The following is a 71,205-nucleotide window of genomic DNA, read 5'->3' as shown; positions in this document are numbered from 1 at the left end:
GGGGACAAGTTGTCGACCGTGTGAAGAAAAATGAAATTTATACTGTAGGCAATAGGGAGCTACTGAAGGCGTTTTAAGCCGGAGAGATAGAATCCAATATTACAAAACGTTTCATCCATTCAACAAATGTTTGCTAAGCGCCTACTGGGTGTTAGGCATTGTGCTAGGGGAGCGAGTGCATGCTTGCAGGCATGGCTGTCTGCCAAAAAGTTTCTTTTTAATTTTCCAGTTGCCGAGAGGGTCCTTGAAATCCAGGGCCTGGCTGATAGGACGTTCGGGCCTGTTGGCCTCTGTCAGAAAAATTGTTCCGCAGTGAGCAAATCTAAGGAGGAGACCGCCGGCACCAGCTCCAACCTCCGCCCCCTTATCTGTTTTTCTTTTTCCGAAAGACCTTGAGGACTGCAGCGGATTCCACTACAAAACGGTTACACAATTTCCCCCCAGAGAAAGCGAGCTTCCACCTTAGGGGATGAATAAGCCCTTTCTTTTCTGGAGAGCCGGCCAGTGGAGGCCCCGGGCTGGGTACTGCAGGAGGCGCGGTGCGGGGGGACAGCAGGCCTCGCTCTACTTTGGGGGTGCCGGTGTTGTCATTAAACAGAGTCTGCACGGCAGAGGCGGGGGGCTGCGGGCGCCCCGGGGAGGCCGACACGGCAGGGAACGGGGGTCAGCCTGCAGCGAGCGGGCGGCCCCCCAATTCCGCGCGGCCCAAGCATCCATTTTTCCGGGGCTGCGGGTCCTATAAATGGTGCCTTTGAGGAGAGCTGCCCTGGTGACAGCAGGTCCCTCCCTGCAGCACCCACTCGGCCACGGGATTCTGAAAGCTGATTGTCCCTCCTCAAGCCCTGCCCTCCTGCGACATTGCTCACGCTGACCATTGTCCGCAGAAAGAGGCCATTGTCTGGGGCTTACATACCTGCTGACGGAGGCACATGAAACCAGCAGAGCTTTGGGGAGACAGAAATCCACCCAAAACAACAAAAAAAACCTGAGCCTAGCCGGAGGGCAGAGTTTAGACGGGGCTTGTTGAATTTCCTGATCTGCTGGTGTTCTTTCCAAGAGGAAATGCCCCCCATTATGGGAGGATCAGAGTTTTATCTCTGGGCTGGAATGACACCATTTGTGCCTTTGTGTCAACAGCACAGAGGGGCATTGTTTAGGGTTATGTGGCCGGCGCTGGGAAGGGCTTGTTTGAAGAGAAAAAAAGAGAAAACCCAGAACAATGTTTACCCAGCAGGCAGCTCCTGCCAAAGCAGCCCCCACCCCGTGCACTGGGATGTCAGCTGGCCCGCCCGGGCCCCCTCGGCTGTGCCTCGGCCTCGAGTGCAGCCGCGCGGGCAGCTGGCGGGGACAGGTACGCCGTGCCAGCGCCTAAAGCACCAATACCCGGCACCGCCCCCGATCCGGAGCCGAAGGTCAGTGCCGGGAGAGCAGAACCGCCGCTCCGGGGTGCAGGCAGGACCCTGAGGTCTGCCGAATCGCTTTGGGGATTCAGCCTCAAGAGAGGTGCTACTCCAAGTGTGGTCCCCGCGCCAGCGGTCTCTGTCTTACCAGGAGCTTGTTGGCAACGTAGGCTCTCGGGGCGCCTGGGTGGCTCAGTGTGTTAAGCGTCTGACTCTTGGCTTTAGCTCAGGTCGCGATCTCCCGGTGGGGTGAGTTCGAGCCCCGCGTGGAGCTCTCTGCGCTGACCGTGTGCAGCCTGCTTGGGGTTCTCTGTCTCCCTCTCTCTGCCCCTCCCCCGCTCACGCTCTCTCTGTCTCTCTCAAAATAAAATAGCGTAGGCTCTCGGGCCCCACCTCGGATCTGTCCCAGCTGAAGCTGCATTTTATTTATTTTTGAAAAAAAAAAATGTTCATGTTTATTTAGACATGTTTATTTTTAATGTCTATTTAGACGGAGACAGAGCACAAGTGGGGGAGGGGCAGAGAGAGAGGGAGACTCAGAATCCGAAGCGGGCTCCGGGCTCTGAGCGGTCAGCACAGAGCCCAACGCGGGGACTGAAGTCACTAATGGTAAGATCACGACCTGAGCCGAAGCCAACCGTTGGACATTTAACGGACTGAGCCACCCAGGTGTCCCTTGAAACTACATGTTAACAAGGTCCCTGGATGAAATTACACCTTAAGCTTGAGAAGCACTGGTCTAAAGCAGGGGTTCTCAAACATGACTGCACGTTGACATCACGCGGAGAGCTTTTACAAGTCCCAATGGCCCGCAGCATCTCAGGCCATTCATGTCAGGATCTCTAAGGGAGGAAGGACCATCAGTATTTTCTAAGACCCCCCCAGGGGATTCCAAAGTATCTCCAAGTTTGAGGCACAGGAGTGAGGACAGTGCCCTCTTTCTCTGTCCCAGCACGGAGTCTGCACTGGTTATGATGTGGCAGCTCCTGAGCATTTTCTTTTCATTTTCTTTTTTTTTTTTTTTAATGTTTATTTATTTATTTATTTTGAGAGAGAGCACTTGTGTGCGAGAGCAGGGGAGGGGCAGGGAGAGAGAAAGAGAGAGAGAGAGAGACGAGAGAGAGACACGAGACAGAGAGAGAGAATCCCAAGCAGGCTCCACACTCAGCTCAGAGCCCACAGGTCTTGAACTCACGAACCGTGAAACCGTGACCTAAGTCAAAATCAAGAGTCAGGTGCTTTACCGACCGAGCCACCCAGAAGCCCCTCCTGAGCATTTTCTGTGTCAGAAATGCTGAGGCTTCATCGATGAAGATGGTTATGTCTTCATGACTACAGTGCCTTTCTGGCCAAAAGAACTCCTATTCATCCTTCAAAACCCAGTTAAAAAGCCTCCTCCTCCGTGATGCATTCCTAGATCTCCTGAGGCAGGGAAAAATGCTTCTTCCTCTGAACTCCCACGGCCCTCTGCCTCTCTGTATTGTTGCACTTGTCACATTAAGGTTTAGTGATCTATTTACTTGTCACTAGACTGGGAGCCCTGGCTTCAGGGACGGCATCGTATTATCTTTGTATCCCTGGGCCTGGGGCAGGGCCTGGGCATGCAGTTGGCGCTCAATAAATGCTGTTGACTGACAACATGAATATGAAGACAAACACCTGAATGAACGCAAGAATGAGTGAAGACACCTGCCCTGCCTTTAAAAAAACAAAATTCTAGGGGCTCCTCGGTGGCTCAGTGGGTTAAGCGTCTGACTCTCGGTTTCGGCTCAGGTCATGATCTCATGGTTTTGTGAGTTTGAGCCCCACATCGGGCTCTGTGCTGACAGCTCAGAGCCTGCTTGGGACTCTCTCTCCCCCTCTCTCTCTGCCCCTCCCCTGCTCACGCTGTCTCTCTGTCTCTCAAAAATAAATAAACTTAAAAAAGAAAGAAAGAAAGAAAGAAAGAAAGAAAGAAAGAAAGACCTAAAATTCTAGCAGAATAGATCACCTTGCACAGTTAATGAGACGTTGACTTCTGATGGGTGTTGTGACTGAGGTCTGACCAGGGTCCTGTGGGCGTGCAGAGCAGGGGAGAGGGGCTTTCTTAACCACCCCGCTCCAGGCTTGCCGGGAAGACGGTGGCCCACAGACTGCTCAGTGCTGCATCTCTAGTCCAGACCCCAGAGATCGCACCCGAGGGGTCCCCTTGGGCCCCTTCCCTTATCATATTTGGGAACAGGAAGGTCCTCCAACGGATGGAAGCCAAAGATTCTGTTTTTGTTTCTGAACGATGCTGGTGTCGTTACCTTGTGCCCCCAGGCCCCAAAACACGAGCCCGGAGAGCGTCCAGGGGAGTCTAATGGGTCTGGGTGACTGCTAAGCGGATGGTGTGGCCGCCTGGGCTGCTGTGTGTCTGTGGCAGCTTGGCTTGCAGGCCAGCGGATGACTGCAAAGGTCAGGGTTCAACCGGCTGCCGCCTTCCGCCGTCGGAAGCAGAACAGACTTCCCAGGCCGCCCGTGCTCCAGGCTGGAGCCCGCTCCCTCGCTGCCGAGGACTCACCAAGCCAGGAGGCCTCGGGGACGGGCAGACGTCGGCCGATCGGATAAATGGGTACAAAAGAAGCCGAGGCAGGTGGTGGGAGTTGGCAGGCAGAGGCCAGGGGTCAGAGGGCCCAAGGTTTGAGGCAAGAGACGGGAGGCCGAGACAGGCAAAGTGGAGCGGTCTGGCTCCAGAGACAGGAGAGGGGTCCGACTTGCAGCTGAGTTTTAGACCCCCCCCCGGTGGCCTGATGATGAAGAGTAGTGTCATTAGGTGCCACATCAGGTTCCCGAGGGCGTCCTCCGAAGGTGTCTCCCGGAGCTCAGCGGGGACACCATTCTACAGCCACGTCGCGGCTCTGCGGGGACGGTTGAGAGAGAGATTTCCCTCTGTCTTTTCTCATGTCCCTGCCGAGGCCGGGGCTCCTTCTCTGTGTCAAGGAAATCAGTTCCACTCTTCACCAGAGTGCATCTCCCTATTCCCTGCACGCCTCACGCCGGCACCTCGTGTGTCAGGGGGTCAAGACCTGCTCAGGTGAAAGTGACCCTCGAAGTCGTCAAATCCCCACACGTGCAATCCCCAAAGGTTCCTTCGGGAAGATAGCCTCAAGAACGGAAGGACAGAAAGTACCAGACAGGCCAGCGAGGGCTCGACTTCCAGGAGAGGAAGAAAGCCTGGGGCGGGTGGGGGGGTGCGGGGGTTCTTCTCATCTCGGGTTCTGTCCTTTCCAGTCCCTCCGATGCCGATGCCGGGCAGCTCCCAGGCCTGAGCGGGGCGGGGCACCGGGAGAGGCCGGAGCCCGTGAATTCCAGCGGGGTCCCCAGGTGATCATGAGGGTCAGAGTCCGTGTGCCTCATTCAGGGAGGTCATAGGGCTGGAGACGGAAGAGCTGTTGGGTAGTGGACTGCGTGTAGACATTTTGCGCTGAGCTGGGAGCCGGCACCAAGGCTGAATCGGGGCCAGGGCGCCTGGTATGAAGTCTCCTTCAACGGGCAGAGGAAGCCCGGGGCGTCCTTTTATTGGCTACTGGGTAAGAAATGTGGGAACATGGGACTCAGTTCAGGAACTCGACAGCCGCGTTCTCCTCCAGGAAGACTCCCTGATAACCGTCGAAGGAAATGACCCGTAAACACCTAGGGGTTTACCCTGCACCTTGACTTTCCCCGTGGTTCCGGATATGTGTCCCCAGGCCCTACCATCCACAGGCCCAGGGCCTTCTCCGGGGCTGGTCCAGCCTTGCCCTCTCTCTGGTCTCCTGGGTGCCCAGCTTGGGACCTGGCCTGGCCTAGTACCGGGCGAGCATTTCCTATGTGGAATGACTTGCCTTTTGCAAGGGTGCACTGTCTTGGGGTTTGGTAGCAGGGGTACAGAAGAGTCTAGAATGCTGCTCAGAGCACCTGGCTTCTTAGATTTCTCGCCTGCTAGGTGGCCTAAGAATCCCTTCCCCCCACCCCCACACGCAGGGTGCTCCAAGGAGCACGTAAGAACCTGAATGTCACACGTGAGAAGGCCACCAGCGATCTTACGTGACAGGTGGCATCGAGTGATGGTCCGGGCCTAAACCGTCACCAGGCTCCCAGGGAGTAAATCTGGCTCTGCTGCTGGAGAGATGTGTGACCCGGGGCTGGAGGCTAGCTAGCCTTCCCTGTGCCGTGGATTCCTCATCTGTAACATCACCGGTCATGAGGATTCTATGGGTGAGTTTATGTAAAGCCCCCGGAACAGTGCCTGGAGGCTGGAGACGGATGGAGACGGGGGTGACCTGTGTTGCAAATTTGGCACCCCTTTCCTGATTCCAGCTTTCCTACATTACCAGCCTTTAAGACATAGAGCATTCTGTGCTCTATGAGCAGTCTCGGTCTCACAGAGGAACAAAGATGGGAATAGGGCAGCACAGCCTCCAGGGGGGAGTTGGGTTGACCTAGGTCTGGCTCCTTGTAGCCCCAGGTCAATAATTCTTCGAGCGGACTGTTTTCTTTGTATTGGGAAGTCAGGCCTAAGCACGCGTCCTTTGGGTGAAAGCATCCACTTCTCTTTGGCATCGCAGGACTTTTGTCATTTCTCCTCGGGTCTTTTCTGCTCGTATTCCTCGCCCTTCCCCTACACATTCTATAGTTGCTTGGAGTCCAGAATGGAGCAGGACGTGGTCCGCACCCATGTGAAAAAACGAGGGTGGACATTGAACACATAATTACCAGGGTGCCATGTACTATCAGAACGTACAGAATGTAAGGACAGCACACAGCGGCGCTTCACGACCTGAGGACGGGGGCCAGAGAGGCCTCCAGAGTTAGCCAGGAAAAGCAGGGGTGGAGAGTGTTCCACATAGACGCGCAGCATGTGCAAAGGCCCGGTGCGCACCAAGAACTGAATGACCCTACTCATGGCCTGAGTTCTGTAGTCTGGTCTTGGATGCTCGTGTGCTTGTCTGGTGTTTGCTCACCATATCCATCTCACCATTTGCAGGGTCCTCCTTTCTCTCTACTTGTGGCCCCTGCCATGAGCTTTTAGTCTGAAACAGGGTTGATAAAGTCTTTCTAGAAAGGACCACTTGGTAAATACCTTAAGCCTTACGGGCTACACAGTCTCCATTGCAACTCCGGAAGTCGCCATTGTAGTGTGTGTGGATGCCGCCATTATACTGTGGAAGCCGCCACGGGCGCTCTGCCAGTGAATGAGTGCGGCTGTGCGTCAATAAGACTTTATTTACAAAAACAGATGGTGAGCTGGATTTGGCTCATGGGCCACATTTTGCCAACCTCTTGTCTGGAAGGGAAGACAGGCATGGACCAAATCATTGTAACCAGGTGGTATTGCATGGTCATTTTTCTCCCGCGGTGGTCAATGGGGAGATTCTATAGAACTCAGTGCAGAGGCCTGAGTCGCACACAGTCCTCAGTTCACGAGACATCTCTCACCGGTCCCTGCCAGGCTCCTCTTCCCACTGATGTGCTCATCCCTCCTCGTTCCCATCCCCCTCTCTGCACAGACGACTGTCTCAGTGCATCTGCTTTGCACCCCTGAAATCATAGGCACATCTCCGAAGCATGTTGCCCTGTGTAATGTATGTCTAAGTCATATAAATGACACTCCGCTATCCATTCTTTGGCTTCTTACTTCTTCCGCCCGTTTGGCACTGCATTTATTTTATTTTCATTTTGTTTTTTTAAGTCAGCTTCAGGCCCCACGCAGAGCCCAGTGTGGGGCTTGAACTCGCAACCCTGACATCAAGACCTGAGCTGAGGTCAAGAGTCAGACGCTTAATCGACGAGCCACCCAGGCGCCCCTCAGCACTGCATTTTTAAAATCTAATGCCGTGCCTACACCTAGTTCTTTGCTTCCAAATGCTGCAAAAATTTTCACATTGTACATCACCGAATTCTCCTTATTCATCTCCCGGTTGATGATCACTGTGTTTGGTGTTAGTTCTTTATCCCCACAAACAAGGTCACATCTTCCCCGAGTGGAGGCGCTCAGACCTGCTTCTCCCGTGCTGTCATAGCTCTTGTCCTTTGGATATCTGCCTCTACCCTGGACTGTGAGGTCTTGAGGTCTGTTGTCAGACTCATACCTTCACCCCAGAGTCCAGTCGAGATGCCTGGTACTTTGGAGAGCCAAAAGTGTTGGGTGAACGAATCCGTCTTTGAGGAGAGAACTCTGTCAGGCAACTTTGGGACTTCCCTACAGTCTAGTAGAGCGCCTGGTATCTCCTGGCTGTTCTCCAGCAGCAGGCTGGTCATAGCTCTCATCCCAGTGGCACCTTTGCTCGTGGGACCCTACCCATACGCCCACAGAGCACCTTCCCATGATTGTTTCCTGTTTGGTTACATGTTGACCGTCTGAGGGGCTGATTTCATTTCGTGGTGTAAACTCAGGGAGTATGATGATTACTTTCTGTGTCACCTTGGCTAGGCTATGGTACCCAGTTGTTTGGTCAGACACCCGTCTCGATGGCATTGGGAAGATATATCTTAGAGGTGATTAGTGTTGAATCCAAGACATTGGATAAAGCAGATTAGCCTCTGTAGTGTGGGTGGCCCTCATCCACTCAGTTGAAGGCATTGACAAAAAGAATGAGGTCCCCCAAAGAAGAAGGAAGTCTATGTTAAGATGCCCTTTGGACTCGAGATGGCAGCGTCTAGTCTTTCCTGCACCTTCAGCCTTCAGACTCGCCCTGCAGATTTCGGACTTGTTGGCACCCGTGATCACGGGGTGATCCACTTTTCAATGAGCCAATTCCTTATCCTCTCTCTTTTTCTCCCCTCTATACGTCTGTTCCTCCGGAGAACGCTACTAATACAGGGAGGGTCAGGGTAAATCTATTCTGGAGGAAGATCTTTTTCATGACTTTTGAAGCCTCAGGAGGATTTCAGGAGACTCTATCTGTGACCGTATCTAGGAGTCCTCGCCGCAGACTGACACCACACACAAGCTCAGATACCAGATGATGATCCTGACGTTTGGGTTGACTCGGTAACATTCAACAAAGACCCACCTCAATTCCTTGCTGTGTCTGGCTGTAGATGGTGCGAAACATCTAGTTGACCTGGGGACTGATTCTCGTCTCAGCCTTGAGCATTATTAACCGCCCATCAAACCAAACTTAGCCATGATACAAGAACGGGCAGCCTCAGAAGGCTTTAGTGCACACCCCTGAGAGCAGAGAGCACCAGAAGATGGTGAGAAGGGAAGATCTACCAGCTGGTCCCTAGTATTTTCTAAGTTTACGGCCCATCAGTTACTGTGGTGCCGACACTTGGTTATTTTCACGACGCTGCAAGGGGGGCCTGATCAGCCCCATTTTACAGATGAAGAATGGAGCCCGGGAGTGCTGAGTCTCTGTCGGGAGTGGTAAGGTAGTCAGCAGTGGATCTGGATTCAAGCTTGAGTTTGTATTGTGAGACCAAAGCCTGTGCTCGTCCCATTGTGTCCTGAGTTTCACTCACTCACTCATCAATTCATTCAAGCACCCGAGATGGGGCTTGAACTCGCAACCCCAAGATCCTGAGTCGCATACGCCAGGCACCCTGAGTGTCTGGTGGTTTAAATGGGAGAGTGTGTGGCAGGGCTCCTAGCTCCTAGCGCACGAGGGCGGTTGTGGTGGCGCTGGAGGAGGAGAAGCTGGCCAGGAGGAGTGAGGATCCCAGAGGAAACAAGGATGTTGCCGGAGAGCATGTCCAAGGGCCAGGCCGAGACCCGGTCATCAGGGAGGGGTGCACTGGGTAGGGGTGCAGACGATGTGCATATGGCTGAGGCCATCGGCAGTGTGAAGAGTCGGCTTGATGCTGGAGATGCGGGCAAGACCTTGGAAGGTGGTGCTGAGCTGTTGGACTTGGGGTCACCTGGGGCTTTTGTTCAGACCCAAGACTAGGGCGAGGAGAGTGAGGAACTCATCCAGGGTGCAAAATCTAAGGAGGGCCAAGCAGCCCAGACACCGAGATAGAGAACGTCAGAAATTAGCATAAGCATGTCCATGATGGACAACGGAGCAAACCTATAAATAAAGAATCGGACCCTGCACTTGCGTGACCCACCTCTCACCCTACCCCAATCCTGGCTCAGTTTCTGTTAAAAATCCAGGTTCCTGGTTCCCCCTTGGACCTACCGTCTCAGACTCTGCAGGAGGAGCCTTATTATTTCCCAGTGTCCGGGTTGGGGGGGGGGGGCTTTTATGGTGTGTTTCTTCTTTTTAAACCTGTCCATGGCCAATCACCACCTGTGGGCACTTGGTAAATATACAGCTTCGCACCTCACTCCCGGACCTTCTACATCCAAACAGGCAGCATAGGGACCTTGTAGCAAAGGGCCCCTCGGAGCTCCACACCACCCAGGCAAGAAGGCAAATAGCGGTGATGGCCAGGAGGGTTTCATGCCAACGGGTCCCAGCTTTGGGGAGGGCGCGTCTGGCAGGCCCAGGCGCTAAGGCGCTGTTTCGGATGAGGTTTTCCATTTTCCAGTTTCCATATGGGGAAATACCCTGACTGTTCAACGCTGCACATATATTACCCCCCTGCAGCAGCTACTCTGGGAGGCTCTGGAAGAAAGCCCTAAGTCCTGGCCAGAGAGCCAAGGCCCTCCACACCCGGTCCCTCCCTCCGCCTCCAAGCTCCCATCCCTGGCGTGCTCCTCCTGAAGCAGGGAGATGCTGCAGAGAGTTCATGGGCTTCAGAGTCCGCAGCCTTGGCTCCAGAGCTCAGCTCCACCTCGTCTGGGCACGGGTCACCTTGGAGAAGTCTGCTACCCTTTGGGTTCTTGGGACATAATACGGTTCTTTCGGTGGGGGGTGGGGTGGGGTGGGGGTGGGGGTGAGGGCCAGAGGAGACCATGTAAAATGCAAGGTGGGAAAAGCATTGTTATTATTCATAAACCACACAGGGAGGGCTTCTCCTCTGGCTGCCTGTGAACCAGTCCCCAGTGAGCCATAAGCCACAGAAAGACTGAGTGCAGACCAGCCTCCCAGCCATCACCTCCTGCTTCTTCAGCACCTGGCCACGGACGTGATGCTAGCTGTCCACTCCTCCCACGAGGGGGGCAAACCTAGGGTGGTGGTGCTCTGAAGAAGGTTATTTATCCCTTCCTTTATTCTAAAATAAGAAATTTTACAAGGATTGAAGGTGAGGTAGGGAAAGGTTTTTTTTTTTTTTAATTGTTTTCAATGTGCATTTATTTTTGAGAGAGAGAAACAGAGTGTGAGCAGGGGAGGGGCAGCGAGAGAGGGAGACCCAGAATCCGAAGCGGGCTCCAGGGTCCGAGCTGTCAGCGCAGAGCCCGACGCGGGGCTCGCACCCACGAACTGCGAGACCGTGACCCGAGCCGAAGTCGGACGCTCAACGGACTGGGCCCCCCACGTGCCCTGGAGAAAGTTTCTTAAGTTTTTAGCCTTCGAGGAGAGTCTGGGAAATGTGCTTTTACAGAAGGCACTGGGGGTGGGGGTGCTTTCTCAATCGCCGTGCAATCTTTCAAGGAGACGAGGGCCTCTCTCTCGGAGCACTCTTTTAGGAGGAGCAAATGCTGTCCGAGTGACAGCCTGCAGCAGGGATGTGGGTGGCGTCAGGGGGCCCAGGCTGGAATGGGAGAGCCGTCTCCCAGATACGCCGGCTCTCCGGAGTGTTCCGGTGCCGGATGTTGGTGTGAGCTGAACAGATTTGGCTGGAGGTTTCATCTGGGCAAAGACAGAGTCAGGAGGGGCTTGTTTCTTTGTGTTTCGACCCTGCTGATGAGCATGGCTGGAAAACTCAATTATCAGTGAGGTTAGGGGCAGGGCGGGAGGTCAGGGCCTAACGGCCGGCTCTTCCTCTGGGCGCTGAGAGATTTGATCTCCTCTCTGCTGCCCCAGGAGGAGGATGCATTGATCAGAGTCAAAGGTCATGTGTCATCAAAGGCGGTCCAGGAATAAAAGGAGCCCTTCCCAAGGATTCTAGAAGGGCCCCCCAAACCCAAAGCGATTCACTCCTTTCGTAAGCTCAGATGTGCCTTGTAGTCAAAAAGTCTAGAATTCTCGTTGCAAAATTTGCAAGAAAACATTGCTTGATCCGAGGGTAGCTTTCAAAGATTTAGGATTTGAAGGGGGAGGGGTTGGAAGCATCCTCTTTCTATCCTCCTCAGCCAAGAATTCAGAACCCTCTGGGGGAGAGACTGCACATGTCTTCCTTTTTTTTTTTTTTTTTTTTTTTAGGAAAAACAATTCATTAAAAAGTTCTTTGTATGAGTCTGGACACCTCAAAGATAGGACCCTAGCCACCCTCGTTTCACACTTATCTTTTCCCATGGGAATATTTCCTTTCTAGACAGGGAAAACCACACACATGCACACACACAGAGTAATTTGAAAGTTGAAAGTTAAATTTAAACCATCACATGGCCAGTGGATTGTGTAGAAAAACCATAAAGACAGAAAAAAAAAAAAGTCTACCAAAAGACAGACAAATGGAAAGAAATGCAGAGGGACAAGGAGAAAGAAAGTTCATGCCTGAAACCGGAAGGTCAAAGAGTACCTACCGTAGGGGCAGACGTGGCCCTCAATTATCATCGGGTGACTTAAAATACGACAAAATATCCCCAAATGCAAGATTCTCAACTATAGGGGAGGCAAGAGTTTCCCAGCAGATGTACCTATATATTTTCCTTAATAATTTCAGCGAAGTGTGGATAATGAACAAAAGGCCCGATGGCTCATCTAACTTTCCAGTTGTCAAAGCCAATTGGATGCAGAGAGGACGGAGTTGATGACACACGAGAATAGGTTTGCATTTCAAGCGCAGGTCTGAGTCCTAGCTGAGACTTGGGGCTGACTGAGTTAGAGGCATCACCAAAACCAGCCATTGGGATCCACCTGCATAAATACGATTGTGTATTGTATTACACGTAGACGTACACGTCGATGCTTGCCTCTGTCCAAGCATATCCAGGTGTTAGCAGGAAAGTGACTATATGTAAGAGGTCTAGATTACCTGCCTGAGAAAGTTGGCGGGTGTCCCACAAATGGGCCCCAGAGCTCATTTCTAGATTACAGAAAAATGAACACAAGGATAATGCGTGTAAGGCACTGTGTTCATGGACCTCTCTGCATTTCATTGAGCGTAGGCTATCGCCAACAACGTAGATGCAAATGCCATCTCACCTGGGAAGCCCTCCCCACTTGCCTGGTCTCAGGGAACTTTGTCTCCACGACTCCTCTACAGATAGGCTCTGTCTGGGGCTATAGGTCTGGCCAGTTCTCGATAAACTCTCGCTCAAGTCTCATCTGCCCATCGAGCTGGGAAGGGATCACCGTGTTGACGTGCGGCCGTGCTGGGCCATGTTAGGTCCCCTGTGAAGCCCCGTGGGCTAATTAGAATAGTGGCCCCACCTGGATAGCAATAATTCTGAATCAAACCCACTTCCTAGGTCCCTGTTCATCTCATAAGTAGGATAAGAATGTCGTTGGAATCATGTTGTTTACTCATGGAAGGGCTAACGCAGCACCACTGCTCATTCAGCATATTGTCTAGTCCAGCTGTTTTGTTTTGTTTTGCTTTTTTCACAGCAAGACTTTCTCAATGAAGGGGGCAGGGCATCGGTTTACATTCTAGCGCAAGCTCGCTATTTTGTGCTCGTCTGGTGGCTTTACTCCAAGGTGCCCTGACCAAGGGCACCGTCTTCATTTTACAGACGTGGACTTAGAGGTCGAGAGAGAGGGAGTGACGTGTCCACGGTTTCACAGCAAGAGATAGAGCTGGCAGCCGGGCTTGGGCCTGCGGACACCAAGGTCTATGACAATAACGAAACAATAGTGCGGTAATGCCTGTAATTCTCGCACAAGATCACACAGCATCTGTGGCGTGGTGCTGAGAATGGGACGTGGCGGGATTCAGTCTCCGCACGTGAGAAAACGGAAGCACAGGGACGACAGAGACGAGGCCTGAGGCAGAGAGGAGGATGCTGGCAAAAGACGGGACGCTAGTCTGTTCCCGCCTCCGGCCCAGCCCTCATCCCGACACGTCCGGCTTCAGATGAGCGAACGTGGCCCTTCGTCCCCCAGAAATGGCCAAGAAGCGTGGGGACAGGCGGAACTTCCAGGCCTCGTTAAGATAACCGCAGGATGACGGGCTACGTTCCGGAAAAGTCTCAGCCACGGAAAGGCTCCAAGTGCTTGGCGGCCCCGTCTGTGATAGAGCTTAACCTCAGTGAGGCCTTACACCTGTGTCTTGTACGAGCAAGCCTGCTGGTTGTCTCGAAGCATCTCGGGAACAGAGTATGGTGAAGATACACATGTCCATCATAATTTAATCTCCACGCGTGCTGGTAGGAAAGCAGAGTCTCTGACACGAAGCGCTTTGTAAACTGTGGCCCTGAAGCAAACGGTGGGTATTATTCTTATATTTCCGAGCCTAAAACAACCAGCTGTTTGACATTTTCCAATTAAAAGTATGGGCCTGGGATACTTGCCCGTTAAAAATGTAACACCACCCATAAAATCTCAGCTTTTTTTCATTTTCGTTTTTTAAGAACACAAATTAGGCCAATTAAATAGTTTAAATGACTTTCTTTTTTCTTCTTTTAAGCAGAGGAAGCCATACACAGGAACCAATAGGTCCCTCACAAAGATTTGCTGTTTCCCCTGGAGCAGACACCCACAGAAGGGACAGCCACAAATAAATCTCTTTGCAGTTTTTACAACCGAGGGTCGGTCAAACTTTCACAGGCCTCACATAAACCTCTCCTTGCACGTGGTGATCCTGGGAACGCTTTATTTCTACTCCAACTTCCCGTCTGGATGCTAATGCCCGGTGGGCCAGGGATGGGGTCTGCGGCCTCGGGGTCCCCTTGGTGCCCACGGCTGCCTAATGAGGCCTTGTCTGTTGTATTGAAGTGAGCTGACCTGGCCGATAGGCCGATAGTTCCTTTCCTCTTCTCCCAGGAGAATTGGGGACTTCTGCGGAATGAAGTCTGGGCTTCGCAGAGGGACACTAACCTGTGTGTAGAGAAGAATGGGGAAGAATCTCTCTCTCTAGATGTTTTCTGATTTTTTCTGACTTACGCGCCCAACAAATAGAACTGCTCTAAGAGTATGCCTTTGATGTGTGGTCGGAGCTGCTGCGGAAAGCCGAGAATTCCGTGGTGGAAAATCCCTATTCTAATTTGAACACTGCTTTGCAAAGTCAACTCCGAAGTTTTCAGAAAGATTTCATGGTCCACTGCCTCTGGGATAAAGTTGAAACTCCTGGGCCGGCCCTGGGTGGAGCCGGAGGAGGGTCAGGGCCGCTCGAGTGGCTGGAACTTGGTCCAAACTTGACTAGTTACTTCCCGGTTGAGCCTCATGTGCTCTTTTCTGAGACGGGGTTAACGATAACATCTAAACCCTTAAGGTTTTTGGGAAGATTGAAGGAGGTCATGAAAATAGAGGGTCTGACCTCCCCAAACTCTGAAGTCCTCACTCTCTCTCCCCCCTTCTTACCGCCTTTCCTCTGGACTTGTTAGGTCATACTCAGAGGCGGGCCCCGGCGTAAACATGGAGTCGTGAATTCCACGAGGTTCCAGTCTTCGAGGAGCACATCATACCTGCTAGAACGCACAGCCAAGGAGATTGGTAATGATGTGGCACTGGCTGTGCTGATGGAGTCAGAGAGGGAAGGTCTAATCCGGACAGTTTCCACTGTCCCTCTGGGCCTGAGCAGCACCTTCCCCAGCTTTTATGAATACAGCTGTTTTCATAGCCATTGTGCCTCTGCCCAGGAGCGCCCTTCAGCGTGTGGGGGAGGGGGTGTGCACAACAGCAGAGAGAGAGAGCCCACCAGGGGCTCGTGGCCTCCCAGGAGAATCCAAGGGGATTCAGGCAGCCACTGGCCTGCTCCTGGGCCACCATCCATGAAGGAAGCGCTAAAGGGGGAGAAGATGGCTACCGTCCAGAGATGGGGACAAGGGGCCTTATGGGTGACCATCTCCAGCTCCGGCTCAGGGAAGACAGGCCTGCGGGAGAGTGTTTCTCATATGTGGGTCACTTCACAGTCAAGCTGTCAGAAGGGATGATAAACTGAGTTTGTCTGGAGGCAGAATATTTGAATCGGGTGGGGTCTGTTGAATACTCCACCTCTCCTTTGGGCCCTCGAAAGGCCCTGGGGGTGGCTATTTGGGTGTTGGGCAGGCAGGGTTCCTCGGTGGTGGGGGCAGTGGCCAAGAATCAAAGGGCCTCCGTCCACCCAACTCATGGAGTCTTGGAGGGCATCAGTGCGAGCCCAGCAGGCCCTGTCCAGTGGATGTAGCCTGTCAAGTGCCCCCCGGCCCCCGTCTCTCTCCTGAGCACAAAAGCCTGTTGTCTGGGGAGCTCAGAGAGTGGGCACAGACCATCCTCTTTTCTCTGTGTCATTAATGTAATCTATTTGATCTTGAGGGTGGTTTTGTTCCAGTCTCTCAAGGGAGTGGGGGGAGGGAAGGAGGCACGTCTTCTGACTTTAGAGACTAGAAACACTTAAACGTGACGATTAAGGCCAAGAGGAAACAAGTCTTGGGTCCTCGTTTCCTGGTCAGGAAAGAGCTAATACTCAACGTCTCTTGGACAGTCCCCTCTTCTTTGGAATGCAACTGTGTTTCTTATCATTATTGCTAACAATACAACAGTTGTTTACATTTATTTATGCACCCCTAGCCTCTCTTTCGAGAGGGTTTTGACATACCAGTAAAATAGGTTTACAATGAATACATGAAGGAATCATGGCTAAGAGAAAAGAAAAATAGAAGAGACAAGACGGTAACAGAATAAAGGTAAGAAGGCAAATTTGTCCCTCTAGAGGTCTGGGCAGTAGCTGGATGCGGGCCAGGACGCAATTCTGAGCTTCCTGGTAACCACGGTAATGAGGGAAACACTCATATACATGGTGTGCGTCATCAACAAGAAACGCGGCTGCCTCAAAAGCAGGCTCTTTATGATATATTAAGAAATAATATCAATAAAATTCTCTAAAAGATCTAGATATTGGGAGATAGGCTCCTTCGGGAACTCTTAAGTTCATAAATATCTTTAGGGCAGCATTTTCTGAATTGTGTTCCGTGAAACACTGATTCTGGGGTGCATCAAGAGGTGTTCCCCCTCCCCAAAGAAGAAGTGTTCCCCCAAATCAGGCACTGTGGCCAGATGAACATAATTAATATTCACACTTAATTTCCCTCTTGGAGATTTGCAATGCCTCTATTCTCCTGAGGACTTGAAAGAGTCTGAGGAAAAGAAATGGGGTAAATTTGGTTCAAATAATTATTTCCCAGAGTTTTTTGGTGACAGTACCAGAATTTGGAGGAACCTCTGGTTTTCCTGGGGCCCTTTTGTGGGAAGTGGGGTACTTTCTAAAAGCCAGGCTCTGTGTCTTCAGGAGAGTTAGTGTGTGCATAAGATTCCTTCCTGGGCTTCCTCCACCTTCTGCCCTGCCCTGGGTGGAGAGGGGCGACTGGGCTCCCTCAGCAAGAGCATCACAGGGACCATCAGGGTCTGATCCCAGCTCCTGCCGGCACCTGGGGGCCCTTGCAGGGCCTTCGGAGTTAAATGTCTACATGACGAACGAAACCCCCCTTGCCGATGTTGGCCCGTCTTGTTTCATGAGACTTCTGCTGACAAGCTTCAGTCTCCATTTCACCTGAGACTCCCCAGGCGCCCCCGGGGCGTGGTGGGGAAAAGCAGGGCAGAAGGTGGGAGAACGCCGTCTTGCCACATCGAGGCAGCAAGATTAATAAATGATACATATCTGTGGGATCTCAACAGGGGCAGGAGGCTGGCAGTTCCGGGTCGGCTTCTTGGAGGAAGTGACACTTTAACAAAGATTTAAAAGATTGGCAGGAGTCGTACAAAGGAGAAGGTATGGGGTCCCATTTGGGGCCTGGCTGGAACAAATGGTCAGAATTGGCTCTGGGGGGAACAAATGGCAGGGACCAGGCTGCTGGAGAGGAGCAGGAGACGGAGGGCCTGGCTGACAAGCTTGGGCTTCCTGGTCTAGGGACCAAGGGGAGGCATTGAAGGACCCCCAGGGGGGATGGCAGGGCTTTTCTGTTAGAAAGAGCCTCTTAGTGATGTTGGACGGTGACACAGAAGGACACATACGGACTGAGTGGCTGAGGCCAGGGTCCCCAGCCACCCGCCCAGGGCGACGGCTGCAGGAGAGGGGTGGGGCTCCAGCCTTCACCCTCGGTTCCAGTGGATAATGGGAGGACATGAGCTCTCCGTGCTCCCTGGAAGATTGGCTCTCTCTCTGGCTGGACGTCAGAACAAATTAAGGGCACTTGTCTCACAAGCCCCACCTGGCCGGCAGCATGGTCGGGCCAGGCTGGCAGGGGAGATGTGTCCCCAGCAGCATCTCGGACCTTGGCCACTGGCCTCGGAGCGAGAAAGGCTGTTCCTGCCCTGCCTGTTTAGTGAACGATAGATAAAAGTACGAGAGACTATGACAGCCAAAGACCTGTGTCAGTGTCACGGTCCGAGGTTTTCTGTGCTCATCAACGCGGCAAACAGAAGCCTCACGCCCTATCAGAGTCCCGGCTGGAGTACAGAAGCAGCCAGAGGCTGGGTGGCCAGGGGCTGGCCACCACATCCCGTATTTCCATCTTGCAAAGTGCGCTCACAAGAATGGTCTCATTTGATTTCTGTCTTAGTCGGTTCTGGCCGCTACAATAAAACTACCATAGACTTGGTGGGGGTTGGGAGGGCGCTTAGGCAACAGACATTTATCCTTCACGGCTCTAGAGACTGGGACCCCCAAGATCAAGGCACTGGCAGATTCGGTGTCTGGTGAGAGCCAGCTTCCTGGTCCACAGATGGCCTGTCTTCTTCATGTGTCCTCACAGGGCAGAAAAGAAGAGAAGGGACCTCTCTGAGGCTCCACCCTCATGACCTAATTACCTCCCAAAGCCCACATCTCCTAGTCCCGTCACACTGGGGGTTAGGATTTCAACCTAAGGCTTCAGGGAGGAATAAACGTGTGTGTTACAGCACACTGCATTCTGCCCTCTGACGCTGATACTCCTTAAATCCCCATCACTACATCCCATTATCTGGGCGGCCCTCCTGCATCTCCCCCTCTGGGCCAGTGCACCTGCTCCGTCCACTTGCCGCCTCAGGTGACCCCTCTCGTGGCGTTTATGCCACATTCAGATCACGGCTTCATTTGTATTTTTCACTGCCTGTAGGCAGAGCCCTCCATCAGCTCTCAGAGGTATCCCATGCCAGGCACACACAGGGCTTCGCCAATATTCGATGAATGAATGAATGAATGAATGAATGAATGAAAAGCTTCACTTTCTCCTGGTTAAAAAAACCTTGATGTTCGGGCCTCGGGAAAACTTCCTCCACTCTTGGGGCAGCTGGGCTGGTAGGTCTAACTATGGGTAAATCCGAGCATTGGATTCACTCGTGTTGCCCAGCCGAGGACCTCGGTGGTTTCTGGAGTCTGTCCACCGGTATAAGCTTGTCAGGATTTGGGGGCGAGCAGTTATTTTGGTGAATTATGGAGAGTCAGATATCAGCCAATGCCTGCTGATGCTTTGAGAGGGTGGGGATATGAGGGGAATTTTGAAAAATGACTTATTTTGAGGAAAGTGGGATGCTTGCTACGGAAATTTTACAAATGCAGATAAGCAAAATGAATTAAAAAAAATAAATGAATAAGACGATTATCCTATCATTTAGGGCTATTGAGCACCTGGCCGGGCCACTCAGGTTTGAGTAGAGGGAGGCTGGACACCGCCTCTCGGTGGAGGAATGTGACCATCCCACGGCAGGGAGAGCATCCGGGAAGGAGACGCGCTGATGTGGCCATCGTTGGGGAATAGAACTTCTCACAATTAAATCTCAGTACGAACTGTGAAGATGCTCAATGAAGCTACAATTATTTCAGCTGGGAGTCCTTTATTGTTGCACTAAAGTAAAAAAAAAAAAAAAAAAAAAAAATCTTGGCTACATGGTGCACAACCGTCTGACCCCGTATAGCGCTTCTCGGGTTTCAAAAGCCACTTTGTTCCCCGCTCACAATTTCCCGGTGGGGATCATCACCCCCGTTTTACAGCCATGGAAACTGAAGTCTAGAAGGGAATAAAGAATTTCTGCAGTGTCAGCACCTCGTGGACTGGGGAACAGATCTAAATATTCTGCTTCAATCCCAGAGGGCTGTCTTCTCCTCCACGTCGCCACTTACTGTGATTACAACCCCCCAGGGGTCACATTCCACACCCAGAAAATTGTAACACTGACCCAAAAGGTAAGACTTCCTTTTTAATGTTTTAACTTTAGCGTGGCCTTCAGCCTTTGACTCTAGAATGGTGTGTACTGAGTAAACATTCCCTCAGAGCTGGATGACCGGGGTTTGATTAGCGGAAGGAATGCTCGGCAGAAGGAACTGGGAAAAAGGGTGGCCCGGCATTTGAAAATGGCACCCAGTTCTTGAGTGAGCAAATATCTGAAAGTCTTTACCACTGTCTGGGCAGTCTAGGTGGGTGCCTACCTCTTGGTGAAAGTGATAGGACTTTGCAGACGATGATCTGGACCCTTGAAAGTCCTCCGGAGACCCTGGTTCTCTCACTCTCGGAGACCCCGCCCCACATCCTGTCATATGTGATGGGGACTCCTTCGTTCCATATTATGTATTATGGGGTTTTTGTTATTTTGCTATAAAAAAGTTCAAAAGAACTCTGCAGTTTTGCTTTTAAAATTATTTAGCTATGGGTAACTTGATTAATTTACCATAAGGTCTTTTTCTTTTCTTTTTTTTTTTTCCTTCTCAATCTATTTGGAAATTCATGCCACGTGCAAATATATAACCTCCACACTGTTTTCTAATGCAATGAAATGCTCACAAGTGATAAATTTAACAATTACGAAGTGGCATGGGACATAGTGTTAGCTTTTTAAGACAATTAATTAAACATTTACCTACTTTGATTTTGCTGTTTTTGTTTTGTGTTTCAGAACCAGTTTTGTTTTTTTTTTTTTTGTCGGCTCTCAAATTTTTTTTGTGGGACCCTTTAAAAAGCTCACAAGCTGGATCCTGGAGCTATGGAGCCTGGCCGATAAGATGATTCTGATTGCACAGAGCCTAGTGCTTTCTCAATGAAAAGGGTCCCCCAAGTCCCTATGGTTGTGTCGTCAGGGCTGAAGCCATGAAGGGAAGCCATTCCTCATTACGAAGTGTTTTTTTGGGCCAAGGGTACACACTTGTCCTGCTCTAAATGCTGTTGCTGGCAGGGACCTTTGCCACTCAGTCAACGGACTGAGTCCAGGAGGATGATCGAATAATCCGGGAGGCTCTGAATTCGCCATCATTAATTCAGATGGTCCAATTCTGGTCATCAGTTCAGGTCGATCTGAAATACCAGTGGGCCAGAGAGTGTGATGAGGGAAAAACTCTTACGGAGAAGAAAATGGGCCAGGGAAATGGACTTGCTTAAGCCCAGTCGTGGAAGGAGTTTGGGGTAGAGAAGGCCACTCACGTCATTAAAAAGCCCATGGCGTGGCAGAGGCTCTGATGAATTTCATCTGGCCAGTCCAACATCTTTTCAAGGGGAGCTTGAACTCCATTTCATAGATTGGACCCCTTGGGCTGAAATAGGCCAATATTTGCCCAAAGTGACCCGGTGACAGGAACCCAGTGCTGCCTAATTCCAAGGCTCTGCTATGTCTTCCTGCCGTTGCGATGGAGAGACATGCTTACGATTTTTTGGAGGAAATTAGCAGCATGTTTTGAGGTTTGTGCTTGGAATACCAGCAGGCTTAAGGAGATTGCAGGAGCAATGTCTTTTAGGATTTTCCATTTGCAGAAGCCACAATCCTATAACAAACAGTCGGTATGAAAGAACTGGAGAGAAGTAAATTAAGGGCTCACAAGAAGCAATCAAGCCTTTGTCTAGAGTAGTGGAACCAAGAACCCAGTTGGCTAACAAATCCTCGTGGAGCACCTACCTACTCCGTGCAGGGGTCCCTGAGGGATGATAACCTCTCAGGTTTGGGTCCTCCGGTGCAGACAGGCACGGAAGTGGATAGAAGGAGCTCTGGCCTACGAGTCAGAAGATCAGAATTTGCAAACTTCTCTTCCTCTCCCTGGCTGCGTGGCCTCGGACAAATGAATGCACCTCTCTGAGCCTCGGTTACCATTTTGTAAGATGGAGATTCTAATTCTTGCTCAAGCCACCTTCAGGCTCGACATGCCTGTGGATCCCCGCGGAACTACGGCATGTGGTAAACTACTATCCTCTTTATGACTGTCCCTTTGGCAGACCCAGTCTGCGGGGGAAGAGGTATGTCGTTTCTTTGTCCTCGGCACAGGGTCTGGCACATGGTGGCCAGGTACTGGGTGGGCCCGGGAGGAATAAAGCTGTAAATCTCTTACATCTTAGCTAAAATAACCTCTCCTAGTGCACATGGACCTTAACTGGAATCTTTCTGCCCTGTTGATACTTTAAATAATAAAGACCATTTCTTGTCAAGGATCCAAACTCTTCTTGCGCTGACCAGGAGTCTATCAAGCCACAAGATGCTTCATTGAAATCAACCTGTTTTGCAAAACAGCTTTATGGTCTTTTTCTGATGAAGCCGGATGAATCCTGCAGCCATCAACCCGGGGAGGGCGTTTCTCCTTTCCTGCAGCTCGATGTTCACAAATAATCTTCTCTTTTGATCCATACCACCGATTAGGCAAGGGTCCTTTGTAACTCCCGGAATCGCAGCATCCGGGACTGTCAGCTCCAGAAGGGTCCTCGAGAGTTACATATTCCTCCTGCCCTAGTGTAGGGGAGAAGGTCTGCTGCAGAGTGTGAAGGAACTTGTTCAAGGTCATAGAGCAGAGCCAGTCTTGCAAGGAGTTGTGTCTCTTTTCCTGAACTCAATGGAAATGGCTACTGTCCAGGACGTCTCTGGATAAAGCCAGCGGTCCTCTCTGGATACGCCGTGTCACCGAGCTGAGCCACGAAGCAGTTTCATCATCTGATGGGTTCCCAGCTCTGTCAAGACTTTTGCCGAGTGCTCTCCGATGCGGCACTCCGCGCAGACCCTGCAGAGAGGGACACACGCTGTGGACGTTCTCATGGCCCAGCTCACGGTGGGAACATCCGAGGGCTGGAGTGGCCCTGGGGTGCTCTGCAGCGTGGGTGGAGGGGACTCTCGTTCTCCCCGGCCATAAACTCACAGGGCCCTGGGAGAGGTGGGAGAGGACTGGTGTCCTGGAAGGCGGGCCTGAGAACAGTGGTGGGTTGGTGGCCACAAGAGCCGTCCCGAATGGCCTGTGCAGTACCTTGATCTGGAACGTGCCGGGGGGTTGTTGGCTGCAGGCACAGATTAGTCAGATTCCCAGCTGGCGTCTCCGAGCAGGGAGCTGCGGTGAAAAGGCCCGAGTGACTTCCTTCCTCCTTCACTAGAGCAGGCCTGGCGAGTGAGGCCCTCGCACTGTAATTACATGTAGGCAGGAAACAAATCGCTAAGACCTGTCTCCAAGTGAGGAAGGAAGGAAGACATCCAGGGCTCTGGGGATTCTTTATCTTCTGTTCTTGAGGCGCTGGGAAAATAAGAACTGCTATCTACTTTTAAATCTTTGCCAACCCCGGCGAAGTGGGTATTATTAGCCTTAGTCCACAGAGAAACGACAGAGTGAGTTCCCCACGGCTGCGGTGCCAGTGGGTCGTGTCACGGAGCTGGGGCTGAATGACACTTCTGCCTGACTGCAGCCCCCGCCGGTCTCTCTGCCTCGGCTGTATGTGGCCTGGACACTTTCTCTTAGAGCTCAGGGTGGCCTCCTCGCGTCGCACAGGACGCCTGACCAAGCAGGCCGAAGTCCAGCACATGCCTTTGTCCATACCCCGTGCACCCCGGGCTCTCTTCTGCTTCTGCCCAGAGGGAAGGGGACCTCCTCTGCACAGACGATCTGCTCAGGAGCCTGCTCCCACGGGGCCACAGCCGCCCCCCAGGGGCACCGTTTTGGTACCACGCAAAGCTACTGTGATGGCCTTATGTTAGCTGGGGTCACTGTAACTTCCCCGGGCCTCAGCCTTTTCTCTTGAAAAGTGGCGATCTTACTCCGACCATCTGCCGCGAGCCCCGGGCCAGGCACAGAAGGGTTAGGGCTGCACGATGCACTCACTGTTTGTATATGTGTAACCTGCCGGGTGGCAAGGCCATGCGACGCATCCCTGAAATTCTTACGCGCGTGGTGTTTCCTACTGGCCGGTCCAGTTCCCGGGGTGGGTTTCGGTAAATGCAGGCTTCCCTGCTGGACCGTGTGGGTACAAAGTAGATGACCCTGGCCTTCCCCGAGGGGCTGCCTGTGACCACCAGATGGGAGAAAGCTGTGTGTGTGTGGGGGGGGGGTGTCTCTGGTTTAGATACAGGCCAGGGGGAGATGCGACAGCCAGCACCTCCTTCCCCTCTGTCAGGAGAGTGACAGAGCCCCGCCCCACCCCAAATCACCTGCACTGGTGCCCCCTGAATGCACAAGCCCTTTTAAAGCAAATGTATTCACTTCCCTCTGCTTTCCAGGCGGGTTTCTATTCTTTGCCAGGATGCACCCTCTCGCCTCTGGCAACATCCCTGGGCCGCAGCCTTGGGGCTGCTTCGCCCTCCCCCCCCAACCCCAGAGCGTGAACCACAGTGCCGTGGGCACAGTAGGTGCTCTGGTTACGTTGCTTGAAGAAGTGCCTAAGTGAACGCCCCGGGCGGTTCTGACCTTGCTGTGGCATCCCAGGGCTTTGTGACCTTGACTTGCTCCCCCTTCCCCACGGGGCTGCGGCTCGCAGGGCCTGGGCCTGACCGGCTCCCCTTCTCCGCAGGCCCAGGCCCATTAAGCCGCCATCTTCTCTCACCTCATTATCGCCTTGGCCTGGGGAAGCCTCCGGGGAGGCAGGGAGCCCCTGAGAGCGCCGAGGTTTCCCCTCCGCCCTCCCCCTAGAAGACAGAAAGCCAGCCCCGGAGGGAGTGTCTTCTCTGCGGTTTGAGAGAGGCCTTCTTTCCTGGAGCTCATTAAACACACCCCAGAGCGGTGGCAGCCGGGGCCAGTGGCCCGGGCGCCTTCGCCTTTGGCTTCCCAGAGCCCGGCCTTTATCTCCGGGGCAGATAAGAGCCCAGGCTGGGCTCTGTGCTGCGGGAAGGGGAGCGGGGGAGGGGAGCGGGAGCCATAAAGCAGGGCGGGGCCGACGGTTTAGGACGGGGTCCTGGGGAGCCAGAGCTTTGAACTCTGCCCTCTGAGGAGAGGAGGTCTTTACGGCAGGAATGAGGCCCCCAGCCGGGCCCTGGGCACCCTGACTGCCGGGCGAGACAACAGAGCCCCCGAGGTGGGACCGGCTGCCGGAAACGGGGCTCCGGGGCTTTATTGACTTGTAAACGACACCGTTAAGAGGAAACCCTCACCTTGGCTGGAAACAGCTGTGTGAGTGGCTGTAAATCTGGCCGGGACCGCGCGTTCCCTGCGCGGGAGAGGGGTGGGGGGAGGGGGAGACAGGGGTGCGGTGGGACGGGCCCGTTGTGACCGTGCACAGGAAGGGGGCTGATGAGCGGGGCTGAAGACAGATTCCCCCCCAAAAGGGGAGGAAAGCATTCCCAGAAATATACGGGTCATCGTCGGCAATGTCAACCCAGAGAAAGGGACATCGCGAAGCCCGGGAGGACAGAAAACCGTGTGCGCGCGGTGAGGGGAGGGACTGTGGGTCGAGCCCATCTTGGCTTCCGCAGACAAGTCCATGAGCAGCCCAGGCCTCCCATAAAAACGAAACATAATAATACCCTTCAAAGGGTATAATAATTCAGGGAAATGATGGGAGAGCACCTTGCCCATGGAGAGGCTCGAGAAATGAATCTTCTTTCTTCTCCCGTTGATAACAAAACAATATGGAGCTTTGGGATCTTGGCTAGCTTTTTTATTGGGGGGGGGGATCTTTGTCATTTCGTGGAATTAGATAACTTTGAAAAACAAAAGACAAGACTGCTAGCTGCTTAAGGGCAGTGAAGGTCCTGCCTTATTCGGTTTTGTTTGCTTAGTTGCTAATAAGAAACTTGGTATGGAATACTGAGAATGTGTTTGATAAATGTTTGATTTAAATAAGAGAGGGAAGGAAGGGAGGGGGCAGGAGGGAAGGTAGGGAAGGAGAGAGGAGAGAAGGAAGGAAAGGGGGAAGGAAGGAAGGAAGGAAGGAAGGAAGGAAGGAAGGAAGGGAGGGAGGAAGACAGGAAGTAGAAAGGAAGGGAGCAAGGAAGAAGGAAGGGTGGGAGGAAGAAGGGAAGGGAGGGAGGGGGGAAACAAGGTCATTTTCTTCTGGATCCAGTCTAGTAGTTGGAACCCAGAGGAGCGAAGGAAGTAAGATTTGCTGATTTCAACGGCCAGCCAATGCATCATAAAACTCTGTTCTCACAGCCACCAGGAAGACCCTGAGAATAATTGCCCAAGTTGTGCCATTTACTTATTAACCAAGAAGTAAATTTGCGCTATGGGCACGTTATTTACTCTGTTGGAAAATACTTTCTCGGCGCCCGTTTTCTCCTTTCTGATGGTAAGATTTAAATGAGGTAATATGCGTGAAGCTGTTAACACAGCAATTGGAAAACAGTAAATGCTCAACACGTGCTGGATGTTATTACCCTTCAGGATGGAGAAGCTGGCCCAGAGCGGTTAAGTAACTTGGCTAACCCACGAGGCTGAACGATGTCATAGCCCGGATTCCCACCTGGCTCCTAACGCTCACACTCCGGATCCTGCGCTAGGTTCTGGTGCTGCGGAAACACCATGAGCCGTCGTGGTGCGAGGGATCCCGCAGCCGGATGGTCTCGACGTGAATCGTCAGCTGTAACTTCTTTGGAGATACAGCTTATCCGCTCAGCTCGTGAAAAGTTCACGGGCCCTTGGGATCCTTATCTCTGCCTGAGGAATACCTTCGTTCATTAATGAGCAAACTACCGAGTAAATAAATAAACACAAGCAAAGGGGAGGCCGAGATGTTAGGCAAACATTTGCAGAGCACGATGCCAGGCCTTTCCGGGGCTGGGAGCTGCCGAGATCTACCCCCGCTCAGATGCCCAGGGCTTGCCTGGAAGACAGAAAGTCTCCTTCAGAAAACCCCTGGGGGCTACCTGGACTCTGTACCCCAGAGACGCCTTCTATCTCTGGGCATCAGTTTCTCATCTGTATGACAAGGACGCAGGGTGACATGTGGCATTTCACAGCATTTTGATTCCTTAATGATTCACGGCGAAAGAGATCTGAACCCAGGAATCGCCAGGGTGCCTCCGTGTCTGAGAGTCCAGTCTGATTTTTGCAGTGGCTTGAGTGTTTTCAATGATTTGGGGGGATTATCAAATGCAGACATAGCTCTTACTGCGTGCAAGGCACTGTTCGAAGTGCTTACAAATACCGATTTATTCGCTCCTCACCTCAGTGCCATGAGGAAGTCACCTTTATTCTCATCCCCTTCTTACAGATGAGGAAGCGAGGCCCGGACTTTGGAGAAGTCGAAGCTGAGCAGCCTGGGTCCTCCGGGCTGAGCAGTCTCCTCTCAAAACTGATGAAAGCAGAACGGGTTTCAATTTGCCACATGCCTTTCAATCTTCCAAGGAAGGATGGAATAAAGGAGGTAAAGGTGGGGGCAGAGAAGAAAGATGGCTGATGTGTAGAAAACGGAGATGCGTTCGAGAGAAAGTGGGTGGGAGGGTCTGGGGATCTGGGCTCTCTTTTTTGGGGGGGCAGAAAGGAGGATGTCTGGGGGCACCTGGGTGGCTCAGTGTCATGATCTCACGGGTCGTGGGTTCGAGCCCCACGTTGGGCTCTGTGCTGACAGCTCAGGGCCTGGAGCCTGCTTTGGATTCTGTGCCTCTCTCTCTCTCTGCCTCTCCCCTGCTTGTGCGCTCTCTCTCTCTCTCTCTCTCTCTCTCTCTCTCTCTCTCTCTCGGTCAGAAATAAATAAACATTAAAAAAAAATTAAAAAATAAAAAGAAAGAAGGACGTCTGGGCACCTGTGCTGGAATCGGTCCTCCAGAACTCACCCTCACCCAATGACTTCCTGACCATCCATCTAACAATTCCGTGCACCCCTCCTTGATTCTTGGGACGTAGCTGGCAGAGACCAACGCCCCGGGACCGCGAGTCCTGTTCCGGGTCCCAGATTGGCAGAGAAAACTTGGAGGAGAGGCAGGGCTTCTGATGTCCTCGCCTGAGCCCTGGCGGCCATACCTGCCACATTCCATTCTTCAGACTTTAAAAGCCTTCTATTCTTTTACAAATCACTGGTTCAGGCCTAAATTATCCAGATAATTGAGCCGCCTGGCCCGTCACTTTGTTGGCATAGACACCATTTATGTGTAATCTGAGAATATTCTATCTGCTGCGGAGTTTCTTCCAAAGGCATTATTTCTAACCTTCTTTAAGAACAAATTTCCTGTTGCCATGGAGATCATTTTTCGGCTAATTTTATCGGGTGCAGGAGCCTGGGCTGGGAGCCCCTTTTGCACATTTCCCAAGTTGTCTGCTCTGGAGAGTCCTGGCTTGTCTTTGTCAAAGAGGCTCTGGACCTCAGCGTCCTTTGAACCAGACCAGTCAGGTGATGGCCAACACTTCGGTTTTGAATTCTCAAAGCCTTGACTTCATTTGTATAGGCACTTCCGATTTGTTTTAATGAGAAAACCCTTAGAGATTGGGGAGCTCAGTTTTATAAATACATGCTTTCGGACACCTGCTTGTGAGCAAACTGTTAAAACGAGACATTCCTGAGCTAGAAAAGGCTAGAAAATTCCAAAAGCCTCAAAGGCATTTCTTGGGCGCCGAACCTGCCGTCGCTGAGGTGCACGAGGGGAAGCAGAGGAATAGGTCCTGAAATCTGTCCCCAGAAAGTTTGCCGTCTGGTGAGAATGAAATCGCTTGAGAGCTGGGAGGGCCCCCAAGGGTCATGCCTTAATATTCTCATTTTGCTAGTTGGGAAGTTAATCCACACTCTCGGAGCTGGTACTCGGGAGAGTTGAAAACCAAGGTCTCTTGGCTCCCGGTCACTTGGGACAGAGTTGGTATACGCTGGACCACACCTCTCCTCCAGGCTCCGCCCCCTCTTCCCAGCCGACCTGCTGTGCTCCCTACTGTCCTCGCCTCCGTGCCTTGTACATTCAGGTACTGCTCTCTGGAACCCACTGTCGCCCTTTTGGACACTTTGGTATCCTTCAAGGCTCGTCTCAAATGTCGCCTTCTCTGAAATTCTCTAGCCTGGCTTTCATGTGGAGCCCGCACTCTGCTAGAATTATTTGTGTGTGCGTGCCATCTTGTCCAGTGAACACGGAACCACTTGAGCATGGTGGTCCGTTAATCTCTGCGTTACGGTGTCTAGGACAGGACCTGGCATGGAGGGTGCCCTCGGTGAGTGCCCGAAGAAATCAATGGTCCTAAAAGCCAACATAGCAGAACTTACTATGCGCCGGACTCTGTATGAATGCATTAACTCTGTTTTGGTCTGTTTGGGCTGCTGGAACACAATGCCACGGACTAGGTGGCTTATAAACAGCAGAAATAACTTGCTTAAAGTTCTGGAAGTCTGAGGTCACGCTGCCGGCACGGTCAGGGGAGGGCACTCTTCTGGGCTGCAGACTGCTGATTCCGGCCATGTCCTCCCACGGTGGAAAGTCCCAGGGGGCTCTCTGGAGTCTCTTTTATAAGGGTGCTGGTCTCACTCAAGAGGACTCCACCGTCATGATTTGAGCACCTCCCGAAGTCTCCACCTCCTAATGCGGAAACCTTTGGGAGTTAGGATTTCAACACATGAATTCTGGGCGGACACAGGCATTCAGATCATGGCAGCCTCACTTAATACTCTCACGGATCCTAGGCGGTCGGTACGATTATTACCCTGTTGGGCTGTGGAGGCCCTGGGGCACCGCAGAATCACCTGCCTAAGCCGCTCAGCTGGAGTGTGCTGGAGTGGGGGTCCAGTCCCAGGCGATCTTGCCTCCAGTGGCAGCTGTAGCAGCTACTCTGGACGCTTTTTCAGTCAAGTTCAGTCCCGTGCCGCAGGTGTAAACCTCCCTGTGTAGCTGAGGACATGGACGCTTAGTGAACAATAAAATGACTCTTCCAAGGTCACACACACACACACACACACACACACGCACACCCGGCCACGGAGCTGGGATTTGAAGCTGGGAAGTCTGGCTTTGAAGCTGCTGCTTTTCATCATGTCAGCAGACCGAGCTTAAGGTGGGGCGTAAAACAACATGGCGCTGACCATAAATAATTTAGAGGCAGTTTCTCTCATGAGACTTTCCAATTTTCTCTTATAATCCCTACTTTAAATACGTCAATTGAGAGCTAGTTCCTACTCTGTAGCGCAGAAAACCCCAAGGCTTTTCTATTCTTTGTGTGTCTGAGCCACATAATAAGCGTGGGTACAGGGTGTGTGTGTGAGGGGGGGGAATCAGCTCTCTCCATCAGAGGAAAACGTCCCTGGTACTGAGACTGCGAACACATGGCTCTTGATTCTGTTGCTATTTAAATAATATCTTTAACTTGAGATCCTTGAACGTGAACCTTTCAGTCAAAGGAATACATGGAAAGGAACCAAATTATCTCCCCTGGAGAAAGGAAGACGCTGACCCCCCCGTCTGTGTCGGGGACCCCCAGGAAGGCCAGCTACTTGCAGTGTTCCCCGGGTGACATGTGACGCTCGTTTACATTGCCCTTTTCCCCCACTAGTGGATCGGGAACGTCCTCTAGCCTAGGTATGGAAGGCTGACGGCAGGAACCGTCGGTCCTGGTCTTGTCGCCGGTGCCACCTGCTCCTGGGGACTCGGCTCGTCCAGGCCAGGCTGGTCACCACATGGGGCAGTAGCGGTTTCAGAAGGGGACTGGCTGTCGGGCTCCTCCTGTGCTGTTACCCTCACTGTGTATATGAATGGCTGAAAAACCAAGGGAATCAACACGCTGATGGCCTTGGCCGCAAGAGCTTAGAGCTCGCCTGCCGGGGAGTCTTCCTGGTAAGCCCTTGCTTTGTCCTGATGGTCACATGCCTGCCCTTTTGCCCCAGCCTTTAGCTCCTACTGGGGTCCTGGAAGCACATTAATGTATTACTTCGAATCGTCATGTTCACCACCAGACCCGCCTGCAGGGGTTGTAGTAGGACTCTAGTGAAAGCCCACAAGTCCTTCTAGAGCAAATGTCCCTGATCCACGCTCTTGCGTCGTATGGACGGGTTTGCGGGAGCTGGTCTAGGCCCCGCCGAGTCAGGAGACAGCTAGTCGTGGTCGGGATGATAGGTTATCGGGGCGTTCCTGCAGACCACACAGACAGCTGCCCAGAATTTCCCTGCCGTCTGCTTTCTCCCCAGTCAGTCACCATGACCTCCTCCCAGCTGTTCTGACATTCCGTTCTCAAGGCCTAAGGCGTACTCGGTGGCCAAGCTAGCTGTCCCATCACTCCCTGGATTCTTAGTGCAGGAAATGAAACAGCCCACCATGGCGGAGTCTCCATTTCAGGGATCCGGAGGACATAGTCACGTTTGAGGCAGGACCGGCATTGGCGAAGGAGGCGGGGCACAGTCAGCGCGGGAGCAGGGAGGACGCTCTAGAGCGTAGAGGAGGCAAATGTTTAGAGGCAGCTCCTTGTAATAGTCAGGAGCTCTGTAATAGTCATTTCCCGGACTCTTTCAGGAACCCGATTCGGTAGACGTTCTCATTCCCAGCTAACAGGTGGATAAAGTGAGGCCCGGGCCGCCTGCCACCTGGCTACAAGAAAACAGAACTGGCTGAGTCTGGTTCCAAAGCCCGGCTTCTATCTGCGCTCACAGCCCCATCAGAATCAGCCCTGAAACAAGGTTCACATTCCGAGTCGTTCATTATACAGGGAAAGAGCTTCTGAGGCCTGTTGAGGTTGATTTGCATAATTCATTTTTAGAACATTAATTAGCCGGGATGTGTAATAGTTCTTGTGCCAATTTGTGTTTCAATTTCAAATGCAAATACAAATTAGCAAATGTTATTCCTGTGGCACCTTAAGGATGAAACATTTGCTGCTTGTAGTGAGTATTAATCTTTACATTTCTGAAACTATGACTGATAGAAGCGATAATATCCTCTAATTTGAAGGATCGAGGAAAAAAAAAAATCCAGTCTGGTGGGGGAGGGTGAGTAAGAGGTAATTTTTTTCAGCAAAAGAAAACAGCATGTCAGGCATCCATCCATCCATCCATCCATCCATCCATCCATCCTTCCATCCATCCCTGCATTCATCCATCCATCCGTTAAATAGCATTGAGTGTGAAGTAAGTGTCAGACTGTGTGGTAGGAGACAGAGACGGTTCCAGAGAGCTCGCACACATAGCGGGAGAGAGTTCTGTCACTAAACAAGTACACTCTATGGGGATAGGCTTCAGAACAGAGCTCAGCTTTCAAGTGGTGGAACCGAAAGACCGGAAGTCCCCAGGAATGGTGCCCAGGCAATGGGACACCGAGCGAGCCAAATCTTGAAGTGGCAGTTAGCGCAAGCCACGTAAAAGCAGATTTTGGTGGCAGGGCGGTGGTGGCAGTGAGATCCCCGTGGGAGAACACCTTCCGTGTGAGATCTGCCGTGCCCGAGGAACTCCAAGCCATTCTGCCCAGTTGAAACGTAGGCTCATTTGCAGGTGGGAAAACAGCGGGGAAGGTGACGGGAAGGCTTGTCTGCAGGCTGCGTTGTTGGGAACTCACCCTGCTGACCTTTGAGAGCCACTGGTTGAAGGAGCAGGTCAGACTGACATTTCAGCTCTCTCAGGAGCCCTTGTGGAGAATGCCTGTGGGAAGGAGACTGTAGACAGGGCGTTAAGAGAGTATTGGGACGACCTTCAGAAGAGAAGTGATGAGCTGGGCAGTGGCAGAGGAAGTAGACAGGAGGGGACATCATAAAGAGATATTCCAGGAATGTCCTTACTGGGGAAGCTCTCTGGGGCCGGGCTTAAGAGCATAGGCTGGGGATCCTATATGCACCTGCTCTCTTTCCATCCTGGCTCTGACCTTGGGCAGGTCCCATAGTGCTCTCTGCTTCCCATCTCATATTGCCATGGAAAATACACCAAGTCTGAGCAAATCTGAAAGGAAGGACAGCTTCAGCATCGTGTTGGGGACAGCGTCCGGGGGAGCTGGCTGAGACACTGTGTGCTTTTATCTAGATAACAGCCACTCAGTCATTGAAACATCATCATGGGCAAGGCCAACTTTCCCTATGGACGCTAAAGTTGAGTGATGGTGGGGAGGCACCTGGGTGGCTCAGGTGGTGAAGCGTCCAACTCGTGATTTCGGCTCAGGTCATGATCTCATTGTTTCGTGAGTTCAAGCCCTGCATCGGGCTCTGCGGAGCCTGCTTGGGATTTTCTCTCTCCTCTCTCTCTCTGCCCCTCCACTGCTTGTGTTCTCTCTGTCTCTCTCAAAATAAGTAAGCTTAAAAAATTATTTTAAAAAATGATAAAGTTGAGTGACGGAACCCTCCACAGATGGTGATAGCTTACCTTCTAAGGGCATATATCAGAATGTATAACCTTTAACTAAGTCTATAGAAAGCCGGACTGGAATATACATTAATCAAATGTAGCAGGTAGTAGTGACATTTGATAAGCTGATGTCACATTCCTGTGGGACTTTCGGTAGGGATGACACTCAAGAAATGAACAAACAGGGGACCTTCCTTGAGTGGACCCGATAAGGGTGACTTCACCTTGAGCCTGCAAATGTTCAGCTCCCATTTTGTTTTCATAAAGTGATGGGAAGCGATGAAGGTTCTGATCAGAGCTTCTCTGGGACGCAGCTTACCCAAGTGACTAAGAAGTTTAGGTGGGATGACTTTTTAAAGGTCCAGTTCTGTTCTTTCTGTAGTTTCTTTAAGAGTCATTTCCTGTGAATATTCCGAATCTATCAACCCATAATTATTTATGTATTATGACATGGTGGTCATTTTGTATTGCAGGGTTTCCTCATGGAGAGAAGGACAGGGTGCTTCTATAGAGAAAAATTCCCAGGGTATTAGATAAATCTAGATTTTGACGTTTATCGAAAGTCATCTAAACTGACTTATTCTAGCTTTTGGAATGCCACTCTTTCCCTGTCAGTGTCACATGCTCAATATGGAAAGGCTGTAAATTCAATTTATATTGTAATTCTGCAACTCGTGGAAATAAATTTTGGGTCTGACTTCAACCGGTGTCAGTCCTGAGAATATGAGGAATCGGAGATTCTTTTAGGGCGGGCACGGAAGTTTCCTGGTTTTCAGATTGTACTTTAAGCTAAGTATTTAAATGAATTTTTTTTTTTACAGTTTATTTATTTATTTTGACGGGGGGGGGGTGGTGTGCAGAGAGAGAGGGGGAGAAAGGACCCCAAGTAGGCTCTGTGCTGTCAGCAGCGAGACTGATGTGGGACTCGAATTCACTCGAACTCACTCGAACTCACGAACCGCGAGATCTTGACCTGAGCCGAAGTCTGATGCTTAAACGACTGAGCCACCCAGGCGAGTTGCTGAAGTAACTTGTCCTCGCAGTGCCACTAGTCATCTACCAGTACTAGAAAGTAGTCTATTCCCCTGCCACTTTGACCAAATATCCAGACAACTAATTTCAGGCTGCCAATTTGGAGAGCTAGTTGCCCAAGGTCTAGGACTATCTGTGTCACCGACCTGCCGGTGTGGCTGCGGCTACCGTGGGAGCCTGCCGTCATTAACACCGCGGGATCTTGACAGGCCACCGCAGTGCCTGCTGCCGTAATGTTCCTCTAGAGTCAGAATCCTCGGATGCCATGCCACCAGGATGGCCGACGTGCTGCTGCCACTCCCGGTGCCACAGCCCGCGGGCGCTGTCCCGCTGGCCCGTCCCTTACCACGCTCATCCCCAACGGAGCTGTGTTACCTGAGCAGACACCCCGGAGCCCAGGTCTGGCTGCCGCGTGTCTTGCTGTTGCTAGAAGCAAAAGTAGGAAGAACAAAGTGGCTTCTCTCTCCCTCCTGCCTTTCACGCTCCTGGCAGAGCCTCTCACTGGCAGAACCAAATCCGAAGCCATCTGGCAAGGGAATCTGGGCTTGCATATAGTTTCCAGGCTTCCAGCCTCCTGCAATTCAGAGCGGGGAGGGGGAGGGGGAGAGGGTGGGGGAGGGAAGCTGTTAGCACTCAGTAAAATGGTTGGTGCATATGTTATCACCAGACAAGTGAGTAGGCACAATTTCGAGTTGAAACAAATCAACCCCCCAGTGGCAACAATGGCCCCGCCTATCTCCTTCCTGTATCCACGCGATGTACCTTTCCAGCTTCTCTCATGAAGAAGTGGGGTCAGGGCACCTGGGCGTCCGATTCTCGATTTCGGCTCAGGTGGTGATCTCGGGTGAGTTCGAGCCCCACGGCAGGCTCCTCGCCGACAGTGTGGGGCCTGCTTGGGATTCTCTCTCTCTGCCTCTCTCATTCTCTCTCAAAATAAATAAATAGGCTTAAAAAAAAAAAAAAAAAGAAGTGGGGTCTAGTTCCCCACCTCCTGAATCTAGGCTTGCTTTGTGATTTGCTTTGACCAATAAAATACAGCAGAAGTCAAATATGCAGGTTCTGAGCCTAGGCCTCAAAGGGCCCACGTGCTTCCACTTACTATCTTTGGAATCCCGTCTCCACCGAGAGGAAAAGCCCAGGTCAGCCTGCCGGAGGTTAAGAGACTGCGTGGAACAGAGATAAGTTGTGTCAGTTGAGGCCTCTCTGGACCAGTTAAGCCCTCGTCACCCCGGCAGATAACCAGAGACACATGAGTGACGCGGCTAAGAACAACCAGTCGCCGCCCCTGCGACAATTCGTTGACTTGTGATTTTAAGTCACTAAGTTTTGGAGTTGTTTGTTACGCAGTGAGAGTTAACCGATACATGGGCTCCCAAGAGTGCGAAACCTAGCAACGCGAAGATGTACGTGCTCGGAATGGAAGCAAATGGTGGAGCATCAGTGAATCGTGCAGGAAGCCACATCTGAAAGATTTTCAAGGGGGAGGCACACCCCGCGGACCGATTTTCCGTGGAATCTTCCAATGAGAGATGAAACTTGAACCGGGCACTGAAACCCAAGCAATGTTTCAGACAGATTCTGTGTCTCCCTCTCTCTCTGCCCCTCCCCCGTTCATGCTCTGTCTCTCTCTGTCCCAAAAATAAATAAACGTTGAAAAAAAAAATTAAAATAAATAAATAAATAAATAAATAAATAAATAAATAAATAAATAAAATAAAAATGAAATCACACTTTGAAGACAGTGTAATAAATGAGAAAGTATTTGTTTTAGAAGAGAAAGTGAAAAAAGCCACACGAAACTATACCTGGAATTGTCACCAGGGTGGCCAAATATTTAGAGAAATGGTTATGTAACTTAACACAATTGAATACAAAGAAGTCCGGCACAATGGGTGACAATTTTGAAGTCACCACTACCTTCTGTTTCACTCCGTAAGTATTTTTTGTTTGGCCTGTAACGGAGTCCTGTCCGTCTAATTAGACATAGTAACATCATATGTATTTTTTATTTTATTTTATTTTATTTTATTTTATTTTATTTTATTTTATTTTATTTTAATTTAATTTAATTTAATTTAATTTAATTTAATTTTATTTTATTTTTTATTTATATAGTTTAAAAATTTTTATTTATTTTTGAGAGAGAGAGAGAGAGCACACAAGCGGGGTCGGGCCAGAGAGAGAGGGAGACAGAGGATCTGAAGCAGACTGATAACAGAGATCCCGACGTGGGGTTCGAACTCAAGAGCCATGAGACTATGCATGACCTGAACTGAAGCCGGATGCCAATCCACTGAGCCACTCAGGCGCCCCCACGCAAGTGTATATTTTAAAACAAGGTAAATTGCCGCAAATATTTTTCTAACGAGAACATCAATGTATAGTTATTGAAGAAACTTTGGGATTTATAGAGAAGAAAAATTTCTCACCTAAGCTGTAATCCCATCAGCAGAGATACAGTCACTGTTTTTGCTTTGGTGTATTTCTTTCCAGTCTTTTAAAATACATGTTTGCACAGCTGATATCAAGTGGTCGGTATAGTTTCGTGTGGCTTTTTTCACTTTCTCTTTTAAAACAAATTATTTTCTCATTTATTACACTGTCTTCAAAGTGTGATTTTATTTTTATTTTATTTATTTTTAATGTTAGCTATGAAGTGTGATTAAAAAAAATTTTTTTTTAATATTCATTTATTTTTGAGACAGGAAGAGACAGCATGAATGGGGGAGGGTCAGAGAGAGAGGGAGACGCAGAATCCGAAACAGGCTCCAGGCTCCGAGCGGTCAGCACAGAGCCTGACGCGGGGCTCGAACTCACGGACCGCGAGATCATGACCTGAGCCGAAGTCGGATGGTTAACCGACTGAGCCACCCAGGTGCCCCATAAAGTCTGATCTTAAATGGCTTCTTAGATTTCACCTTCTGAAAGAACCGTTATTTCTTTAATTTCCCCCACTTTGCCGGGCATTTATATTATTTACCGTTTTGCTGTATTGTGAGTATCTCCATGAGCTACTATACATATAAAACATTCTATATAAAATTCTATATAAAACATTTTGATTATTTCCTTAAGAGTCCTTGCTAGAAGTGGGCCAAAGTGCACCCATTCCTAAAGGGGACTTGGTTTGTATTGCCAAATGTCTTCTTTTCCCAGAAAGGGGGTTCTAATTGTTTCTCCTTCACAAATGAAGGATACTGCTTGTTCCATGGTCTCTTTCCTGCATCGAGGATCATCCCACCTTTACCATTTTGCTAGTTTAATAAACGCCAATCGGTAACCCATTGCGGCTCTAATTAACATTTCCTGAAGTTTGAGATAGATTGGACATTTCTCACGCAGTTATTGGCTCTTTGTCTCCCTTTTCCCGCGAACTGACTGCTCATGGTCTGGAGAATTGATATTGACATCAAAGTCCTTTTGTGGTTGTCCAGCTGCTCCTTGCCTCCCACGAGATACGGGCTGTGCAGTAGGAAAGCTGTCATCTCCTATAAAAATGTCTATAGGATGGGCTGCCACACGCGGCCACTGCTGCAGCTGTCACCTGGGTGGCATTGCCAGGGAGCTGAGACACAGCCCTTTCTACAGGATGACTTGGAATCGCAAACCTGAGGCTCCGTTGTGTGTGTTTGCCTGCGGGGTCCTGCACTCGATAGCACTTCCGCCCGGGGGGCTGTGCGCTCCAAATCGTAGCAGCACGTCGAGAGCTTTCAACGTCCCAGTGATCCAAGGACCCGCTGTGGCCAGGAGGGAAGTGGACGCCATAAGGCTGTGCTGCTTGGGTGGTTTCAAGGCGACCGTAGGCTGCTTGGCCTGAACTGTCCCCTTTCATCTCTGGCTCCATGGTGTCAGATGCTGAAGGCTCTGGGAGAGAGCTTTCGAGCCTCATTACCCACCCGGAGTACCATGCAATTCCTCAGTAAGCCACCTGTTCTTGTCAAAAGAAGACCCAGCCTTGCGTGTACTGACTGGAGGCGATACGTCTATTGCAGGCCGGACAGACAGAGAGCTTGGTAACGTGAGTGAAGATCGCACAGACATTTGCTTTTCGCTGTTCTGTACCCCACGGCATTTGGGACACCCTTTTATTACAGCATTTATCACTCTGTGGTGTAATTATCCGTTTACTCAAATGCTTCTGCCTCTAGAGTTTGAGCTCTGCGTGGGGATGGACAGCATGTCACGAATCCCTGTATCTCCAGTGCCCCTCCGCACAGGGTGCTGGCACACAGTACCTGCTCAGTGGACATTTGCTGAATCAAAGGAATGCTGTCATCTGGACCGTGAGGCAAAGGAACCCTTATACGACTTTGTACGAGGATGTTATTTGTTCACGAAGTTCTCAAAAGCAGGTAGTGATGGAACAGCTTTCGTGCTATGATCGCTGCCGACTCTGCCCAGAGCTCTGTCTTGGGCGCGGCCTGCACTCTTCGGCCAAAAGGCTGCTGCTACCAAGGGGCCGTGATAGTGTCTAGCGGTGGGAAAAGGAGACTGGGGTTAACTGATACTTGCCCAGCCCTTAAAACCAGCGATGTTTTTTTTTTTTTTTTTTAAATCTGGTGTGGTGTCACGGATTCAATTATGCTGCTTAGAAAGATATATAGGGGCACCTGGGTGGCTCCGTGGGTTAAGCGCCCGACTTCGGCTCAGGTCATGATCTCGCGGTTCGCGGGTTCGAGCCCCGCATCGGGCTCTGTGCTGACCGCTCGGGCCCGGAGCCTGTTTCAGATTCTGTGTCTCCCTCTCTCTCTGCGCCTCCCCCACTCGTGCTCTGCCTTCATCTCAAAAATAAAGAAACATTAAAAAAAATTTAAAAAAGAAAGAAAGAAAGATATATGGAAGCCTTTAGCCCCAGTATGTTAGAATGTGGCCTTATTTGGAAACAGAGTCACTACAGATGTCATTAAGTAAGTAGGGTAGGTCCCTATTCCATATATGACTTGTATCTTTAACATTTTTTTCTTTTACTTGAGACAGACAGAGAGAGAGAGAGAGAGAGAGAGAGAGAGAGAGAGAATCTTAAGCAGGTTCCATGCTCAGGGTGGAGCCCCATGCAGGACTTGATCCCACAACCCTGGGATCGTGACCTGAGCTGAAATCAAGAGTCCGACGCTTAACCGACTGAGCCACCCAGGAGCCCCTCTGACCGGTTCTTTATGAGAAGAGGGAAGTGTGGACATAGAAACACACAGGGCAGGCGGCCATGGAAGACGGAGGTAGAGACTGGAGTTTCACTGCCAAAACCAGTTTCACTGCTAGTTCACTGGGATTAGCAGAAGCTGAAAAAAGCAAGGAAGGGTCCTCCTCTGCTAGAGGCTTCAGAGGGAGCATGGCCAGCTGGCACCTTGATTTCGGACTTGTGGCCTCCAGAACCGAGATGGTCATTTCTGCCGTTCTAAGGCAACAAGTACCGAGTCTGTGGCACTGGGTTCAGCAGCCCTCGGAGGCTGTCACACACGGTGTGGCCCAGCCCACCCTCGGGAGGCAGTGAGGTTCCCTGTGAACACCTGCACACGTACACACACGCTCCGACTCTCTTCTCCAGTGCTGACCTAGTTTCTGAGAAATGATCAATAAACCCCGGGCGTGTCTGCAGCCTGCGACTCGTCTGTATCTACCCCGGAGTTGCGTTTTATTTCCCTTCTGTGGGTCAGACTGAGAGCTGGTTTTGAAGCCAGAGCTTTATTTTTATCATCCAACCCAGTGTGTGGGAGTCTGGGATTGTCCCTGCCGCGCTGGTTTTGCGTAGGCCACTGGGGGGATTTCTTGGGCTTCTCGAAGGCAGAGGTCCAAGCCGGCCTTTGCCTCTCAGGCAGCACCCTGACAAGAAGGGAACTAGAACCTGAAGTCCTGGATATTGGGTCCCATTCTGTTCCGTACGGGGCTTTGGACAAGTAACTCCTCTCTGGACCTCAGGCTCTCTCTCCGTGGACACAGCTGGTCGCAATCTGTGCCCGCTAAATATTCTAGCGGCTATGTCCCAATGGGGGACAGTCCCTCCAGTGTGTCCAGGGAGGACAGGAATACCTGGACCCAGGTACAGAGGCCCGAGACAGGGGCGAGCAAAGCATCTGGTCTCACACAGGAATCGTGATAAGAAACCAGGCACTTCATTTCTTGGTGAAATTTCTTCTGCTTAAGGGACGTGCTTAGGATCACAGGACCTGGCTTGAGTTCCAATTTGAAAACCATCAGGCAGTGCAGCCTGGCGGTGACGCCCTCGACCTCTCTGAGCCCTGTTTTGCTCACCTGGGAAATATAGGTAGCAATGAACACCCAGCGGGGCTGTGGTGAATTCAGACGAGACAAGGGCACGAGCGTGCCTGGCAACCCTGAAGCCTTTAGAGGCCAGAGAAGGTGGCTCTTCTGTGTTTTCTTCTCTTCTGTGTCCCCTTCCCCCATCGGCAGAGCCTCTAATGGCTTTGGCATCTCTGCGGTCCATTTCCTGGAGGGTGTCAATTATTTAGTGGATGAATACATCTGCCAGCAGGCCCAGGGAGCCACCTACAAGCGTGCCCCAGGCCCGCTCCCTGCTCTCCGGAGGCCGCCTCTCGCCCGTGGCGACCTCCGTGATGGGGACTTCACGCTGCCTGCTGGGGCTGTCCCCAGGCTTGCTTTCCTGGCCTGGCCGGTTGCCCTCTGAGCCACGGGTCCCTCCCTTAGAAGGAAGTTTGGCCTCTTAATGGCCATGAATAATCGATGAGCTCTTAGAGAAGGGTTCTGATGAGAAACACTCCTTCCCATTAGTGACCCTGGCATAACCCCTCAGATGCCCCCTCTGCACACCGCCCCTGCCCCTGCGCACAGCTGCTGGGAGCAGGGTTTGTTTTGCGCGTGGATGGGCGGGCGAAAGGAAGCTCTGAGAGCAGTCAGGAGGCTCCCCCCATGAGGGAGAGGCCACAGCGGCCTGTCCACCCACCTGAGGACGGTGCAGGGCAGTTTCCCAGCAGGGAAATGTGTGCAAATATCGGACTGCAGTTGTCCTTGACCTTGGGAGGAGGGAAGGACAGTACACGGAGCGGGTTCTTTGGGGTGATTCAGGAAGCTGTTGAGGCTCGTCCCAGAGAACTGCACACACGACGAACACCTGGCAAGCCATCTTGGTTGGTCCCCAGGGGATCCCTGGCCTCCCTGCCGGTGGCCTCTCAAACTGGGTGAGCCCAGGTTCTGAATTCAGCTGGCTATCTCCCCTTCTCCACCTTCACCCTTCACGTGCCTTCGGCCCCCCAAGGTGAGATTAGGCCCCGTCCATCTGGCCTTCTCTTCCCTGGGACCTGTCATGCTCTGTCTTACAGAGTGACCGCTGGTCTTCTCCCCACCACATCCCAGGTGCTCAGCATGATGATTGGCACATAGTGGACCCTCAGCAAATGTTACGTCGGGGAAGTCGCATAACCTTTCAGACTGCTGTTACTCATGAGAGGGCTGATGGGAATCCACTTTCTAAGCTGTAAGTAGGTGATAAACTGGATTTCCATTTATCCTGTCATTATTTAGGTGTTCAGGAATGTGGTTATATTTTTTTCTGGCCTCCTAAGCTCGGGGGCGTATGGGTCAGAGCTGACTTGTTGGATCCTATCCGCAAGATGGAGACACTAAAAAGGTCCCGTCAAGGCACTTACCAGTTGGGTGATTCTGGCTTCTTTCCAGGAGCAGGAGAGCAGAGGTACTATAGTGATATAGCGTCTCACCAATCAGGGCAGGATTAAACAATGGATAAAGGAGATTGAAGAAGTTTGTCAGGTGGACTTATAATTTACCAAAGATTTGGGGCAGCAGTTTAAGGATTTAAGCTGCCCTGGGGGCAGAGTAGGGGACAGAAATGAGAAAGGGGGGGGGTCACTCCTTGTTAACCATCTACCAGGAGCCAAAATGGCGGTGGGCACTTTATTTTAATCAGGTTATTCATTTTTCATACGACCCCCAGCATGAAGTACTTTCAATATTTGTTTATGGAAGATGAAACCAAGGCTCACAGCGGTCACACAGCCTGCCTGAGTTCACACAGGGTACGGGGGAGGCTGGGGCAGGGGTTCCATTTTAGCAGGTGAGATGGGCTGAGCATGTGCGCGTCATTTGAAAGGCCTTGGCCACAGGCTCCCAGCGTGGTCCCCTTTGGATAGGCGAGGAAGGGGATGCTCAGAGAGGCGAAGTGACTTACTCAAGATCACATGTGCAGAGAATGCCTGGATGGCTGAGAGGCAATGGGGTGGCAGGGCTGAATGTTGAATGGAATCTCGACCCAGCTCTCCCTTGACCTGTGAGGGCTTGAGGGCAGCTTAGTGGGGGGGGGGGGGGGCGGGTAGGGGCTGGAGCTGGGGGTGGGTGGTGTGGGGCTGTTCCTTGCTATAAGGCTAATGTCCCAGGGAGCAAATTGGCATCAAAGTAATGTCTCCTGTAGGAACAACATTTTTGAATCTCAAAGCACTCTTGTATCCATGATCTCCTTTAAGCCTCCAAATAGCCCTGCAGCAGCATAGGCCCTTTTAGGCCCATTTTGCAGATGAGGAAACTGAGGGTCCACAATTTTGTGTGACCTGCCTGGGATCACGCTGCGAGTGGGTCGAGGACCTGGGGTCCCCACCTACCCAGCTTCTGGTTGTTTACCCTCAAGGTCATCCCTTGTCCATCCACGTCAGCAACCTTGGTTGTCCTTTGACTTCTAGCGGGCGCCACGCACGTTTTTCCCGGGTGGAGGGGCTACCCCTTCTCTTTGTAAACTCGGCTGACAAGGGAGAAATCTTCCCTGGCAAACTCGGAGACTTGCTCAGAGTTCCGCCACGGGAACGCCGATTCGCTCGGTGCTCACGAGGAGCCCGCGGGACCTCGGCTGGCTGCTCTGTGTCTGGATAACGGTATCTGGAAAAGTCTGGTTAGCTCCCTGCATCGCGCCAGGACGTGGCGTCAGCCAGTCACGGAGAGAAAAACACTTGTCCCTCACGCAGTCTGTAAGCTGTCTTGAAACCCAATCTCACAACTGCACAGCCCGTTTCTGTTTCTGTCGTATCTCTTCTCACTTTCTTTTCCCTGCTCGATCCAACGGGAGTAAGTGCTGACTATAAGTGACTAATAGATTCTCCTGCCTTTTCATTCAATCTTGTCATGATTTGCCAGTGAGACTCTGCTTTTGGTATTGATATGAGGCATGTCACAGAGGCTTGGGAGCCTTCAGAGGCGGGAGGCTGACTGATGGGACCACAGAACGCACAGAGCTGTGCACCTGCCGAGGGGCTGAGGCTCCGAGCCTCTGCCCACGGTCCCGTGAGTAGCACTGCAGGGACGTGGCAAGGAAGCATCTGGGCGTCTCCATATTCTCACGGTTGGCACGACACCATCTCTGCTCGATGCTGTGTTTCGCCATGGCCCGCATCTCCTTTCTTGCCCCTCCGAGTCCTCTTTCCTGCCTCGGGTCAGGACTTCGTCAGCTCTCGCTGTCGGCACGTGCATATCGGCCTTTTCTCCCCCTCGCCTACCCCACCACCTGGCTTCCGGAAAGCCCCTCCCGAGCCACCGAGCCACCGAGTGACCCTACCAGCCTCCTGCTTCTGGGCGGGGCATTCGAAGCTTCTCACTAGGCCCCTGCTGGCCTTCCCAGCCTTAAAATAGCACCTAACATTTGCAAGATTAATGCGCTTTATGAAAGAAGACTTCACATATGTTAACCCCAGCAGCTTATCACACTTCTTGTTCTCCAGCCAATCGGTCTAGGCACTGCTCTCTGAAAAATCTTCCATGTGTTCCAGACTCGTGGCATTTCTTCCTGAGCTTTCTTCTGCCTGGAATGTATTTTTCCTCTGTTCATATTTTCTTCTTCCTCCGATGCCCTTCCTGAAAACCATCTCCCGCAGGAAGCGCTCCGTGATCTCTCCAAGCTTTCAGGGGTGAGGATCTGTGTCCAAGGCTTTACTGTCCCTCCCAAGATTCAGAAAAGTTTATTTAAAAAAACACACCCACTAAATGACACTGAATTAATTAATTACGATCAATCAATAGACACCATTGCCTTCTGAATGAATGCCAGTGGATTGAATTATTATTATTAGCCCAAGACTATAACATACGATGGAAAGAAAGGGATTGCTTTCTGGAAAAAAAGAGGACAGTAGAGATGTGCCCACTTGGGTGGACGCCTCGTGAAGTCGGGGGGCGGGGGCGTGCACACTTTCTATTTGGACCAAGGGTTTCCAGAGGCAGGGCGAAGGCTCCGCACTCTACGGGACCAGCCCTACCTCTCCCCCAAGAACCTTCCAGAATACCCATTAGCCCACATCTCTCCCCCTTTTAAAACGCATAGCAGTACTCAGCGTACCTAGCGGCAGCAGAGGGGGCCCTGGAATAATAATGGGGAGAGTTGAAATAATGGCCACCAAAGGGTAGCCGTGTGTTACACTCGCTATGTGTTTTGCTCCTCTGTGATCTGTTTTCTTTTCCGCTTTCTTGTTAATCACAGGGACTGACCTATCTTTGCATCATACGTACCAGCGATGACGATATTCAAAAGATACAGAAAGCGGTGGGAGAAGAGGAAAGATGAGGAGTGGGGGAGTGTGGGGAGTGTTGGCACACATGCACAAGCATGTGCATGCACGCCCATGTCTGCACACGTGCGTGCACACACACACGCACACACGCTCCCGACCATTACCCTGCCGTCACCTCAGGAGACCACGCTGCCAGGCGGGGGAAAACAGGGAAAATGAAACCCTGCAATGAAGCAGAAAGGCCAGGCTGGGCCCCTGGGCTTTGTGCACAGTGTGCTGCTCGGGGCGAAGACTTTAAGGGTGAGATCGAGGCAAACCACTCACCGGACGCAGACCCCTTTCAGGAGCGGGGCTCTCTTCCCGGCCGGTGTCCGTGCCTCGGACCTGCAAGCTCAGCGCGCCTCTCTGTCGGTCAACCGGCTTCCGCCCGCTCCGAGCGGGCCGCAACGTCTCGCTGGTCTCCAGAACCCTGCGCTGGGCAGACCGTGTGCTGGCTCCAGAGGTCCCGGGGACACCTGAGAGGAGACTTCGGGCACCTGCAGGCGGGAACACGAAAGGCACACCCTCCAGAAAGGCATTCTGTCCTGGTCGTGCCCACAGGTCTTGTCCGAGCCTCTGCTCAGAAAGGAGCGCAGGCAGGATTGGTGGGTCCCGGGCCACTGGCCTCAGCGCGCTTGTGTCGGGGGGACCCTTCTCTCTCTGTCTTCACAGACCTACTTCGTTCAGGTCTCTGCCGAGCGTCGCCTCCTCAGGAGCCCTTCCTGACCCTCCGTCTCCAGGATCTCCCCTCCCCTTACCTTATGTAAAAATGTTGAAGAACTATCTCCATAATTGACAACGTCCTCAGCATCAGAACAAAAGCGTCGCGATGTCGCGGCTTCTGCTTGTTTTGCTCCTGGATGGGTCCCCAGAACTCGCGGCGGCAATGACATTTGGTGCATCCGGGATGGCAGATAATTATTCCGTGTTGTAACTTACACTTTCTGCATCTAATTCTCAAGACAAAGTAGGGTATGGGGGGCACTAACGCCTTGTTATAAAGGAGAGGAATTGGAGGCTCAGTGCCATTAAGTCACCTGCTCAAGTCACCTGCTTAAGTCATCATCAGTCACACAGCTGATACTCAGGTGAGCGGATAAAAGTGGTTGGATTAAATGCCCAAATTCCCTAGAGAAGAAGGCCTTCTCCTGAAGGCGATCTGGTTTCTGGAGTGGGGGTAGATAGAGTGATGGGGAAGAAATTCTGGGTGGGAGGGGCCTGGGAGAGAGGGAAGGGAGACAGTGTCCCTCACTCTGAGGGTGACGAGCTGGGGCCTGGAGACACCGGAACCAGCTAGACTGACCCTTCCCCCAACTCCCTGTGCTGCCTTGGTCCGTCCTTTTCCTCGAAGGGCCTCCGGTTCCTTATCAATACAAGGAGAAGACAGGATTAGATTCGTTGTTCTCAGAGAGTGCTTTTGAGGCCGCAGGAGGAAGTGGGGGTTCTCGGCACCCCTGCATGTGAGGACCACTGCCTGAGCTGAAAGGGGATGTTCGCACAAGAGGAATGGCCTCAGGGATGGGGGGCGGGGGTGCTGGGCCGTGGGGCCAGGGGATCCGAGCACCAGTCCAGTGAGGCCTGTCACTGACGGTGAGGCTGGGGGTCCTTACTTGGCTTGTCCTCAGTTTTCTCCTCTGCGACATAGAGCTGACCATCCCCGGCCCCAGGGTGAATGTGCTGGGGAACGGGGAGGGCTGGGCGCGCAGAGGCAGGCGTAGTGCAGGGCCGCTGCGAGGGGGTGGCTGGACAGACACGGCCTGGCCGAGAGGGCTCAGAGGACCAAGGGCCCGCAGTGTGGTAAAATGGGCCACATCACACAGACCTCAATCTAACCCTGGCTCCACCACTCGCCAGTGGGGTGACACAGAGCCCCCGCGGCCCCAGATGTAAAAGGGCGATGATAAAGATAATAGCCACCACTCATAAGGTTGTGGCCCACACCTATTTAACCATGCTCTGTATGGTTAGGAACTGTCTGTCTGTCCGTGTATGTTTTCTGCTTACCCTCCTACCACCCTGATGAATTCGGAGCTAGTACGTTTCCATTTTACAAATGGGGAAACTGAGTCACAGAGAGGTGAAGTGACTTGACACACCCCTAGGGAGGGGTGGGCTGGGATTCAGAGTAGCCTGGTGCTGTCACACCTGGACCAGTGGGAGGTGAAAGGAGATAAGCCCCCGAGCACTGTTGGGGCTCCTACATCCGGCCGCCCTTCTGCTGCTGCTGCTGCTGCTGCTGATTTTGCTGGGGCGACAAGGCTCATGTGAGACAAGTGTGCATCCCTAAAGGCATAGATGGTGACCTGACTTCCCAAATTATGTTCTGTCTTCTCTCAGACCATTTTTTCACGCTGATATCTTTCTTTACCGCTTTGGGAAAATCGTAATTCTTTTGAAACAGATGGGTCAGAAAATTGAGTGTCGACTTCGACGTGGCCTTTCCTAGTTGGCATCTGGAGACCCAGCGAAAGGGAGAAGACGTGAGCAGGCACGGCAGCGGCCACGTTGCCCGGCCTGCTGTGTGCACGTGGCCGGCCACTATTAAGTCCGCGTGTCTGCACACAGGACCTTCTGAGTACAAGTACAGAAGAGTGGAAGTTCCATTTCTCCTTCGTTGCTTCCCTGGCTCACCCTTCATGGGGAAGGGTCTTTAACATGGTAGCTCACCAGTATGATTCGGTGAAAAGGTTTCAAAATCATGGAAAAAAAATTCTAGGTGCTTCTCTCTGAACGATCTGGAATTTTGGAGCCCACTCTCGGGACTGGGACCAAACAAGTGAGGCAGCTGGGGCACACTTAGTTACTAGCCCTCCCGAGAGTGACGTCTCCTTGAATTTGTGCCCTACGTGCCTCTCTGGCCTCACCCCAGTTCCCGGCCGGGGGTTCCAGTGCCTGCTGGCTATGGGGAGCTGGGGTCACCTCTCAGGATGGAGTCAACACTGATCTTTGTGGCTTGACTGAAGAGAGATCCAGGAGGTGGTCCTTGGCCAGGGATGACAGAAGGGCCAAGACACAAGAGGCTGTCTCTGTGTGGACCATTGGGTGACTCAGCGGGCAGGGCACTGTTTATGAGACTCTGGGCTCTTTGGCTTCGGATCAGCCAATAAATCTTCCTGGCAATGTTATGTCTGCATCAGCTTTCAGACTCTGCGGGACATCCTGGAAAGGTCATCCCCAAATACGAAAAGAAACAAAATGAAATTTAAAAAATGAAATTAAAAAAAAATCCGAGCCACGTTTGCCCCAGCAGACCCTCCGCGGTGGTAGCTTTGGCTCTGTATAGGCCGGGTGCTTCTGCAGGACGGGGGTCTTCAAACTCTGCATCATTTATTGACTTCATGAGAGCCCCACGGGGGAGAGGGGATGAGAGAGAGGAAAAGAAGGTAAAACTTTGGGCTCCAACTCCTGAGCAAACCTGAGTTTAGTTTTAATAAGTTGCATCGGTTAAACTCAGAATACTGGATTGAATTTTTCATACGTCAAGAAAACAGGTTGAAAGTCACTGTCTTAAGAGATATCTTATTGGGGCGCCTGGGTGGCTCAGTCGGTTAAGCGGCCGACTTCAGCTCAGGTCATGATCTCGCAGTTCGCGAGTTCGAGCCCCGCGTCAGGCTCTGCGCTGACAGCTTGGAGCCTGGAGCCTGCTTCGGATTCTCTGTCTCCCTCTCTCTCTGTTCCTCCCCTGCTCGCACTCTGTCTCTCTCTCAAAAATAAACAAAGATTAAAAAAAAAAATTCAAGAGATATCTTATTAATTCCTTTTGAGGACACTTCTTGGCTTAAAAATCACCTATTTCCCCTTGATTCCTCCGCCCCCATTGAGGACAAAGACATGAGAGAGCTGAGGCCAGGCTGTCACAGGAAGATACTTGACTAAATGTTCGTGAGACAACAGGAGGGAAATAAACCCAGAAAAGCTTGTATTGAGGTAGCCTGGCAGCTAAGAGCCGGCTCATTTCCTAGTACAAATTCAAGGAGACTCCCTTGAGCTCCCTACCTCCTGGCCACTATCTCAGTGCCTTCCTAGGAGCCCTTCCGGACTCAAAATAAGGCGAAGCCTGGAGAACTTTGAACTCAATGGAAAACAGTCCCCTCTGCTTTGCACGCAAGACTCGGATTCTGTGTCAGTGTCCCCTGTGAGGCCCACCTCTGCTTACGGTCGATAACATGGGGATGTCCACTCTTTTCAGGACAGACCCTTCCTATCCTCAGGGGAATGGCCTTCGAGACCTCTACAGGGTGCTGCTCAGAATACAACCCGGCCACGTCCACTTGCAAGTAGGGTGTCTCTTTTACTAGTTAATCATCACCAGGGTGACCGTAAATTCTGGTTTTCCTGGGACGGTCTTATTTTACGCCTGTTGCCCTGGTGTAATTATTAATAGCGCTCTTTTCACTCCCAAAGTGTCTTATTTTGGGCGATAAATTATATGGTCACCCTAATTATCATTTTTACGATCAGAGTGCTTCCTGACCCTCAATGCCCGCCTGACACTTACCCTTCCCCCGCCCTCCCCTCCAGGAAGCCCTCCTCCTGCCACGCTAATTCGGGTTGATCTTCCCTTCCAGGAGAACTGCTTTAGCTGCTTCTCGAGCCCACCCTGCCATGCCTTTCCCTCCTCCACTCATCCAACCAGGGCCGTGTGCCCACCTACCACCCCCCGGAGTATTCCAGGCCCTGGCAAAACGGGAGGAGCCAAATGCAGAGACAATAAGTGTGTAGATATATATTATGTTCCCTGAGGACTACGACTATGAAAACAAGTCGAGCTGGGGTGGGGTGGGGGCGGAAAGTGATGGGAATGTGTGTGTCCTGGTTTTTTACGAGATGGGCAAAGCATCGTATAAGAAGATGGTATTTGAAAACACTTCTTAATGTTTATTTTTGTTTTAATTTGTTAATGTTTATTTATTTTTGAGAGAGAGAGAGAGAAAGAGACAGAGCGTGAGTGGGGGAGGGGCAGAGAGAGAGGGAGACGCAGAATCCGAAGCAGGGTCCGGGCTCTGAGCTGTCAGCACAGAACCCGGCGTGGGGCTCGAACTCGTGAACCGCGAGATCGTGACCTGAGTCAAAGTCAGATGCTCAACTGACTGAGCCACTCAGGTGCCCCTCACAAGGTGATATTTGAACAGAGGCCTGAAGGGAGTGAGGGAGTGAGGGAGCCCGGTGGGGAGAAAGCACTCGAGGCTAAAGGAGTCGCGTATGTAAAAAATCCTACAAAGGGAGGACTAGCAAGGATGGCTGTGTGTGGATGTCAATGCCGGGGGGGGGGGGGGGGGGGGAAGAGTGCGTGTGGATTCGGAGTACCCGAGGGCCACTTTCTCTGTTCCCCCCATAGCCTGGCTTGACACGGAAGCTCACATCTCGATAACCTGGCTGCATGTGCGGCGGTTGGATCACACGTCAGCGGTGGCTCTGGGTCAGAGTTTCAGGGAACGGCCTTGCCAGTGTGGTCAGACTGCTGACATTTTATGGGTTTACTGAGGTTCCCAAACCGTCTAAACCCCAAGCCATCCCATCCCCCCCGGCCCCCGACAGTCACCGATTGCAGCAGACTCCGGAAAGAGCGCGTGGTACCTCTCTATAGTTCAGTCTGCTCCACAGAACTTGACCGGGGCACATCTCCGGGGAATGGCGTCTTCACCTGACACCATTCTGCAGCGTTTCATGAGGCATCTACCAGACTGTGTGTCCAGAAGGTGAGGAGTGTGGCCTGCTCCTTCGGAGAGGACTCATATTACATGCTTGCTCCAGGCTATTGAATTTGGTCATATTGCGTTCTTATTTTTAAGTGTATTTAAGTGGATCTTCTCCGGACAGTACAGATTTTGCAGCCAGACAGGGCTCATCAGCCCCCGGGGACCCTCAGTAGCAACCGGGCGGGGCTGACCGGTGTGAACTTCTGGGAAGGAACCAACCCCGGGCTTTGATTTGCCGTACCTTCTTTTGCTTTTCTCCTAGATTAATTTTCCATCTTAGTAAACCAATTTGAATCTTTTTTGAAGTGTCCCGGGTCTCAAAGGAATCCTTAACTAATAACTTTTTCAGACATCTTCATGTATAGGGTCATTTCACACACCCACTGCGTGAGAAAAGGCGTGTTAGGATCGCAGGAGATGGGGAAATGACCAACAAGTGTTGAGGGGTCCCTGCCCTCCAGCCTCAGCCCCCATCCGTTTCTCATGGGTCAAATCGCAGCGAACGCCGGCATTCTATAGAAGGAAGAAACTGACCCCGAAATTCCATCCTTCTAAAGGATTAATTATTTGCATAATTTACTTTGTTAATAATGGTGCTGGGCCTAGTACCTACGGAGAGGAAATCGGTTTTTAAAAAAGAAGATGGTTGGGTCATCGTTACTTCACTATGTCTGCGTTGGTGTCTTTGTGTTGAATGTAATTAAGAGCCTTAGTGTGAGTTTTTAAACGTCTGATCAACCATCCCCCACACTTTCACCCAACATGGCCACAAAGGGAGGTTGAGACTCATTCAAACCAGAACTTAGCAGCCTCATACAGTCCTATGCATGAGGGGGGAGGGAAGGGGCTTGGGGAGAGAATATATTGAGATCTGCCCTTTGATCGTGTTCAATGCGACTTTGCATTTACCTGAGGGATTAAAAGTTCTCATTGACCAAGGCTCCCGGCTTCCTACTCAGCCTTTGACGGGACAAGTGTTAATTGGACAATATAATGGGGACAATGTTAATTCCCCTCTTAGAGTTCCTTTTCTTGTTCAGTCAAATAGAAAGGCCCTTTTAAATGGCAGAGAGAGGAAGAAAGGAGCTGGTTTATAAGGGTAATAGACTGCACATCTTCCCCCTTGTCTCAGAACAAGTGCAATGGAGTCAGCATAAAGCAGGCCCTAAACAGCGAAAGAAAGGGAGCGATGTGGTGGTTTGCCTGGAATGTCACCCTGGATTAGGGATCGGGGAAATATGGCCAGTAGGCTCTGTCTGTTTTCGTAACAGTGAGGGGTGGCGGTTTGCGGAGGGGGCGAGAGACACCTAGGATACTCGGGGTAAGGAAAGGACAGTTTGGTGTAGGAAACGGGGTGACAGGGGGTGACAAGGACAATAGGACATAGACGATCAGAAACGTGGTGGGATCCCCTGAGCAGCTGGGCTGAGTCGGACACTCCCCAAACCTGAAGAAGTCACGACTGCACGGGGGAGATGGGCAAGAGGCAGGGATTCTAGAAAAGATAGCCCGCGTTCATGGGTTCCTGTAATTAAAATTTTCCTCCCGCCCAATCTTAAAATAGGCTGAAGTGCAGTTGTCTGTAGATTCTGGGAGCCACGTGGAGAAACTAACGTTTTCCCCGCAGTTTCCATCTCTCTTCAACAACCCCGTCTGTTTCTCTGCTAACGAAGTCTTTCTGCTGTTGAACCTCGACTAATACTTCTTCTATCCCTGGTTTTTATGAATGATGACAAAGGCCCATTCAGTTTTTCAGTTGTTAATTTATTCAACAGGCATTTTCAGGCATCTACCATACGGCAGGTACTCTGCTGTGTACCCTTGAGCAAGTCACTTAAACTTCCTGTGCCTCGAACCTTCAGTCATGGGAATAATTACCCCGGCTTTCAGTCTACAAGGTTCTTTTGGGGATCAATGGAGATAATGGGTATAAAAATACCTTATAAACTGTGAAATATGTGAAATGAATTATTCTCTTTATGACTTTTATTCGCTGGGGAGATAAAAGGAATGCGTAAGAAACGATGAGGAATAAAGACAAGAAAATCTCTATTGAAAGACAAGCCTGCCAGGCACAGACAGAGCACAATGCAGGAAAATAAGGCCTGAGTGACTCAAGGGAACAGCAGTTGTCCAAGGCGGGTTGCTTGAGGGAGGTCCCAGCCCTCGCTGGCAAGAATCAGCATCCTTCTCCGCAGCTGCAGCTCTAGTTGAGAAGGCACCTTTCTGGTGCATCTGGAACCAACCAACCACTATGTCTAGTAACTCAGCATCAGGAACGGGCTTTGGCCCAGTAAGGTGCTAGTAGCATCTGATCTCTCTGCGTTACCCTCTGATTCCCTTAATTCTAACAATGGCACCTCTTTCTTATTTCGTCTTCCAGTCCTTCTACCTTCTTTGTAAGCGATTTCCTGTACTAACTTCCCACCATTTGAAACACGAGCGCAAAAGATTTCTTATCGATACAAAGACAGTACGAACACTCTTTGTCCTTTCCTTCTGGGGCAGAAATGGAAACAATTCTTGCTCAAAAGCGAACAAGTTAGTTAACGTCGCTCCTTGCTGACCCTGAAATCCAGGGTGATTCCCTCCACCTCTCTGGGCCTCAGTGTTGCCACCTCTGAAAATGCACACAGTAAGTTTGTGTTGGTGAATTATCACTCGCAAACAGAGCAACCCCACGTGGCTGCGCAAAATCTCTGCTCTGTGTAGCCGGGCGTCCAGGTGCACTTGGGGCCAGCACACTTTCTCATCAACTCGTCTTCGTGCACCTGCTTCATCATCCAGCATCCGGCCTTTGACGGGGCCCTTCTTGCTCTGAGCTGAAAGCTGCACACTTCAGACTCACCAGCCCTTAAATATTTTATAGCAGACTGGCTGGAAATTAATATTTAATCACAGACTCCTTGGCACGTAAATATTTAATCATTGATATGGCTGATGAGTAATGAATCAGCACCCAGGAAAACTTTTGGTCTCTGGTGCCAGTTTTGACGGATCTCTGGTTCTGGTCTCAGAGGACAGAGGTATCAGTGGTGATTTTATTTCTACACCAAGCTTAATAGTTTTAAGGGCTCTGAAAAAAAAAAAAAATGGGCTTAATACCAATCTGAGGTTCCGGATCAGAAAATCGCATCTTCAAAGACCATAAGCAAATTGCGAATAGCCGTAGTTTGGAAAGAATTGGCTGGATGGCTACAGTAATCAACATTTCTGTCAATTTATATCCTAAGAAAAGACAGGGGCTGGGATGAGGAAGGGATATCCTTAAAGGCATAAGATGGGGGCTTGGGATGGGAAACTGGAACCCCTTATGTTTCCAGGGGTGATTTGGAATATGAAGTGAAGAGAAAAAAATCAGGAAAAAGTTAGGAAATTCTTTTAAAAATATTTTAATGTTTATTTTTGAGAGAGAGAGGGAGAGCGTGCGCGCGCCTGAGCATGCGCGCAAGTGGGGGAGGGGCAGAGAGAGAGAGAGAGGGAGACACAGAATCCAAAGCAAGCTCCAGGCTCTGAGCTGTCAGCACAGCGCCCGACGCAGGGCTCGATCTCAGGAAGTGAGTGATCATGACCTGAGCCAATGTCGGTCACTCAACTGACTGAGCCACCCAGGCGCCCCTAGAAATTCCTTAAATATAACAGTAGGTACAGACGGGAGGGGGAAAATTGAGGTCGGAAGGACTCATGGAGCTTTAAAAAGTAAGAGCAGTACAAATTTCATGAGTTACACAGCAAAGAAACTGCCGGGGTGCATGTGCCCTGATAAGAGCAGCTTCCTCGCCAGAGAGATTTCTATTATTTTGTAAACCTTACACTTTGATGACTCCAGGATAACTTGCACCCTACCCTGCTTAGCTTTGCGGGGCCATCACCACAAGCGTGTGCCACAAGCCCTGGGCTGCTTCCAAAGACACCCACTCTGCGAGACCTGACTGACTTCTAAAAATTTGAGTCCTGTTTTATTTTCCCTGAAAATGTTTCTGCCCCCTCTCGGCCTTGCTCTCAGCTTCCCGCCTCGCGGGGGCGTCTCGCTGTCTGGGTCACATGGGCTTGGTGCCTGTTCTATTGCACCTGGGGTGGCCTGGCTGGCAGGCAGTCATGTTAGCCCAGCTGGCAGGTCCCCAGGGGCACCTGCGGACACTGGCCCGATGAGGGGGTGCTGCTGAAGTCCAGGGTAACTCACAACCGTCACTTCCAACTGGGAGACTAGACCATAGGACCACCACACTTCACCTTCCCAAGTTACGAGAGGGCTCCGGGCCTCATCACTCTGTTTACAGAGGATCCACTGTCCCCAAGGGCTTCAGGAGAGAGGACAAGGCTAAGGGCTGCCGCTATAAGCCAGGGCTCTAGGGGGGCCACTTCCCTGCTCTGTCCACTCACCTCAGAGGCCCCACTTACCCCTCCTCCCTGACCTGTGCAGCCAGCAGCCTCAGACACGCTCTCCTCCTCCCCCCCATCACCCTCCCCCCTCCCCTCGACCCCTCAAATGACATCGACTTTCCTTTCCTCCTGAATGCTGGATTGGAGGCAGACTTTTTAAATTTTTTTTAAAGTCAATTTTCCATTTCTGCATTTTTAATCTATGGGGCGTCTCTAGAAATAGGAACAAGGGAAGGAATGAGGGGCCAAGGGAAACTGTCATGATTCCTAGTACAGAGTCACGATTCTCCTGCCTCAGTTTCCCCTCCGACTCCAGTCAGTGCACGTGAAAGTGTCTGTGTGGGTGTGAGGGGTTCCTCACCTCAGCACGGGAGTCCTAGCCAGCCCTGGTGCGCAGAACCCCCCTGTGGCTGATTTGGAGGGTCAGGATGACCGTAGAATTCAGTTTCTAGAATTCAGCCTTAAAGGACTTCATTTCTCCATTGTGATGGGCACTTACCTTGCCACTGGACAGCCATTATCCCCATTCTTCTTTATTGTTAGAAGAGTTCCAATTTTGGTGGTGGTGGGGGAAGGAGTTTATTGTCCCATGTGCTTAGGGGCAGGGGAATCTTTCTGTCCCCATGGGTGAATGTTGATTAGTCTAAACTGACCGTGGAAATTCTATTCCCTTCTTGTTATCGCTTTAGTCATGGGTACGTAGAGCAATCCTAACCAATATGGTATGAAGGAAAATCAGGGACATCTGTTCAGGAGGCTTCTGGAAAGGGTATTCCTCACTGACAAAAAGAGACGGAGGAAGAGGAATTGCCCACCTGCCTTCGGATGCAGTGGTATGAACTCAGTGGGGCAGCGACCTTGTCGCCACGAGACAGACAAGGACCAAAGCTGAAGATGGGAGAGAAAAGTGAAGCATATGATCCTAGTGCCACTACACTGACCGAATCTAGAAGCACTTTATCTCCAGGCTTCTTAGAACGTTTAAGCTGCTTCTAGTAGACTCTTTCGTTATTTGGGTTCGAAAGCATTCCAATTAATGTACCTCATGAATAGGGGAGGTGGGACTGACAGCTAACAAGCTAAAGACTCAAGACAAGTGACAGGGAAATGAGAAGTCAAACAATAATGAGGAACTTTTTCATGCCCATTAGGTTGGCTGATAATCGAGCCTGGTGCCTGCTGACCTTGGGTGAGACTGTGGAGCCATGGCACCTCCCCCACACTGCCATCACTTCGGGAAACCAGCTGGAGCGCCTATATATCAGAAGATGCTCACAGTTAGTGGGCCAGCCATTCTCCTCTTTGGCAAATAAGTGGAGATACCCTTGTACACATGCAGAGGGGAACGTGCATACTAATGCTCTTGACAGTATTTTCGTAACGGAGGAATTTGGACACAAGCCTTGATGGTCATCAACTTGAAACCAGACTGCTTCTCCAGACTTTGGCCCCATGAATAAAGTGCAGCTACATGTATCAACATGATTAAATATCAAAAATACAATTCCGAGTGAAGAAAAGTACGTCTCAGAGATACAGGTAGGATCTGAAGTGATTCATATGAGGTTTCAAAACACACAAACAACCTGATAAATACGTAAAGAAATGCATTGGGAGGATAAGCACCTTGTTCAAAATGGTAGCTTGTTTGAGGAAAGAGAGAGGGGAACGGTGCATGGGGAGCTCCATTAGACCTCAATGCTTTTCTTCCTTAAGCAGGATTGGGAGTAGATGGTGGATATTAGATTCTCTATACTTTTTTTCATGTGTCTGAAATATTTCATGAAAAAAAATTCTTGAAACTGGTGTTATGGGCTCGAATCAATGAAGTGAAACTTGACATCGACAAGCATATGGTCCTTAGCCAGGTGCGTACGTGGAGTTTTTTAAGGTTGGGGGGGTGGGTGGCAGTGGTGCCTGGATTAACAAGAGTTTATGAGAAAAGGAGCCAGAGAGGTTTGTTTTATTTGTGCCACGAGATTCTTGTGAACCAACAGGATGATGTAGTTTCTAAATAAGTTGGTGTCCACTTGGGTTAGAAGCATAAAATTACAGTGATAACTTAAGAGGAAGTGAGTCCAGCCTTATTTCCCACTGACCAGAGGTTGCCCGGAGGATGATGTGCAGGTCCAGATTTGTCACATTACAAGGACTATTTTCAGGGTAGAATAGGTTAAAAATGAATAACGTGGTAAAAACCCTCGAGACGATGTCATACAGGACGGGTTGGGGAACAAAGGACGTAGTCGCAACACAATGACTCTCATCCCATATTTGATGAAATGTCATGGAGCAGAGGGAGAAGATATGTCACGTGGGACCAGAGACTCACCCAATATTGAAAGATATCAGGTGCATGTGTTAGGTGGGGTGCTACTTTTAGCTCAGTATGAGCTGGAGCTGATTAATGTTAGAGGTATCCTATGATGGGAACAGTGGCCCTGGGAAACAGTTGGCATCTTGTCACTGGGAAAGTCCAAGAAGCCTTTGTGGAGGGGTGGGGTTCCAGCACTGAGTGGGTGGCTAGACTAGACAGCCTCTGAGGTCCCGGTCCTATGGTTGCACAGTCATGGGACAGAGCATACAATACAGATATTATTGGGAGATGCCAGCAGCTATGTGACGAGCAATGAGACATCCTGGAAATAATTCCAGCACTGCTTTGGCCATCGGCTTTGTGATCAGGAGCACCAATCATTCTTTGGCCTTTCTATTTGCTGAAAGGTGGAAGAGAAGCCTAGGACATAGGTGAGGGCTTGTGTCTACAGAAGGGAGATGGCTGAAGTAGGGGCTGTGGGCAGATACGGCCCACCCTCTGTTACCATAAGGAGGCAGCCCTCAAGAGCACGGTAAGAAGATACGGTTTCCAAGAACGGATGATATCTATCCGTAAGCTACAGCCTGTGGATACAAGTCCTGCCTTATGGATTAGCTGTTCCCAGTGTTGAAGAATGAGAGAAGTAGTGGGCATGTACAAATAGATGCGTAAGTAGGCTGGAGATAGGACTTGGAGCGTCTCTGCTCAATGATAATTTTGAGGAATTGAGATTTCCACCAGGGGCTCTAAAGTCCTGGGTTCTGGTGGGTACAAAGAGGTAGATGGGAAGGTAAGAAGGAAGCACTTCTCACAGTGTGAGGATAAATATGCCTTTCTTTATCCACCAAATTTTCTCAGTGGGTGGTGGTGTGTATTGTGTGTGTGTGTGTGTGTGTGTGTGTGTGTGTGTGTGTGTGTGTTTTCCCCAAAGGCTTTGGGAAAGTTTTGTTTCACTGTTGTAATAAGGTCTCAGCTGTGTTTGGTAGAGTGTTAAAAGCAGAATGCCAGATGACAAAAAGTATTAAGGATCAGTGAGAGATGACCCCTTTCCAACATCCACTGGGCCTGTGCGATCTCTGCCCAGAGGGAACCCCTATGGCCCAGTATGACCTTCCATGTCAAATGTGGAGTCTGCAGATGCTTTTTTCTTTCCTCTTTCTCCTCCTTTCTTTGTTCATCCGTCCCTCCATCCTCCCCCCCTCCTCTTCTTTCCTCCTCTCTTCCTTCCTCTGTTCTTCCTTCCTCTTCTTCCTTCCTTCCTTCCTTCCTTCTTCCTTCCCTCTCACCTTTTTTCTTTCTTCTTTCTTTTCTTTCTTTGCCTTTCTTTCTTTCCGTTCCTTTCTCCTCTTTTTCCTTTCCTTCCTTCCTCCTTCCATTCTTTCTTTCTTTCTTTTCTTTCTTTCTTTCTTTCTTTCTTTCCTTCTCTTTCATTGGGTTTGATGTACTTTATTGATGGAACATCCCAGGGCATCTGGGATGGAAACTGTCAACATGGGGAGATTCTCAGAGTGCTGGAGGAGGCATGGAGGCAAGGACTCCCCAGCAGCTGAGGACCTCCCTGTTGCTCTCATGCTCTCATGGAGGCTGGTGGTCCAGGGAGCTTTTACTCCTTGGATACCATGTGGACGATATGGTCTACTACCTGGTTGCTGCAGCCAAATTCACTTTTGTATCAGGAAGTGAGCTTGACAAAGTGCTTGAGGGCAATGCCAGTCCCATGGAAGCCGTTCTTTTTTTCAAAGGAAAGACAGAAATCCTCCTAAAGGCATGTTTGCCTATAACTCAGCATCTTGGCCTGCTTCTGCTTTACCTGCTCCTGGGGCTGGGGAGGGATGCAGTCATCTCTTTCCTCTAGCCACGGATCTGGAGGCCATTCAGTAGGGGTGTGTTAGTTATGTATTACTGTGTAACAAATTACCCCCAAACTTAGTAGTTTAGAACAACAACCATTTATTATCTCTTACAGTTTCCGAGTGCCAGGGGCTGGCTGTGGCTTTGCCGGGTTCCTGCTCAGGGTCTCACACGACGTTGCGGTCAAGCTGGGGCTGCAGTGTCTGAAGGCTGGGATGGGTCCACGAACCCACTCCAAGCTCACTTACGTGGGTGTTGGCAGGAGACTCCAGTCCTCACCACGAGAGTGTCTCACGTCTCCTGTTCCTGACATGACTTCCCCCCATAGCAAGTGATCCAGGAGCAAGAGAGGGACAGAGAAAAAGTGGAACCTGCAGTCTATTGTAACCTAATCTTGGAAGTGATGTATCATCCCTTCTGCAATATGCTACTAGTCACAAGACCAACCCTGGTTCGGAGTGTAAGACGTGACTACCAGGACACAGCACTGGGACTTGTAACTCTAATTGCAGACATGAACATCTAAATTAGCTCCAGAAAGATCTATATCTGGGCAGAAGGAGTGTTAATACTTGTTCATTCAACGGGCTCTTATTAAACACTTCCTTTGTGCGAGTCACTGTTCTAGGTGCTGAAAATACCACGGTGAACAAGACATTCAGTTTCCGCTTTCAGGGATTTGAAATTTTAGTGAGAGAGGCAGAGAATGCACAAATAAAACGAGTGGTTCTAAGTCCTACGGAGAAAATAAAATGAGGGCTGTGACAGTGAAGGGGAGGATACATCCGTTTGGCACGTTTACTTCCGGCCTGATCTTTCTTCACAACAGCCCTCGGGGCAGTGTTACCAGCGTCTCCATTTGCCGCGTGAGGACGCCAAGTCTCACGGGAGGTGATGTGATTTTTCCCGGGATCCCAGTTACCGAGAGACAGGGCTGGGGTTTAAACCGCAGTTCTCTGTCTCTTTCCCAAGCCTGCGTACATCACCTCTGCGTGCTTCTGTCTACCCCAAGAAGAGACCCTGCAAGCTGGGTTTGTACATCAGAACATCCTTTGAAGGTCTCCTATGGAAAGGTTCAAATCCCTGCAAGTCTGTAGGCAGCTTGAGGGCAGGCCTGGCGCTTTCTTAGACTCTGCATCCCCCCTAGACATCTGGGTATTCTCAGATGGACTGGTTCTCGGGCTCCTGTGTAGTTTTTTCTGGGCTCTGTTGTGTCTGTGCCCATCCCACCGGCAGTTTGTTTCTGGGAGGGAAGCATCCCCCCAAAGCTTTGCTGGCTGTCTCCACTGGCCGTCGCCCGCCAGAGCCAATGTTGGGGGGCTGAGGTCACCTCTCGCGGTCTCATTTTCAACAAGAGCACTTTGAAAGAGAAAAGCATCAGCTGGTTGTCAGCCAAAAAGGGTAGTTCACTAAAGTGCTTTCACATTCGTTATCTTGCCGCCCCTCGAAGCGGACATGTGAAGTAGGCAAAATGGGGCTTATGGTTCAATTTCACAGATGCAGACACCAAGACTCAGAAGGAGATAACCACTTTTCCTGAGGTCTCACAGCGATGACTGGAAGGGTGAAGGCTTTCTGAACCTACCACAGAGATGTCTCTTCCCCGCTCTGTAACTGTCCAGACATTATGTTCTGTGAAATAAAGCTCCATGTGGTCCGCTAGAGTAGTGCTTCTCAAACTTCGATGTATAAATTAATTACCTGGGGATGTCACTAAATTGCAAATTCTGACTCTCTGGGTCTGAGATGGTGCCTGAGATTCTGCATTTTTTTTTTTTTTTTTAGAGAGAGAGAGAGTGCCAGAGGGGGAGAGAGGGCGAGAGAGAGAGAGAGAGAGAGAGGAGACAGAATCCTAAGCAGCCTCCATGCTCAGCACGGAGCCCGACTTGAGCCAAAATCAAGAGTCAGATGGTCAACTGACTGAGCCACCCAGGTGCCCCAGAAATTCTGCATTTCTTTAATATTTTTTTAATGTTTATTTATTTTTGAGAGAGAGAGAGAGAGAGACGGAGCATGAGTGGGGAGGGGAAGAGAGAGAGGGAGACACAATGTGAAGCAGGATCCAGGCTCTGTCAGCACAGAGCTGGACGTGAGGCTCGAACTCACGACGTGTGAGATCATGACCTGAGCCGAAGTCGGATGCTTAACTGACTGAGCCAGCCAGGCACCCTGAGATTCTGCATTTCTTAGCCCACGTGCAGGGGGTGCCCGTGCTGCTCCTCCATGGTCTACGCGTTGAGTAATAAAGGTCACCCTCTGGCCCGTTTTCAGATGTCAGAATTCTAGCCATCCTTTGAAATGCAGGCTGATGACCCCTGCACCTAAGAAACGTCCCTAATGTCTTCTTCGGTTGGGAGTGCAGCCTCCTCTCTCAGTGCCGTCCTGTGGGCTTGTTGCTCCCCTAGGAGGGCCCAGGTCCCCTGCTAGTTACACTAACCTGACCCGTGATCTCAGACGCTCCTCGCCGGGCATGGCTCACACTGGGTCGGGTTCACAGTGGCTCTGGATTTCTTTACTGTAGGCGGCATCAGTGGTGAGAAAATGAGCACTGGGTTGGGCAGCTGAGCTGATGTCTTAATTCGCCATTTCTTTTCTGCTGGGACGGTTCACTGAGCGATAAAATCTTACGGTAATATTGACAAGGCCACGCTTTCGGGCTGTGGGGCTGCTCTAAGTTTAAACTGATAAGACAGCTGGTAAACAGACGCTGGGCTGTAAGTCTGCCTCTAATCTTCAAAACTGGCAAATTTTGAGTCCATTGCCACTGGTCTGTACTTAGGGAAAAATCTCTTCTCAGAAAGTGGAAGGCCTAAACATACATAGAGCTTCTTTGCTCTACCAGGCTCTGGTCTACAGCAGATACAAGCTTCTCCAGGCAGGGACCCGCTGATATTCATGTCTAAATCCCAGTATCTAGAACGTGGAGACGTACTCAGTAAGTTCTCAAGTACTGACCGCGCAGGGCCACGGACGTAAGTTACGACTGAAAAAACAAAACAAAACAAAACAAAACAGGGAAGAATCATAACACATCCTCAGAGAATCTCAGTTTTTGCATTTCTCTCTTCATAGTTTAGGATTAGGCAATCTTCTAGATGAGGAAGTTGGTTATTCCTTTTTGCTGGACAGATGGGCACACAGATGCTCTGGGAAGTTCATTAACCCCACCCTGACATTTTTGCGGTCCTGGCTTTGTCTTACAGTGGATCTTGGAACATATCCAAAATATACTTAGACATACTTCTCTGGGAGAAAAGCTTTTACACTTCAGAAACACACACACACACACACACACACACACACACACACTCTTAATTTGAGGTTGAATTTTTCTGCCCTAATTAGCTGTGTCTTTGAGCTTCAAGAGCTAGTTTTACTGTGGTTATTAACGAGGCCAATCTCTGATCGCTGGTCTTTTTCAAAAGCATTCCAGCCTGCTAAACAGTGGCCTTTCATGATTTACAAGTTTGGAATCTTTGAGAGTTTTCAACAATTAAGGTGCTAACTTTTCGCACTCGTCCGGTCTCCAAACTTCTCAATCACAAAACCTTGAAAATGGTCTGTGGTAAGGGGAGCTCGGTGCTCCCGCAGGTCCCTTTCTAGACGTGGGAGGGTCTGGTGAGCTCATCTAGTCCGGCAGACATCGCTTCTAGAGAGGATGTTGGCAAGAAGTCACTGGCACTGCTCGTGAGCACGAAGCCTGTGCTAACTTAGCATGAAGCGAGGGCCAAGGGCAAGTGCTGTCGGGGAGTGACTCCAAAGGCGCGAGAGTACACAGCCCTCCCTTTAACTCAGCGTATTTTCAAAGTGCTTGGAGACTTGAAAGCTTACATCCTCCTCACAACAAGGATGTGTGGTGCACCCACAAATGCTATTATTACTGAATGGGCAAAACGAGGACCAGGGAGGGAGAGTGACTTCTTTAAGGACACACAGTCAATGGCAGAGCCGGATCCAAGGGTTTTCTGGTTCCCAGTCCAAAGCTCATCCCAAAAGGCGTGTCAACTCCTTCCGTCTAGAAAAGCACCCCTTCCTTGTGACATAATTTCAAGTGCTGGCTTAAAACGTCTCGGCCCTGATCAACAAATCACACTCTATGTTCAGAAGACATCCGGAGACCCTGGGCATCCTAAGGTCCCATTTGATCTGATGAATCCTAATGAACAACACCAGTAACAAGTTAAGAGATCAATCACTCAATATTTACAGGCATGTTTCCCTTCACAGAAGGAGCTTACTGCTAGTTTTGAAAAAGAAGCACACAGATGACGTGTTATGGAAATGTGGAAAATACAAATGGGTGACTATATATCAACAGCAGGACCCACAGGCTCTTTTATGAATGTGTGATGGGATAGATTTTTATCAAGACAGAAACATACCTAGAATTCCGTTGCCGTGTAGGTTTCTATTTATCTGAAACAAAGCAAGGGAAGATGGCTGTAAACGCACGGGTAAAGGGTTGTTACATTTCAGCCGTTTTCTTACTCTGATCATAGTTCCTGATACCTATCCAGCTCTCGGTATACCTCGGATTCGATTGGCTGACAGACTAAAGAGAATTAATTGTTCCTGTGACAGGTGAGGTCTCGATATTTAACTGGAATCTTTCACTTCTCGTCAGATTACCTCCCAAATATCTTCATATCTACCTGCTTCTCCCCACACCCAGCTGGTCTAAGTCTCCACCGTTTCTAGCTCAGGCATCTGAGCGAGACTCCCCAGGGGTCCACCTGCTCCCCGCCTTTGCTCAGTCCATCCGTTCTCCACACAGCAGCCGGAGTGGTCTTTCAAGCCACACCCTCGCTTAGAACCTGAGAGTGGCTTCTCACCACATTCAGAAGAAAATCCAACCCCTGCCAGCGTCGACGCCGTCCCGCAGGATCTAGCCTTTGCCCATTTGCCATCCTCACCTCCTACCTCTTGGCCCCTGGTGAACTGAGGTTCAGCATTGCTCCCGGACCATGCCCTCTGCCTCCCACCGGGCCTGCATTGACCTTCGGGGGTCTGTCCCTAGATCGCCACAGGTCTGGAGCCTCCTAATCCTCAGAGCGGCGTCCCTGAGCCTGCCGTCCGAAGTAGCTCTTCGTCTCCTCTCTTATCAGTGTCCTGTCTTTTCCTTCTGCACACTTAACCCTCACTTGAAAAGTACCTTCTTTGTCGTCTGTTCCCTCCCACTAGATGTAGGGCCAGAGAAAGTAAGAAAATGGTTTGCTTTATTCACTTCGGTATCACCCGTGCCTAAAACAGAGGCTAATATATAGCAGATGCTCGGTAAATACCGTGATGCACTGGGCCACGTGCAAATGTAGGAGAAAACACAGGGCACATTTGTTGAGCATCTACTACGAGTGACATCTCCTTCACCTTCCTTATCTTTTACGCCCCAGCGATGCGAGGTGCCTGTTGGCTCGCTGGGCCCAGAGGAGCGAGGTGGGTTTCAGGGAAGCTGACTGACACTTGTAAGGCTTTGCAATTATTCACAGACACGTAGGGTGGGACACAGAGGCCAGTGACACTCCGCAGCACGTGGCTCTTCCACCACGGTGCATGGATCGTTTACAATGTGGAAGGTAGCCAGGCATCCGGTGCCGCTGCCCCTGTGAACATCAGCTAGCAGTCACTAATAGAATATGTGCCGAGGGGGAAATGTTACCGTATTACGTGCAGGAGCAGACCAAGGACTCGTAATTCGAACAAATCGTAAGCATAAAAATGTTAAAAATGACAGGCAGCAGCTCCCCTGGCTGGCTCAGTAGGGGTACGCCATCCCCCCTCGGTGATCTGCGGGGATTTGGATAATAATCACAATTATGGATTGGGAGGAAGGAATGCACACCCCCCTTCCTCTATCACAGCTTTTCTAGCACTATCTGCTCAGCAGACGTCCAGGCCTTGCTGTAGCCACCCTGGTTCTCTCGCTAGACAAGGGTCCCGAAGGGGACAAGGGGTCATGCCACACCGTTCAGCCCGTTCCCAGGGCCCGACGGAGGGGAAGCCCGCGGTACGTGTTGGTGGAGTGGCTACGACACCTCATCTCCAGCACCTCAGGAAATCAAGAAGGAGCTCGTAGTTCTTGTCGTCCGAATGGGCTGCAGTTGGGGTGCCTGGGGGGCTCAGTCGGTGAAGCGCCTGACTCTTGATTTTGGCTCTAGTCATGATCGCAGGGTCGTGGGATCGAGCCCCGTGTCGGGCTCTGTGCTGAGCGTGGAGTCTGCTTGGGATTCTCTCTCTGTGTCTCAAATAAATAAACACATAATTTAAAAAAAAAAAAAAAGCATAGGCTGGAATTGAATTTGGGAGGGAGACCCGGTGTGGGTGACATGACCCCGTGAGGATAAACCTTGAATAAACCCCTTCAGTGAGCACTGTCTTCTCTGTCCGGCCTGAGCCAAAATCAGCTTTCCTGCTGCCAAATGGTGAGTGATATGCCAAGGATGGCTTCAGCTAAAGCTGCAGATGGTGACGTGTCTTTCCCAGCTCATGCTTATGCCATCGGCTTGCAGATGCTACGGTGCAGATCCAGACCTGGTGTCACTGGTTGAATTGTGTCCCCTTCAAAGGAGAGCTTGCAGCCTTAGTCCTCGGGCCGTCAGGTACCGCCTTGCTTGTAAATAAGGTCATGGCAGGTATCATTAGTGACGTTAGTTACATGGACTATGCCGTGTCTGAAATCTAATAGGACCGGCATCCTGGCAAGAAGAGGGGGATTTGGACACAGGGACGCACAGGGAAGGTGGCCATGGGAAGACGGAGGTAGGGATTAGCGTAGACGCAGTCACAAGCCAAGGACCACCTGGGTTTACCCAAAGCTGAAAGAAGCAAGGAAGGAGACACCCTTGGAAGTTTTGGAGGGAGCACGTCCACCAGCGTACGGATTTTGGACTTCCGGCATTTAGCACTAGGAGACAACATGCTTCTGTGGTTTTAAACCGCCTGGTTTGTGATACTTTGTCAAGGCAGCCCTGGGAAACTAGTAAAAATCTAGGAGTAAATATCACCATTGGCTGGTTTGACTCTTCTAAGGCAACCCAGACAATCCATACCGAATACATGAACAAGTCAGAGAAAAGGGGACAAAGAAGGAAAGGGCATTTATCTGTGGATCTCTCCACCCGGGGTGCTCCGAGGAGAGCCCTTTCTGTGCAACATCCCCAGATCTGGAGAATCGTGAAGCACGTGACACAGCTTTCCACGGCTGCTGACCTCACTGTGCCAGCTCACGGAGTCTGTGCCCAGAAGAGCTGAACCATCTTCCGGGAGCACGGCCATATCGCAGACCTCTGTGCGCATTTGTTCATGGGTAACGTCAGTCTCTTCCCACTCGCTTGTCTAGTGGCTCGAGTCCGGTTCCCAACTCCATTGTGCCTCCAAGTCATCCAAGTCATTAATCCAAAGCACGCTTTCCATCATCTTCTTATGTGACACTTAGCAGCTTTCAACACTGTTGGCCATATGCTCTCCTGGGGCCCTCTCTTCTCCTGTCTCTCTGAGCTCTCCTTTTCAGCAGTCTCCTCAAACCCTACCCTTAAATGTTGAGTTCCTGGAGACTCTTCTTCCTACTAGGTCAGCTCGTCCATACCCATCTACCCTGTAGACTCCAGCTACCACCCAGGCACTGACGACTTCCCCAATTTCAAGACCCACCTGTCCAGTCACTCACGTAACATCTCTACTGGGGTAACACAAAAGCTCCTCCAATTCAGTATATCCAACAAACAACTCAGAGTGTTTTCCTTAGCCTCATCTTCCTTGGGGATTCCTAGCTCAGCGAATGTCCCTATCATCCTATTTTGAAATCCTTAAATATCAGGCTCGTCATGGATCCCATCCTTTCCTTCCTTCTTTCTACCTTTCCCATCCAATCAGTCACCAAGTCCTGGTATTTTGACCTTTTCTTATCTCTGAAATCTTTGACTTCCCTGCCATCACTTTTACGCAAGTTACTTTCCATTTTGTACATAATCTGCCAAAGCAGTGTTTTAAGAGCACAGATCTCTTTAAGGTGCTTCTCTGTCTAAGATCCTTCAATGATGAGCTATTGTGCTTAGATTCCTTACATGTCCTATGAGGCCTCGAATAACCTGGCCCTTGAAACTCATCCAGGTTCTTTCCATGTCTCTGCTCTTCATTCCAATGTCGGCTTCCCTCGTGATGCCAAAATGACTGCAGAAGTCTTTTAGGCTTTATATCCACTGACGCCTCTGTCCAGAAGGAGAGTAACAGCTGGTTATAGCTCCCTTAAAAGAGTGCTTATTCTTACCCCCTCTTTTCCCTGCTCAAGAGACCATGGCAAATCTCCTTTTAGGTCTTTTTGGAATACACTGCTGATTCCTGAACGAATTCCTTGGTTGAAGGAGTGCCACGTATGGATTAGATTGGGCCTAAATTACCAAAATGGATGTCTGGTGAAAGGAGGATGAGGTTAACCTGATTGGGTTGAAATAATGAGGATCTACTCCTAGACCCGGGAGTAAAGGAAATCCCTTTCCTCCCACCCTACCAGCACACACAAAACCAACCACCTGCATTCTCCAGTCTTGGAGTGGGTGGCGGGGAGGGGGAGTAGATGGGGTACCAAGGAAGCTCCAGAATGAAATACCACCATATTGACCCCTTTCTCTTTCTTATCTAGGTGAGTCCTACTCACTGTTCAAAGCTGAGCATGAACATCACTTACAGAAACCCTCTCCAAACCCTTCTCAACACCCACTACAAACACGCTGGACCTCTCTATTCCACACTGACACAGGTCATTGCTCCCCCTTCACATCGCCTGTGGCCACGGCTGTAATTGGTTGTACAGTTACTCTGATGCCTGCGTCCTTCCCTCCCACCTTCGAAGAATGTCGGCTCCAGAGGGCAGGTCCATTGTCTGCTTTCGTCTCAGTGGTATCTCTACCTACTAACACATGTATTACACATCATAGATGTTCATTAAAAATGTGTTGAGGGGCTCCAGGTGGCTCAGTCAGTTGAGTGTCCGACTTCAGCTCAGGTCTTGATCTCACGCTTCGTGAGTTCAGGCTCCGCACCGGGCTCCAGCGTGGAGCTGGCTTCGCATCCTCTGCAACTCTCCACTATCTGTCCCTCCCCTGCTCACGCTGTCACTCTCAAAAATAAAAATAAAATAAAATGTGTTGAAGAAAAATAAAAAGTAAATAAAAACGTGTTGAAGAAAGCAATCAAAATAACAAATAAATAAAATCTGTACCTTATAGAAAAATACGAAGAAACAGCAAATCCTTCAATCATCATATCCTTGTCTGAAGATTATCAATGCCAACAATTTTTTTTTCAAAATTTCTCCTGGTTCTTTTTTCTATGCATATATATATTTGCATGATTGGGCTTGTACAGCGTACATAATTTTGTATTTTGGGTGTTTAAATTGACATCGTAACGCTGACATAGTTTTAGAACCATTTCCCTATTAATGGACCTATCCAGTTTCTACCATCTAATTTTTACTTATAAGCAGCATTGTGATGAACATCCTTTTGCAAACAACCGTTGTCCTTTATCTCAGATTGGACACATTTTTGGAAGTGGGCTACAGGAAAAAAGGACATGACTACTTTCAAACTTTTTCCGCAAATGCTAACCGTGCTACTGGGGCAAGAAACATACACCAAAACTATATTTTAGGTCAAGACATGGAACCAACGTCTATCTGCTAAGCGAAGTGAAAATCTGTCCTTCAGGAAAACATACATATTTTAGCCTCTGTTTGGCAGTAATAGTGATATTCTAAAACATCCCTTGTATTTGGGAAGGATCAAATTCCTTATCAGATTATGCAAATCTGGCATTATTTATTTTGGGATGCACTGGCAATCTTGGGAGATGTAGCCATTCTTTATAACAGTGCTAAAAATACAGTTTCTGTCTCTTTTTTAAAAAAAGTATTCCTTATCATCCTTGTCACTTCCAAATCCCTGTATTCCTTCACCTAGCTTTTTAAATTTGCCCTTCTTTCTCTCTCTTGTCTTCCAACTGCTGTGATAAAGCACAATCCTGGGGGCACAGGCATTTGGCTACATTCTGACTGACACAAAGTCTGGGCTAATTTCTAAAAAAAAAAAAAAAAAAAAAAAGGATAAATGCTGATCTTTCCTATAAAACAGATTGGAACTTGGAACTTGGTGGGATTCTGAATAAGAATCTGGGACTGGATGAGAGTTCTTATTTATAAAATATATATTTTTTAATGTATATTTATTTTTGAGAAAGAGAGAGAGACAGAGGGTGAGCAGGGGAGGGGCAGAGGGAGAAGGAGACACAGAATCCCAAGCAGGCTCCAAGCTGTCAGCACAGAGCCCGACGCGGGGCTCAAACTTGCGGACCGTGAGATCATGACCTGAGCCGAAGTCGGACGCTTAACCGACTGAGCCACCCCAGTGCCCCAAGATCTCTTCTTTTCCTTTGTGTTTCCTCTCCATCCCCAGCAAGTGAGCCCACAGGACTGTCATCTTTCTCCTCTGGCTCTGATCTCTTCCGAGCGGAGCTGCGTGACTGCGCAGGTGCGTGCAGAATCATTCTCTTTCTCAGAAACACCCCCGTGTTGCACAAGAGTCCCTCCCCCTTTCACTCTTGCAAGAATGTTTAGTGTGCATGCGATTTCCCAGGGCCCCCGCTGGGCACTGAGACACAAATATGACAGATAAGTGCTGTCCTCAGGGAGCCTGCAATCCAGCGGGAGCAGGTAAGCGCATAACTGAGAGTCCTCACAAATGGCACAGGAAGCTGGCATAGGGCTGCCCACGGCAGAGGAAATCAGGGTGAGAGCCCCGAGGGGGCGGCATCTGACGGAGGTCTCAGAGGCTGTGGGATTCCTAGACACAGCAGAGCGTTTATGTTGCCTGACACGCCATCACAGGGTGTCTCTGGGCCCCGTCGTTTCAGATGCAGATTCTTAACCCCTCCTTTGGAAGCCCGGGCCCGGGGGGGGGGGGGGGCTACTGTGGGCAGTTGCAGAGTAGGCCTGAAGGAGCACAGGAGTCTGAGAGCCCTGGGTTCGAAGTTTAGTACTGCCCTCTCCTTGTGGGGTGGCTTGCAACAATTCCCCCGAACTCACAGAGCCTCAGTCTCCTGCCCCGTGAAATGGGCCTCCTAAGCGCTACTGGAGAGTGGGAGGCGCGAATAGGAGCACAGAGCACTGTGCCTGGCACTTGGAGAGGGAGGCGGGGAAGCGTGCAACTTCCCGGGCTTGCTTCTCCGAGCTGCGAGTCTGCGAACGCCGCCGAAGGGGTGGGTGGCAGCACGTAATCCCGCCCTCTGTGAACCGGTGACCTCCCTGGCCACGGAAGCAGACAGGTCATTTAAAAAATGTAATTTTCGCATTGACATTCTTCGTGCTGAGCCCGGGGGCAGGCATGTCCATTCTGCACGGGGAGAGCTCCGGGGCAGTAACCCAGAAAGAAGAGGCAGCCCTCACTTTGCCATTCTGCGCCCGGGCCTCTGACAAAAGAATTGTGCAAATGAACCTTTAAATCCGTAAATAGTGCCCCCACGATGCCGGGAAGAATGCAGCCGCGACAAAGGGCAATATTCACAGTTTATCTCAGGGTGATGGATCTGAATGGACGCATGAACACGGGTTTGTTAGAGAAAGAGCAGGCCACAGCCCCCCGCCGGGAGCCCAGTGGCCGCAGTCTGCAGTGCAAACAGTCAGTCCAAATCCCGAACAATTAGGGGAAACCAAGCTGCCATTATCTGAACTTCAACTTGTTCTCATGATTGATATGGGAAATGAAAAGTTGTACGCGGCTCGGGGAAGGCTGTGTTCGCCCTCACGGCTCGCGGGGCTCCGAGAAGGTGCACGATGTGTGTCTCGTACCCACGGCGCGAGCGGCCGACGCGCCCCCGGGGTCGGCGCGGGGATGGGGCGGCCCCGTCCGGCAGAGCACCCGCGCGTCGTTCCCGTCTCTGGCCCGTCACATACCCTTCTTCGGCCTCGGTTCTCTGGAGCCTCCCCCCACCCCCATAACCTCAGCACATGACAAAATTCTTAAAAAATCGTTTTTGGGGCCCTGCGGGACATTTCTCTGGAGAGGGAGGATGCGTTAGACGTCAGCGGCACGACCGCGGTCCAGTCGGCAAGTCTGTCTGCGCCTCAGTGTTGTGAGCTGTAGAATGGGGATCAGACCCACCTCACAGAAAAGTATGTGACTTGACCAGTTTAGCCGCTGGCACCGGGAAGTTCTCCATAAATGTGACGGGTCCGTATTCATTCCTTCAACAGCCTGAGCGTTTGCTGAGGACCAGTCACTCTGCTTGGCGGGGAGGGCGGCCCAAGAACGACTAAGACAACTCTGGCCTTTGCGGGGGGATGCTCTGGGGCTTACAAGCAAGCTCTGTACCTAACAGACGGTTCAAGCGTTTCGAGGCCGGGGGGCTGTGCCTCTTTTCCTCTGAGTCTCCGGTTTCGGGGGGCTCCACGGGGTTTGCGGAGCCGAGGTGAGCCCAGTGTTGCAGGGGAGGGGCACGGCACAGGGAGGATGAAGCCTTTGCCCTGGGCCTCGGAGGGTGGAGGGGTTTGAGAAGCTCGTGTGCAGAGGACATCATC

General features: G+C 50.8%; 1 long non-coding RNA gene across 1 annotated transcript; it reads left to right on the top strand.

Moving 5' to 3' along the window:
• Positions 1–19,071: 19,071 nt before the first annotated feature.
• LOC115511107 lies at positions 19,072–45,519 on the top strand. The gene is made up of 3 exons (XR_004343485.1): positions 19,072–19,634; positions 26,824–26,976; positions 44,318–45,519. It is a non-coding gene; the product is annotated as an uncharacterized LOC115511107 (long non-coding RNA).
• The last annotated feature ends 25,686 nt before the right edge of the window (positions 45,520–71,205 follow it).

The sequence above is a fragment of the Lynx canadensis genome, chromosome A3 (genome assembly GCF_007474595.2).
Source record: "Lynx canadensis isolate LIC74 chromosome A3, mLynCan4.pri.v2, whole genome shotgun sequence".
Lineage (NCBI taxonomy): Eukaryota > Metazoa > Chordata > Mammalia > Carnivora > Felidae > Lynx > Lynx canadensis.
This window is presented reverse-complemented; position numbering and strand designations above follow the sequence as displayed.